At 42.5% G+C, this 60,948-nt stretch overlaps 1 protein-coding gene across 1 annotated transcript; it reads right to left on the bottom strand.

Annotated features, from left to right (window-relative positions):
- Positions 1-14,863: 14,863 nt before the first annotated feature.
- On the bottom strand, positions 14,864-60,596 carry SH3BGR (SH3 domain binding glutamate rich protein). Its single transcript, XM_082697787.1, has 7 exons — positions 60,243-60,596; positions 52,926-53,111; positions 46,368-46,448; positions 32,343-32,417; positions 31,505-31,597; positions 17,752-17,890; positions 14,864-15,332 (listed from the first exon to the last, which is right to left on the bottom strand). The coding sequence occupies exons 1-6, from the start codon at positions 60,285-60,287 to the stop codon at positions 17,786-17,788; spliced, it is 585 nt and encodes a 194-aa protein (XP_082553913.1). The 5' UTR covers positions 60,288-60,596; the 3' UTR covers positions 14,864-15,332; positions 17,752-17,785.
- Positions 60,597-60,948: the final 352 nt, after the last annotated feature.

Genomic DNA, 60,948 nt, shown 5'->3' on the forward strand with positions numbered 1-60,948 from the left:
TGGAGCCATAGGCACAGCCATGCCCACAGTAGTTAAGATCCCCAGCTTTGAAGTCGGGCAAATCTGGGGGGCAAACCCCAGCCCTTGAGAGCCAGGAGAACTAAGTGTGTTATGCCCCAATAATGGGTCCGTGATTAAAGGAGTGAGACTGATACAAAGCAAAGGTCAAGCAAAGCTTTATTTCGCGCCAAGCATCAAGAATCTAACCGAACATTCGGGGCTGCACCTCTTACAAGAGAGGGAAACCCTTCTCTGTTTCACAGTCTAGCTTTTAAGGACAAAGGCCATGCGGTCGGGCCTGGCCACGCACAGGTGGCCAATGAGATTGTAACACACACAGGAAACTCCACAGTGATGCTAGGTGACCAATTGAGTTACAATTTACCCTAGGAGACCGTTGAACCAGCCTATTACACCTTGATTGGGATTGGCGCCCAAAAGGCTCCCAATGCGCGGGGCCATACTCCTTGGTAACCAGGGAGACAGTATACATCCCCCCACTGATTGGATGTCTGCACCTGGCCTGACCCACCCTTGTATCTGGACTTTGTTACCTGAAGCTGGTTTGTCCCCTGGGGGAAGGGGAGCAGGGACAGTTTCTAAATAGGTCCTTACAAGGTGAGCTGCACATTGTTTTTGAGCATCAAACTCCTTGAGGCAAAGTGGGGATGGTAACACCAACTGCGTGACGTGGCACGAGGCTTGGAAGGCAGTAAGGGTCAGTAGGTGGGGGCTGCACTATCCCTAAGAAACAAGGTGGAGGAGGAGGTGGGTTGGAGAAAGAAGGAGGACAGGAGGAAGGGGGGAAGGAGCAGGGGGAGGAAGAAGAGACAGAGATGGAGAGGTAAGAGGAGAAGGCCAAGCAGGAGGAAGAGGAGAGAAGGGAAAGAAGAACCAGAGGAAGACCAGGAGGTGGGAGTAGTTCCAGGAGGTGGGAGTAGTTCCAGCATCTACAACAACTTGCTGTGTATAAACGGGCAGTGGGCAGAGGTCAGTGGTGCTTCTAGATACGGGTCCAAACCCCGACTCTAACATATGTATGTTCACAACCCCTGAACCGTCTCTGTTAGTTCCAGAATTTACCATTTGGTCTTCCCTTCAGACCACATCGGTTCACTCTTTTGCTTATAGTGACTGAAGGAAAGGACTCAGCCAACTCCCTCCCCCAAAACAGGAATATTAAGCAGGAGACTCCAGCTTGAGATGTTTCTGCAACCTTTCATCTTCCCCTGTTCCCTTTCTCCTCTTATCTCTGTGGAACCATCATTCTATTTCGACATCCATTCTCCAGAGCATTGCCAAGAAGGGGGCCTCAGCGGCTGGGCTGTTCCTTAGAATTACTCAGGGCCACTAAGCCATCCTCCTCGTGGAGGGCAGTAAAACCAGGAACTGGCTGGACTTCTGGCCACAAGAAACATAGGAGGTCATCTACTGCCATTGGCAATATTTATTGGCTTCAGAACCGGGCTTGGGAGGCAGAGAGCAAAGATGTCCGAAGAAATGAGACTTTAAGGAAACAATGCTGCCCTGATTTTCCATCTTTTGTGGAGACATTTCCATGGAATGTTTTAAACTAAGAACCAGAGTGACTTCCCGGGTTCCAAGAGCAAGGTAGCTGTGCCATTGCAGGACTCTGGAATGGCAGATCCGTGTGTGTGTGTGTGTAAGTTAAGCATTTGGAACATAATTTACAGATTGTTAGAAATCAACTCTCATTTTGCACCCCATCAATTATTTATTCAATCACAATCTATATCGTCCAGAATAATGAAGAACCGCCCACATTGGCAGCCTCCAACATAAGAACTTGACCAGGTCTGAAGGTATACAGAGGAGAGATGCCAGGTGTCAGCCAAAATTTAGCAAGAGCTCATAATAGAGCTCAATCATTTTACAGTGTACCTAAAACAACACTTAATTCCCTAGAAACACCACAAACATTCTATGATACAGGTCAGCCTGGCGTCTTTCAGGACTGTTCAGCATCTTCACAGACTTAACATTCGTACAGACTTGCCTGCTACCTGGCAGCTGTCTTTGCCTTTCAGAACATCTCCTCAATGTGTGGCCCCCCTGTGCGGTCTCCCCACCATTGGCTTCCCAGCCCATTCCAGCAGTATTCCCAAGTACTTTCGGGTTCCCCAAACAAGGCATTAGCTATGGCTTATTTTCTGTATGTGATGCTCCGACAAGGGGGCCTTGCTGACCCTGGAAAGACGTCTTTGCAGGACCAGTTCCTAGAGATGGTAGACAACTTGTATGCTTTTCAAATGCAAAACCACCAATCTAGAGCCCACACCCCTGACCACTTTCTCTCATACTCTGGACCACTATCCCCTGCCCTCATCACCTGGAACCAGGTATCAAACAATGAGGGATAGCCCCTATGCCCCAGAGTCTGCAGAAGTTATTCCAGCCAGCCTGTCCTATGCCCGGTTACCCCGCAAGGCCATGTCTTTCCTGCAGGAACCATAGTAAAAACTCCTGCCCGCATTCCTCCTCCCTCTTTCTTGTCTCCTGACCCAGCTGGTGCTTCCCTATGTGCCCCCTCTTCTGGGAGCTGTGAGTAACAAACTACCATTTCAATGGCAACTGTCTCCTGATCTGTTGGCCTTACAGAGTCTCATGTTTCCTCTCAACACACTGTATTTGAAAACATCAAGAAAACCAAGCTTTCCTAGAAGGAAGGGAGTCAAGGATTGAGGTCCATTGCTAGGACCACACGGGTGTAGGCAAAGTGACCCCAGAAAGGACTCTTCAGTCATCCCTGTAAGAATGGTTTTCCATCTGTGCTAACGTTTTCAAGCCAAATATTGGGTCCCTACTTCTTACAGTGATCTACCACAAAAACATCCCATTTTTATTCTCTTTCCCTTTCTGAGCCACTATCTCTTATCATCTTTTTGAAATGACTTTCTTGTGCCAGCTTTCATGTATGTCTAGTTACATTGATGCAATTATTCAACACACTTATTGAGCACCAACTGTATGCGCTGTTCTAGGCCCAAGGGATACAACAGTAAATAAAACAGACAAAAATCCCTAATCACATGGAGTTTATAATCCAGTGGGACAAGCCAGACAGTGAGCAACGTGAATAAATGGTATGTTGAATTGGGCTTAACGGGACAATAAAGCAGGAAAGGGAGAATATCTGTGCCAAGAGGTTGGGGAGTTCACCTTTTTTTATGACAGCTTCATTGAGACATAATTCAGACACCATAAAATCCACCTTGTACACTGGCCAGTTCTGCGGTTCCTCGTGTATTCACAGAGCTGTTCACACGTCCCCACCATCTACTTCCAGGACGCCCTCATTTTCCATCCCTGCCCCGAAAGACACCAGCACCGTAAGCATCCCTCCCTGTGCCCTGTGTCCCCAGCTCCCAGCAACCACTCATCTACCTTCTGTCTCTGGACTTGTCAGGTATGGGAATTTCACATAAATGGAACCAGACAATCTGTGGCTTTTTCTGTAGCCTCTTTCTGTCAGCATAATGTCTTTAAGGTTTGTGTATGTGGTAACATATGTCTGGTAACATCCCATTCCTTGTCATGGATGAATATTCCATTGTATGTACACACGTAACATTGCATGCGTGCATTTACTGCAATTAGTTTATTCACTCTTCAGTTGATGGGTACTTGGGTTTTTTTCTACTTTTTGGCTACTGAGAATATGCTGCTGGGAACATTTGTGCACGAAGTTCTGTGTGGGCTCCTGTCTTCAGGGCTCTTGGGGATATACACAGAAATGGAGTTGCAGGGTCATAAGGCGACTCTACGTTTTGCCTTTGGGGAGACAGTTCTATTCTGAATCAAGTGATCTAGGGAGGCCTTGTTGATAATTGACATCGAGCGGACTTGGGAAGAAGGTGATCTAAATAAGCCCTATCTAGAGATGGCAGCCAAGCACACCAGCAGGGCTGAATTAGAAAGAGCAGGGAGGAAGCTACATGTTCACCCTCGATGCATCACATTTAAGTGGCAACCTGTTAAGACCCTTATCATCAAACAGGCCATAATATTCCAGCCCCCTGACCCTAACCTCTTATCCCAGTTCATCCACAGTAATTTCCTTCACTGATTGATTCAGATTTCACCCAATGTCATCTGTGATTCTGTCTTCCCCTGAAATCGTTCATGAAGGAATACGCAGCACGTGCGTGCCCCATGATGATACAACGAGATTAAGTTACAGACACGTCTGGGGGGCAGGGGCCATGAATAGGTACCCTGCTGCTCCTGCCAGCCAGATAAAGGAAGGTTAACTGGCCAGTTCTGTTATTGCCCACATCTCCCAGCCCCGCCGAAGTCACCCAGCTGATGCCTGAGCAACAGCTGGGTGACCAGACCCAGCAGGCTGGAAAGCTGTTCCTCTACAGACAGGCTCGGGATCACGTCTTCTCTCTGCCCCCATCAAACAGGAGAATGAGAGAGTGAGCAAATGTGCTTGGCCACTTGCTTCTCCTGGGAGTCTTGATTGCAGCGGCTGCCCCACGATGGCCTTGGGCTTATGGTTCAAGAGGCAGTGGGAGTTCTAAACAGTGCGTGCTGCTAGGAGGGACTAACTGGGCCCCGAGGAGAATGGAGAGGCCGGGGAGGCTGCACTGAGGAACAGATACGGGGGTTACCATGTGAGGGGTGAGGTTTGTCGGGTTACGGAATGAGCAAACATATTCCAGGAGAGAGAACAGCAGGGCTGCAGGCTCAGACACGGGAGAGACCCAGGGCAGAGGAAAGGAGGGGAAAGAAAAGAGAAGGGAAGGGAAGAGAAGGGAGATTCAGAAAAAAAGGAAAGGAAAGGGAGAGGAAGGAAGGAAGGAAAAGAAAGACAGGAAGGAAGGGAGAGAGAAAAAAGGGGAGAGAGACAGGAAGGGAGGGAGGAGAAAAGAAAGAAATGAACTACAGCCAGGTTGTGGTGGGGAAATGCAGAGAGATAAGCAGTTCTGAAAAGCACAGCCACATCACATACAGCCTTGCTGGACATGTAGAGCCATCTGGACTTCGTGCTAAAAGCTAGAGGGTGGCCAGGGAGGCTTTCAAGCAGCGAGGGGACATGATAAGGTTTGATGTGGCTGACGATCATGGACGCAGCACGAGTGAGACCGGAGGCCAAGCACTCAGCTAAATTCCCAGTCCTCCCCATGACATTGGACGCAGGCCCCGGGCCCACCTGAGCCTGCTGCTTTGGGGACCTTGTAATATCCCGATCTGAGTCCCTGTTTGGCACAACTCGATTTAGTAGGAAAAGTACAAATGCTCCTTGAGATAACAAGTATACCACGGTGAGCCACACTGATCTTGATCAGTCAAGATCAGACCAGTCCAAATTCAGCCACAGGAACACATGAACATTGTCAGTATTTCCAACAGGATCCACAGTAGAAGCGTTTGTCTGCCTTTCCTTCCTTGTTCCTTTTTTCTTTTTTTTTTTACTTAGAAATTCAGTCCAATCAAAGTGGAATTATGCCACTTGTCTTAGGACGCAAAGCAACTAAGATCCATGCTCATGTACATACTATATGGACGTGTGAAATGAAGTTTTTCTATCCACTAAACTAATATTTCACCAAGATCATATTTGCCCTTGGAAAATTCACAGTGGGACAGGCTTCCTCCTTTGAGCGAAAGAGGAACTTGAGCCAAATTTAAGTAAATCTTAAAGGACAGCTGATCTTGACATCAACATCATCCTGGTAAAGAGAGAGAAGAGTGTGGGGCCTCTATTACGTCATTATTTTTTATAAAACTTATCTGTAATTGCACCTTGAGAAGAATCTTATTGTTGCTTGCAAAAAAAATCTTTCCAGTTCTTAGGTATATTTCTAGTTTCTTCCTTCATCTTCCCCAAGATAAACCAAATGAACTTTTAGCCAAGATTAAACATCCACAAAGGAAATACCATTACATGGAACTCTTTGCAATCTTAGAGAACTGTGTCCACCGTCTGTAATCATTTCTCCCGGGGTCTATGTGTCTACAGGAGGAACCGGTGGCTTGAAGCACTGCCTCGGTGGGAGCTATGTGTTCCCTCTGGAAGCTCCCAGCACTCCCTCCCCCTCAGTGTTTCCATCTCTGGTATCATAATATTCTTCCAACACACACACACATGCATGCACACACACCACAACACCTACCTTTCCGTCACTTCCTGACAGTTTTAGAATAAATTCTATTGCTTTTGTCCCTAAGCTATGTGTGTTCTTTCAATTCCAAAATATGACCTTATCAGGGAAAAGACGGGATCCAAAGGCTAGGAATCATTGCTTTCATCGGTATTTAAAACCAAAGTTCCAGGGGCACCTGGGGGCTCAGTGGGTTAAGCATCTGCCTTCAGCTCACATTGTGATCTCAGGGTCCTGGGATCGAGCCCTGCATCGCATCAGGCTCCCCCTTCTCCCTCTGCTCCACCTCCCCACTTGTGCTCTTTCTCTCTCTCTCTTTCTCTCTCTCTCAAGTAAATAAATAATATCTTTTAAAAAATCAAAGATTCAAACCCAGGGACTTACAGCTTTTCTGCCCAGAAAAGCTGTACTTCATTGAGTTCAGCTGATTTTCTACACAAGACACGCAATGACTGCACCTTCCCTCCAACTGAGTCAGCCAAGTAGAGACTGTGTAAGTGCAAAATCCAAACATTAAGTTTGTTTTTCTTTTTTTTAACTGAAGTACAGTTGACCCATGTTACATTAGTTTCATGTAGTTTTATGTTCTCAAGTCCTGTTTCTTCTTTACTTCCTACTTTCTTTTTAAATTTTCATTTTTAGACAGCGCGCATATGCCCGTGTTTTAGAATATCATCTACAGTGAATGAATCCACAAGAATTCAGCTGGACTCCAATGGCCAGCATGAGGTACTGGCCCCCATTAACCCACTCATCTTTGGCAACAACTGTGAAGTCACTGTTATGTTACCCATTTTACAGATGAGAAAAATGGAGATGTTAGGAAAGCACACAACTTGCCTTAATTCACCAAAGATCACACAATGTGAGGAAAGAGCAGAACCAAAGATCAAAAGCGAAGCTGTCTGACCCCAAATCCATGCTCAAAACTGCTCTATCATGTCTGCCTACTCCCTGGCACGACCAGAAAAACTTGGAAACAGACATGAATCCAATTTTTTTTGCTTGAAGTGTGTCTATGAAGAGTGAAGGAAGAAAGCAATGCTTCGTTGGGGTTTTAAATACCAAAAATTGGGGTGAAAACATGACTACAGAAGATGGCCTATACAAGAGCTATATTCAAACTGCACAACAATTTTGTGTCGTGGGGGCCAGCCAAGGGGGAAGGGGCCATGGCCAAGGCAACAGAACAGGGCTCTGAAGGCCTCCTGAAGAGTTGGGTGTTTACCCTTTAGTTGCTGGATCTGGGGGCAGTGGAGAGGAAAGGGCCCCTGGGGAGGGGCCAGGGCAGCACGCTCAACATGCTCCACATTTTGTCAACCAGTGTGGTCAACCCAGGGCCATACAGCCCGGAATGGGCCAACCTGAGTCCACTCTGTCCTCACTGTGGTACCACGGGCCACACTGAACGCTGGTACAAATTGCTCCCCTGTATTCCATAGCCTCTTGGAGGAGGTGGGAGAAAATAAAATCTTAAAGAACAACTAACTGGCTTCCCACAAATTCATTTTCTTCAAAACATCCTGGAGGCCAAGGAAAAGGTTTCAGAATAGTCCGTGGATATGGTGGAAGCGTCGTTATGCAAGTCGACACAAGAGCCAGATAATTAGTCTAAATTTCCACGAGGTGACAATTCATAATTAGTTTAATAGTAACACCTGATAACATGGGAAATGCAGGTAAATTTCAGCTGATGATTCTCCTTTTTTTAACAAATGGTCAGTGTCCCAAAGTTACAGGCTGACTCAGACTTCACAGGAGCAGGATCTGACCCGCTGCGGTGGCCGGAAAGTGTCTGCTTAGCCCAAGAGGCTCTCTGGAGAACGTCAAGATTTTCCTGCAAATTAAATTGCTTTAATTGTTTGGCTACACCGCTAAAAATAGTAGGGACAAAATAAACCTGGCCTTCGAAGTCAAACAGAGAGTGTGACTGCTACTCCTACTCCTCACTAGCTGTGTGCTCCTAGGGCGCCTGCTTGACTTACCTGAGCCTCCATTTCCCCGGCTGGAAATAAAGCTCTATAAAAATAACACTTAGGTCTTAGGATCATGGGAAGGAGTAAAGACAACAATAAATTTAAAAATGCTTTAAAGGGTATCTAGCCCCTAATGAACATTTCATAAGTATTTGTTCTTTTTTTCTGACCAAGATATTCACTTAACACTCAGGCTCAAGGTGACGAGGCTGCGTCGTGCGGATTGCGTTCTCTAACACCTGCCACTTAAATTCCACGGCTTGGTGTTTACTGAAGAGAAATAAAACATCTGTGCACAAAGGGGTGTGTCCACAAATGTCCGTGGCAGCTTCATGCAAAATGGCCACGAACTGGACATGACTTCAGTGCGCATCCACAGACCTAGGAACAAACGGACTGGTCATTCCATACTCGGCAGTGAGAAGAAAGAAACCCAGGCTGACAATCGCACCAAGATGGGTGCATCTCCAAAGCATGGTGAAGAGGGAAAGAAGCCAGACCAAAAAAGAGTAAATAGTCATTTTACCCATTTCTGTGTAGTTCTACAAAAGGGAGATCTATAGTGTCAGAAAACAGAATAGCTGTTACCTGGGGAGGGGTTGGAGGGGAGGAAGCAGCTACCAAAAGATCACAGGTGATCTCTAAAGGGTAATGGGAATGTTCTGGATTTTGACAGGGGTATGGTTCCATAAAAAAACACAGTTGTGGGCGCCTGGGTGGCTTGGTGGGTAAGCCGCTGCCTTCGGCTCAGGTCATGATCTCAGGGTCCTGGGATCGAGTCCCGCATCGGGCTCTCTGCTCAGCAGGAGCCTGCTTCCTCCTCTCTCTCTGCCTGCCTCTCTGCCTACTTGTGATCTCTCTCTGTCAAGTAAATAAATAAAATCTTAAAAAAAAAAAAAAAGTTCTGGGAGCAAAGGAATTCCAAGATAAAAAAAAAAAAAAAAAAAAAAAAAACACAGTTGTCAGAATGCACCAAACCAGACGGATCAAGTGGGTGCTGGGGGATATAGTAAGCAACATAGCTGGTCTTTGTCTCCAGTTCTGACACAGAGCTCCTAAAACCCTTGAATTCCCTGAGTGATAAGAGCATCTTTTGTTATTCATAAGGAACCCCTTTGGATCCCTTTGGACCTGAGGTGTGGGAAATGGGAGATGGGAGCTGGTTGCCAGAAAAACCAACCAGGTGATTGAAAGTTTGGACCGCTATGCATTACGTAGGAAACCTCAATTAAAACGCTCAGAAATTGGGACACCTGGGTGGCTCAGCAGGTTAAAGCCTTACCCAACTTTTGTAGCAACATACGGGACTGGAAGAGATTATGCTGAGTGAAATAAGTCAAGCAGAGAGAGTCAATTATCATATGGTTTCACTTATTTGTGGAGCATAACAAATAGCATGGGGGACATGGGGAGTTAGAGACGAGAAGGGAGTTGGGGTAAATTGGAAGGGGAGGTGAATCATGAGACTATCGACTCTGAAAAACAATCTGAGGGGTTTGAAGTGGCGGGGGTGTGGGAGGTCGGGGTACCAGGTGGTGGGTATTAGAGAGGGCACGGATTGCATGGAGCACTGGGTGTGGTGAAAAAATAATGAATACTGTTTTTCTGAAAATAAATAAATTGAAAAAATTTAAAAAAAAAAAAAAAAGCCTTTGCTTTCGGCTCAGGTCATGATCCCAGCGTCCTGAGATCCAGCCCTGCACCAGGCCCTCTGCTCAGCAGGGAGCCTGCTTCCTCCTCTCTCTCTGCCTGCCTCTCTGCCTACTTGTGATCTCTGCCTGTCAAATAAATAAATAAAATCTTTAAAAAAAAAAAAAGCCCAGAAATTAACCCCAGGAATTAGTGTCAGAACTAAATTGTAAGACACCCAGTTGGTGTCAGAAAATTGGAGAACTGGGTGATGTTGGAAAAACAGCACAGCTGCATATGATTGCATAAAATAAGCCTCAAGGAAGGTGAAAAAAAGAGAAAAATCTACAACCAAGCGAAGAGTTTTTCAAACTGTTCTTTGTATTGGGTCTTCTCAGGGCGAATGTCCCTAAAACTAGACTCAGAGAGGCTCTCCTGCCATCTGACTTTTACACTGGAGATCCATTTGAACAGAGAGGTCCGTGGCTTAAAAACATATTTGAGACCTACCGGTTCTTTTAGAAGTCTGCTGGAAGTGATCCGTCTGGTTGGCCCATGCAGGTGAGGGAACAAGGGCTTGGCTATTTCCCAGAGTCCAGATTCCTCCTGGGCAGCATTTCCTACACCCAGCTGCACATCTAACCCTCTGAGGAGCTTCCAAAAATACTCCGGTGCCTTCTCCGTGGATCAAAGACACCGTCACAGTACAGAGTCCCCAGCGATTCTAGCCTGGTGGAGAGCCATCGCTTGGTGTACTCAGGAGCTATCCGGAACTCCCAGTCCCCTGCCTAAATATTTCACAAAGAACCTCTTCATACCAGCGAAATCCCTCGTAGCAACTCTGAGTCAGTCAAGCTGACCGGTTAGTGGATTTGACCTCACAGTGTCTAAATCCCCGAATCTAGTTAAAGGCTGGAGAATATCTCTACCCCTTAGAGAAAACTAAATTCAGGTTGTATTTCTCTGCTTTATTTTTGCAGAATCTGAAAAGAAATAAAACTATGAGTGTGAGGTTTTTAATAGGAGCTTTATTTCCCTCCCTAGATAATTTCTGTTTCCTTTCAGCCATAGACGAACGTTTTTTATAAAAGAAACAGAGAACTCTGATCTGCTACAAAACCAGCAAACTAGAATTCATGCCCTGGGACTAAAGCATATTTCGCCTCATTAAATCTTCCTCAACGAGGAGCCAGAAGGAACCATCCTTTCGGCTAAAAATACCGTGCGGAGCTCATTGCGACACCGGTGCATCCTTCAGTGGCCGGTGACAGCTAAGCCCTGGAGGAGATCTGAGTGTACCCTTCAGCATCAGCGAGCGGAGTGTACCCAAGGATGACCAGACTGGAAAAAGCAGATGACAATTTTACTTTTTTCTCTCTGCAAACTAAGGCTTTGGATCGGAAGCCACCACCTAACTTCTAGAGCGCTCTGGGCTGACAGCACTCCCCTTCTGTCTGGGCTGCAGTGGGTGACACAGCAAGCAGCCCAAGAATCTGAGAATGAAGGGGATGGAGTTTCCCCCATTGGTTCAACTAAGAAATCAGCATGTGTGGATCACAGCTGAGAAGTTCCAGTCCCCTCCCTCCAGGGCCGGAACATCATGACCATGGCACTGAGTCTAAAGGCAGAACACGAGGACCATCAGGGTCCAGGGCAGGATGTGCTCTGAGGACAAGGCACGCACTGCACTGCCCAACGGGGAACAGCCCAGGGGGCACAGCCACAGTCAAGGACAGAGAGAACAGGGTTTGTGGGGAAGGCTGCTCCGGACCACGGGGCGGAACCCAGGTAGATCTCAGTCCCAGCCTGGCCATCTCTGGGCTGTGTGACCTTACAGGAGTACAGAACATCTGCCCTCACACCTCCCTGCTGCCTCACTTTCCTAATCTGTCAAATGAGGGTGCTGTCCCCCTCATCAGATTACCATAGGGATTACGTGAAGCCCTTAATACAGAGCCTGACTCACTACAGGCACCCAACAAATGTTAGCGAATAAACACACGAGGAAACACAATAACCACAGCAGCCTGATTTTATTCCTAAAATCAGTTTGACTCGTGTGAGCGGGTGAGAAAGTGGGCACGCTCTGGTGCCAACAGACTGTCTGCTAGACATGAACCCGTCCAGCCAAGCTACTCCTTGACCCCATAGGCCCCTACCTGGCCAAGTTCTTCCCCATGTGTATCCTACCGCCGAGAGCATCACAGTGCCGGCGAACAGTCCCCAGACTTCCAGCTCTGGAAAACAGCCCGACCTGCTGATATGTTTTCAAGATTTTACAACTCATTTTTCCTACTTCCAACAAAGTCCCTCCAAAGCAAACATAAAAAAGGAAAGTTGAAGCTCTTAGACAATAGTGAAAGGCATGCTTTCGTAAGGACATGAGGGTATCTCCAAAGAGCTGGAAATACACGGGATTAGGACTGAAGGGCTAGAATGGGGAGGGACAAGCAGTGGCTTGGCTCACCGATCTAGACACCTGGGAGGAGCTGTTTGGAGGCTGCAAGAAGATCCTGAACCTTTACCCAAAGTACCCATAGACAGGCATTGGCTGAGTTTAGACTCCTTCCACGGAAGGCAAGGGTGTGAAATTCAAACAATCAATTACTGGTTTAATGGCACTTAAGAATGCACAATGTAAACAATGAATCTTGGAACACTGAAAAAATAAAATTTAAAAAAGTAAAAATAAAATAAAAACAATGCACAGTTTTTTGCCCAAGATACACTATCTTGGATAAAAGCGTGATAAATGGTTGCACTAATTAATTGGCCAGTTGACATGCAGGGTTACTGTCTGTTCTTCCTCTGTCCTGTTGGTGAATCCCTTCTGCCCGTCCTTCTGATTTCAAGAGTACCCCACCTTGCAGGAGAAGAAGGGGGCTCTGGGGGCAGCACGCTGGGTCCAGAAGCTTGTGTTCTATCACCACCTAATGGCCCTTCTCCATTATTGCAACTCACTAGGGTCACCAAGCAGAAGCATGCTTGCACAGGTAGGTGTCCTCCTGAAACTGTTTTGTAAAGGAAACATTTAAAAATTTTTCCTCAAGGAACTCTGTAGGCAATACGTCTCATTCTCTTTATGCATCTCTCACCTTTAGCCTAGAAAACAAAGAACTCAAAAAACCACACACCGCCTTTATTGCCCATGTGGGATGTGCAACCCAAAGAAATGCGAGGAGACCCCAGATGGGAGAGGAGCAGAGGGCAGAGGAGAACAGTTCTTGTTCAAGGCTTAGAAAAAGTGTGCCTGGATTTTCGTGTAGTTGTTTTTCCACTTAAAAAAGCAAGGGCACCTAGGGGGCTCAGTCAGTGAAGCGTCTGCCTTCAGCTCAGACCATGATCCCAGCGTCCTAGGCTCCCTGCTCAGTGGGGATTCCGCTTCTCCCTCGCCCCCTCCCCCCTCGTGCTCTCTATCTCTCCAATAAATAAGTAAAATCTTAAAAAAAAAAAAATCAAATGAGAAACGTTACTTGAAATCTGGGCCTTCTGTAGACTGATAAACTCTCTTGTACCTCTATTAGTTTCAGATCATTAATTATTCCATTTTTCTCGTCTTTTCTTTTATCAGAATGACTTAGCTTATTCCCATGGGGTTTTCTTTTGAGTTTTTTTTTTTTTACATATTCATAAAGCTGCTTGGTTTCTAGAAATCTCCTATACTGCTGAATTATGAGGAGGTTTACAACCGTATTTAGATACTGCAAACTCCGTACTGGGGACTCAGCAGCCACAGAAGCCACGGAGGCCATGGAGTCGAGCCTGCAAGAAAGCCGGTGCTGTTTACTTGGCATTTCAGACCTGAGTGGAGTCCGCATTGCAGGAATACTTTCAAGAGAAGGAAGTGAGAGTAAATAAAACTACACTTGTCCAATGTTAATTTTCTGATTACAGAAAGACAATATAAAAAAAAAAAGTAAGTAAGTGGTCACCATGTTCTCTTGCTTATTATTATCACAAATAGTTATTTTCATCTGAAAATACAAGAACCGGAGAAAAATTGGCATCCCGCTAAATAAATCTATCTCCATATGACTCCACCACCAAAGGACTAAAATTCAGCCCAAGCGACAACAAAGAGCTTGAGGACTACCTATGACTGGAGTTGTTACTAAGTACACCCGCTCTTGAGACAAAACAATACTTAATGCAATAAAGTACAAAACAGAAATTAATTTTTGATTACATGCATTTTTTTTCCACTCTAGTCTCACCTCATGTTTAGCAAAGAAAGAAATGTTTTTCAGGCAGCCTTCTTCAACAATTGGGCACAAAATATCTTGATTCGCTCCAAAATGCCTCTTTTTGTTACTAGGGTAACAAGAAAAGAGCTGTTGCCGAGTTCCTCTGAGGCACACAACCTCTGCCACCACGCACACATTCCCAGGTGACACAAACGGGCTCAGCCACAAAATCGAGGGGCAGACGGAGGAGGAGGTCAAGCTAATGGCCACCCCATGGGGAAATGCCATGATCACCCTTGAATAGGACCGCATCGAGGGGACAAGCTCTTCTGACAGAACGGAAGCAAAGCGTGCAGCAAGAGAAAGGCCAGGACTAGCGCAGACAGGAGAGAGGAGAGGGATGTCAACAAAATCTCATCAGGGAGGAAAGATCCCCATGATAGACTGGGATGGGGCGCTGGAGCAGAGAAACGCTTCCAGCCTACCTGGTGCACACGTCGTCGGAGCTGGACCAGCTCCTGGTGAACTCCAGCAGCAGGAGGCACAACGACAGAATCGAGCTCTGCAGGTCCCAGCCGGGGGCTGCAAATCAATGAGAAGGAACAGAAGCAGCCACTCCTTCCGTGCAGAAACGTGCAAAGACAATGGGGTGCAAATCTACCTGTCCTCACCATCATCCCCACACGTGTGAATGGCAGACTTACATTTAAATAAGGTTTCAGAGAGAATGTGCACAGCTGTGGGGACGATACAAAATATGACGTAACAAGACAACCAGTGTCATTTGAAAACACGGACCAAATAACCAGGACAACCAAAAATGCCCATTCTGGTGCAGACAGAAAGGTTGTGTTAAGAACCTAGACTTGGCAACAGGCAGACTGAGTTCAAGAAGAACCACGTAGAAACTATAAATAAAGAAATTAATGTTCCATGGGACAAGAGATCTGCCATTAATCTTTATTTGTGTGATTGTTTTATGGAAAGCGCTTTATTTTCAACGCGCTTTTCAGCTAATTCTGAGACAAGGGGCAGAAGAAACATACAAAGAAATACTTTTATTACACCACAAAGAGACGTTCTAAATTTTGAAATTATTTTTCAAAATTGTTTTTTTTTTCTCCAGGGCATTAGTAAGAAGATCTATTCATGCAGAGCAAAAAAAAATTTTTAAAATTTTTAAGCAAAGGCCAAGGATGTCAGGCACATGAAAGTATGCACGAGTTGTCTTCGCATGGAATTTCACGTTGCTAAGATTAGGTAGACATATCCGTGTACATCCAACCACATCAGGTGGTACAATCCTCAGTAAACCCAGTTGCACTGAGAGAGGTGGGCTAGCTTCACGCCAAAGCGTTTTGTTGAGTTTGGTTTGTGGGCAGACAGTTGAAATACTGCTTCGTAGCTTAGGTTTTCTGAAAGAAAGGGAAAATACCAGGGAGAAGACTTCAGGAGAGAAAGCCAGTGTTTCCCACGATCGTCACTATTTCTCATGCTTTAGGGGGAAGTGTTCCCTTGGACACTATAAACCATTACTCATCATTTGCTTTCAAATGCGAGGAAAGGAAAGGAAATTCTTTTCATGGAAAACCAGACCAGGTCGATATACCTTCTCTGTACTAACACATATCAAACACCGTAAGGAGACATTGACTAATGTCTCTGATTACAGTTTCCCACTGATATTTCAGAAGAATGCAGAGGACGAATCCACGAGCTTAGTCCTGGGGAGGGAAGCCTTAATGGTCCACCCCTTAGCTGGAGGACAGTGTTGAGTAGCAGCCCTTGGAGAACTGTTTCATACTAGAGATCATTTCTCCTGGGCCTTAATTAAGCATCAATTTCAGACACAGGAAATGAGAACTCCTTCATCGTTCCATTCATAGTTGTGCCTGGCTTCTCCACATTCTCCCTAAAGTCAAATCTCTTACAATAAAAAGCTCCATGAGTGAAGAGATGGGTTTGTGTCGGACACTGAAGGGGGCCTGCCCAGTTGCATGCATGACCGCGTTGCCATGCTGGATTCGGAAGGATGCTGAGTCTCTCAGGAGTCGGAGGTAGGACTTGGGGGCGGCGTCCCAGCCCCTCCGTCAGCATCAGGCACTCTGACCTGACAACACACCGCTATGGACGGATTCCAAACAAGGGAATCCGTGAAACAGGCAAATGCGCTTGCGCGCCGCAGCTGTGGTTGCCCTTTTATTTCTTTTTCTTCTTTGAATCAGCCTACAGAAAGCCATCTGGCTACAAGAGGGATAGTCTGAGCTGTGGCACTTCACATTTGATACGTACTTTTAATAACCACAGTAAAATTGCATAATTTTAAAAGAACCTTGTAAGCACAGCGAATAGAAATGGATTTAAATAGTACTTACAAGTTTTCACTTTGGGGGGCTTTTTGGTATAAGAATAAATAGTTGGGATATTTCCCTTCCCCAGCATTCTTCAGATAGAATTTCTAAAAGTAAACTTGCTCATTTTCTTTCTTTCAGAAAATATTTTCTCAGCCCATTCATTAGAAGTAAGAGCAGTGACACGGGTAACATTAACAACAGGCTTCTCAACGGTAACAACAGAAGAAAATGTTTAAATTTTCTTAAATAAAAGAAATGGGATTGTTTCCAAAATGACAACCACTAGGCCTTCAAGGGGAGGTCTGCGTGTCCAGAAAGAAACCACCTGGGAAATGTCAAATGCTGGGCCAGATTTGGTGTGAAATTTCCATGATCTGCTAACCATGGGCTACTCTCACCAGCTCCGAGATTTCCTAAAAATATATGAATTTTTTTAAATCGTCTTGATTTTATTGTCATAGATTTCTGTTGGTGACATTTTTTTATATTAACTTTTTATGTATAAGCATAAGAACAGCAAGGGGGGAGATGCAGACTAATCGAATTGGTCTTTGGTTCACAGGGTGGCCCTGTCCCTGAGCTAATATTGACAAAGCACCGGGGATTTCTTTTTCCTCCTCCCGCTGAGGCTTTGCCCACCCTTCATGCCACAGGCTCCGAGACGCACTGCAGACCTTTACTGAACACCTGCTCTGTGCTCCAGGCCCTCCCGCCTCCTCTCCTTCCGCAGCCCCCTGATGTCCGCAGCCCCCACATCTGCCTCACGTGTTTCCGTGGAGACAAGGAGACCAAATAAATGTCTAGTAAGGAAACGGGAAGAACTGTTCTAACTTAAATTTTAAACCCTTCTAGCATCAGAGCACACTTTAGACCTCACTGCCCAGAGAATAAACTGCTGCCACAAATCTGGTCACAAGGTTAAATCATATTAATAAGAACATAACACTTGCCTCGGTATTTGCTAAGTGTCTGGAATAGCCAGATATTTCTGTAGCGTCACTGGTCTTGACTTGTTTTCACACAGACGGTCTTATCTATGTAGCCCACGGTATCTGAGCATTTCTTCTAGGTCCTCAGTACCCACTATCATTAGATAGTCTCATCATGTCATTAATATATTTACACAATTCCCACCAGACTGTTGAGAATTACCTGGCTATCCTACATCGTCGGAAGTTTTAAAATTACAAAGCAGCAAGCGTCCTTGTCGAAGTGATTTCCACGTGTTGCACGAGGTTTCCACGCGGGCCTCCTGGTGGATGTTTGATCACGGAGATTCCTCCCGCTCCCTCGCCCGCAGCAGCATTTCCCTTCCCACAACAGCCTGCGCTGTGATTGTTCCAGGCTGTCATTTTACGGCCGCCACCATGAACCCTGACTGTCACTCCCCTGTAGCTCGGTGAGTATCTGGGCCGGGACGAGTCCGTGTACTAGGACGCCAGTAACAGCGCACTCTTCCACCCCCGGACGCCGTGCTTACCTGGAAAAGCTGAAGAAGTAAAGCATGAAGAGGCCTAAGAATCCTCGTCTTCCTCTCCGGCCTCTTCTCCTTTCTCAGCTTCCTCAGCTTCCTCTTCCTCTGCTTCCCCTTCTGCTCCGTCTCCCGTTACTTCTCCCGTCTTATTTAAACAAAAATTTCATTATTTGTGAGAAAGGTCACAGATAACTGAGGAAAGAAATGGAAACTCTCACACTAGAGATGAGGGCGTCCCACATCCCCGCCCAACACAGACACATCCATTACACACACAATATACACAACACACATCACACACAATACACACAACACACATTACATTCACAATACACAACACACCTCATACACACAACACACACAATATACATCTCACACACTATATACACAACACATCACACACAATACATACACACATCACACACAATACATACACACATCACACACACAACAAACATCACACTCGCAACAAACACATGCACCGAACACATACATAGTATACACAGCATGCATCACACACACTAAACAACACATACACCTATCACACACACAACACACACATCACACAGAACACACGTATCACATATATCACACATATAACACATGCAACATATCACACACACAACATACATCACACACAGTACACACACACACATGCACACACAGGCCCCACAATTTGGAATGGTGTTGCAGAGCACTACATTAATTCTAATGGGTATTCATGATTTCTCTTAAGCATGTAGTCTTTACTCATATTAACAGACTACTGTCATCAAATTACTTTAAAATTTTAGAAGTCTATTAGAAGAATAAAATACAAAAGGAATCTCAGCGAATAGAATTCTATCACAAAAGATGAAGCTTTTAAGTGTATAAGTCAGATATAGTTTGTTATAGGATTTTTTCAAGCCAAAGTCATCAGCAAACCTATGACACATAAGGTGAAATTACTTCCAAATTAATAGTACCTCCTATCTTTATATATAAAAATGGGATTTTTAAAAATGGAATCTTATCTAACAACAAATAAAATAATTATTGGAAAGATGTAATTTACAGATAATTTTAAAAATCATAAGCATAGAATAGGCTATAAATAACCTTTAGGTCTAGGAAAAAAGATTAATTTGACAAAATGATATTAAAGCTAATGGAAGCAGATCGATACTTACCACCTTCCTGCCCCCAAAAACCATACACAAAATTCATGAATGAAAGTAGATTACAAAAGAGTATTCATCAAGACTTGTGTGTGTGTGTGTGTGTGTGTGTGTGTCACTAGTGGCTACCTCTGGTTAATGGGGCTGTAAACTATTTTTGTCTTCTTCTTTAATCTGCACTTTCTAAATTTTTATGAAGTCATGAACTATTTCTGGGGTGCCTGGATGGCTCAGTCAACTGAGCATGTGATTCTTGGTTTCAGCTCAATTCATGATCTCAGTGTCGTGAGATCAAGCCCCAAATATGACCGTGCTGGCTGTGGAGCCTGGTTAAGATTCTTTCCCTTTCCTTCTGTTCCTCCCTGCTCATCTAAAAATAGATAAATAATTTTTTTTAAAGATCATGAACTATTTATTTGTTTTAAAGGATTTTATTTACCTATATATTTTAGAGAGCAAGAGAGGGAGAGCAGGTGCACGCACACAAGCAGGGGGAGGGGGAAGGAGAAATACAAGCAGATTCTGCCCCAAGCACAGAGCCCTTTGCAGGGCTCAACCTCATGACCCTGAGATCATGACCTGAGCGGAAATCAAGAGTCTGATGGTCAACTGAATGAGCCACCCGGGCACCCTGATTATGAACTATTTCTAATTTTAAAAAGCAACAATAGTTTTTTTTTAGGGGAATTTTTTTTTGACCTTCCAGACCCTCTTTAATGTTGATGACCTTCATCCACAAAGGACTTGATGAGATACTGAGATAATACGTTTGGTGATTTTTGGTAAATTATTCTCCCTACCCTTGAGTTCTCATCTTGATTGAGCTCTTTGATTAGCATTTTCAAACAATTCATCAAAAAACATCCATTCACAATATTCCAAAAACTCTGGGTTACAGTGAGAGTCACTGAATGTCAGTCACATGAGGAACTGGGATACGAGTGAAAATCTGAGAACGTCCCTTCGGACCTGCCCTCAGAATCCACTAACATTCTCTCAGCTGATTCCACTACACACAGACACGATTCCATCCCTGCGAGGGTTTAAATTTAAAACTCCTCAACGCCCAGGTATCAGGCCACAGACTCAACAAGCAAGAATCTCAGTCTGCCTCTTTTGGACACGTAGCACATCGGCAGCAATATAAAAATCACATGCCGCCCTTGCAGGGCTAAATTAATGAAATTATCGTTAAATGCCTTATAATGAAGTCCCTCCCCCAGTGCCAATGAGGAAGCAAACCAAAATTTCTCAAACAAGAGAGAGATCCTTCCTGGAAGCTTTCACGATTAAGAATTCGAACATTTCAACAAGCAGGAAAAGAATGGTAAAGAAGAGGGTTCATCTGTAAAAAGGTTAAGCCGAGTTACAGACCTCCGTGGGTCTGGGGTCTCTTTCCCCCTTCTCATTTCCTGCAACCCATTTCAGTCACTGAAAGAAAATTAAGGTGCTGTTTGGTTTTTTTTTACTAAACACAAGTTCTTAATATAAAACAAACATTATTGTCTTTGAAATTAGATGGACCTTTTATGAGGAGTTTTTGAAATTGGCTTCCCCCTGCCAATACCTCAGGTTACCTGGAACTTATATTCTCATCCAGTGATTCTGAGTTGATGGGGCGTGAGAAACACCTGAAGAGCTTGCTAACCCATAGTTTGCTGGGCTGCAGCTCAGAGGTTCTGATTCAAGAGATCTGGGGCCAGGCCTGAAAATGTGCATTTGCAGAGGTTCCCAGGTGAGGCTGCTGCTGCTCTGGGAACCCCACTTTGAGAACCTCCACTGCGTTTCTATTCCCTCCCTTGAATCATGCTGATTGATGGCCAGAGCACAGTGAGCACTCACAAGCAGCAGGTTTGGCATTCATCTTCCAGGGAGGGTATGTTTCTTCCCACACTTGTGCATGTAAGTTAGAGTCATATTGTAATTACATCATTTAAATAAATATCATGGAAACCAATGAAATAGGAGCATGAAAGGCTGTTCTTTCTACATGAACTGAACAAAATGCTTTAGAAAGATCCAGTACTTGTAAGTCACCTTAAAAACTCATCATCAAATGAGGTGCCAAGGGGCGCCTGGGTGGCTCAGTGGGTTAAGCCGCTGCCTTCGGCTCAGGTCATGATCTCGGAGTCCTGGGATCGAGTCCCGCATCGGGCTCTCTGCTCAGCAAAGAGCCTGCTTCCCTCTCTCTCTTTCTGCCTGCCTCTCCATCTACTTGTGATTTCTCTCTGTCAAATAAATAAATAAAATCTTTAAAAAAAAAAAAAATGAGGTGCCAAAAAACTGGGACACCCAGGGAGGTCTCACGAGGCCCAGACAGATCACACACCTGGCTTACTTTGTAGACATCTTTAAATTTCTGCTCGATTTTAAAGAAGCCAAAAGTAATTTTCTACACAGAAAAAGGAGTTATGTTTGTGTTAGAAAGACAAAGGGTGACTCTAATCATTGAACTCTGGCTTAAAGAAATAGTCTTTGTCCTGCATCAAAAACACTAACAGTAAGTATGCGTGTGTATATTTCAAATTGGGGCGAAAATTCTAGGCTTCTATGTGTTTACAATCTAGCACTTGAAGTGACTTCTTCAACTGGTCAAACCGCCTTCAGTTCCAAACACAGGATGTGAGGTCCTCCCTTGTACCTGGGAATGTTGGTTATTATTTAAGTATACAATCTACAAGCAAACTTATCAGCCAAACCAATAATAGGTTACATTACATTACAGAGGATAAATCTTACTTCTTTAAATGTGTCTTCAATAGCTTTAATACTATTTTTTAGTTGGGTTTTTGTTTTGTTTTATTTTGTTTTTCTTTTGTTGGCATTGGTTTTAAGTAGGCCGCACGCCCAGCGTGGGGCTTGTACTTACAATCCTGAGATCAAGACCTGAGCTGAGATCAAGAGTCAGAGGCTTTCCTGACTGAGACACCCAGGAGCCCCTCTAGTTTTTCTTTTATTGCTGTAATTGTGCTTTTAAGTCTTATATCTTTGGTACTCTTAGTTTCTGAATACTTATTTTGTATGATTCTTAATCTTCTGTCTCTGTGACACTTGATTCTCTTCTATTTAAGTTCTTCTTATTCTACCTTTATTCATAGAAGGCATTTCTTTTTCAAATTCTTTATCTTATTGAATGCATATGTTTCCTTTACATCCTTAATTTTAAGTCTTTTTATAATCCTTTTCCTTCTTGTCAGTGGGTGTTTTCTCTTGTGGGCGTAGGAGGGTGGCCGAGAAGAAGGCTGTGCTCCAACAGGAACTCAGAGGCTCTTGCTATGCAAGCTCTTGCCCCCTTCAATCCTGGCCTCCTAAAGGAAGACAGACTCTCAACCTCAGTTCTATCAGACCACTAAAGGCATGCTGGCCCAAGCCCTACAGGACCTCACTCACCAGTCACGGGAGGCGGGCTCCTGGCGACTCTACGGCTCACAAGTAGATGAGAACCACTGCTCTAATATAACCTCCAGGTTGCAGGAGGGCATGTTAGAAATTCTTCCCAAATTAGTCACGCTCTCCCTGGATAGATTCCCACTGGAGCCATGTTAAGGTTTCCTAATGTCGCGTATCTTCCAGACACTTCATGACGAGCTGTGTGTGTGAACTTCCATGATACACAGCTATCTTTGACTCAATATTACATGCTATCTTGACATCCGGTAAAATCTGGAAGGCCGGAAATGGCCAAAGATTAGGTCTCCTACCCAAGCAGCCTGCTTTACCAAGGACCCAGGCACCACCATGCCTGCCTTTCCCCTGGAACTATACCAACTATATCACAGAGCACACTCAGCCCTCTTGATACCATGAAGCCTGCCTCCCACCCCTCCAACTGCTCCCACTGTCCCAAGGGCACCCCCGGGCCCCTGCAACTATGGTGATATCCTCATCCCTTGAGCTTAGAGAATATGTCATAAACTGCCATGAATCTCATCTGCCCCGTCTCAGGGGCTGTGTGTTGGCCATCCCCATGACCATCGGAAGGCATCCTTCCCCTAACAGCGAGGTGCACAGGAGGCATTCGAAACAACACAGCTAAGCACCATGCAAGCTGTATTAACTGTGCACACTGGGCAGTAAGGTGGAGGGGAAGAACGGTAGCATGACCTGGTCCAGCCCCGCAGATTCCACAGGCAACACCTCCACCAGGGGGGCTCCAGCTAGGGGCACCATCACACCCTATTTCCCCATCCACCTCTCTTTGATAAATTTACCTCGGACTTGCTATAGCTCCCTTCTCTGCAAGCTAAAGGAGGATTTTCGGGGATGTCGGATACACCAGCTTCTTCATGTCATGAAGAACAGGGAGAATGTGGCTACAGCCACAATTCTCTGACCTAAAAGATGATTTTATTAAGCACCGCTGTTAAATATGCTACTGCACCTGTTGTCACTGTCTCTCCACTTCTTCCATAGGTCCACAAGTAGAAATTTTAAAAAATACATGAATTCACGTAAGTTTTAAGTTGAATCTAAAAACTAAACAAACAGGGGCACCTGGCGGGCTCAGTCGGTTGAGCATCCAACTCTTAATTTCGGCTCAGGTCACGATCTCCGGGTCATGGGATCAAGTCCTGCGTCGCGCTCTGCATGCTGATCCTGAGTCTGTTTGAGATTCGCTCTCTCCCTCTGCCCTTCCCCCCACACACTCTCTTTCCCTCTCTCTCTATCTAAAATAAATAAAATCTTCACAAATGTACTTAAAAATTAAACTATGATACATTTCATCAAAATGAAAGACATTAATGCATTGATAAAATATATAAACAGCAAAGACATGATAACTAAGTGATGCCTACTTATTTTATGTGTTGTGCTTGAAGCCCTTAGAATGGAGATTATAGACATTTTTTCCCCACTCTTACTCCTGAGAAAACATAATTCATTAGTAATACTGCCTAATTATGTGTTTAATTCTGTCTATATCCAGAGAACACAGGAGATCTGTAGCTATTTAGAAAAAATCAGATCATACATGCAAGCAATTAGAAAATTAAAACAAAATTATTTTTGTCTTTTCTGAATTTATGTCCCTGTAAGTGTGCCTTTAGTTCAGTTTTGAACCAGTAAATAAAAGTTGTCAAAAACTTAATCCCCCATCAAAACAAAATAATAACATTTCTGAAACATTTAGTATTTAAATACTGATTTCTGGTTAAAGAAAGAAATGTGCAAGGTAGGAGAGGGTGAGACCCACCCAACTTCAAACAGGTCAGCCCTGTACCAGCCCACTGGAATTTCGGTTTGCCTGGATCAAAGTAGTAGGACCAGGCTATAGCTCCTACAAATGTAAGGAAACAAGAATTTTTCTAGCCCTTCCTAAAGTGGCCCTATGATAAGTGTCTGTGGGGCCAGTATATTAGAATTACTTTAATTATAAGTGGAGGGAGAAGTCCCTAAAAATTCTTCACGCCTTACAACTCGGGCAGTGAGCTTATGGAATCTTGCACTGGGGGAGTTGAAAGCAATCTCACATTCCCATAGCCTCTCACTCCAGTCCTCCTTTGGACAGACCAGGTCACCAAGGCCAGAGAGAGAGTTAAATAATTTGCCAAAGGTCAGAGGACAAGTAAGCAACACAATCAGGATTGACTTTGAGGCTCCTGGTCCCTGACTCAGTGCCCTTCCTACCCACCTACCATGCTATGTCTCAACATCAGGAACAGAAAAGGCAAAATCATGGAAGGCAGGTGACAAGGACCCACCACGCCCCCCGTTGCAGCCCCATGTTCTTGGCCAGCTCTGGAAGCATACTCTCAGATTTCTGAGGTTGGCAGGGAAAATACAGAACCTGAAAGGCTGCTTCAGCCGTCCCGGTCAAGTCAGCCCCACAGGTCTGCCCAGCACGGGGAATCTCCAAACTAATCCTTACACCGCTGGCAACACCCCAAGCTTCAGTGCTAAGATAATGTCCAAGAAAAGAGAGGCCCACTCTTGTTGGTTTCTCAGCAATGTGTTGAGTGTACCTCTCTAGGACTGCCAGTTCAGCCCGCGCTTGGGCCCTCCCTTCCATGACCCCCAGCTTCTCTCACGGGTCACAGCACCCTAGTCTTCCTTATCTCTGACCCGTTCTCTACACCATGGCGAGGGATATTGTCCCGGGACACAACACACCTTACCGTGCTTCCCTCGTGTTGAAAAACTTCCATCTTTTCAAGAAACTTCCATCCATTATCCTCAGGATGGCTGGAAGACCCTCACAATTGGGCCCCTGCTTACCCCCCACCCTGCCCTGTCCCTCACCACTCCTTATTTAAGCCGTATGGAGCACGTGCTACTTTCTCACATTGGCCACCTTCTATGACACTGCTTAAAACGACACCTTCAAGGAAGACGTTCCTGACCCATAAGACTGAGTTACGGGATCCCTTCATCTGTTCCCATGATCATCATTTATCTGTCTCCTGACTGGTCTGTGAACTCCTGTGGGCATGGCCTGTGTCTTTATTCATTTTGGGATCTCCAGGACCCAGCCCCTGTCTGGAACCAAGGTGTAAGCTCAATAAATGTGCTTAGTGACCAGATAAATGAACAAATACTCTGCTAACAACTGTTCAGACCTCTAAAAACATTAATTTCTCTTTTATCCACATGATATCAAATTAAAATGTGCAACAGAAAATTATCAGCTATGTAGAATTTCACATTTTTCTAAATTCGATTATCTATATGAACTGCATTCAGCTGAACCAAATGCACTAACAAGACACACCCTGCTAAAAATGGGGTTATCCTTAGAGCAAGGCTGGAGGACGGGAGGGGGACCCACAGGAATCAGTGCAAGCCAGAGCTTTGACAGTTAGCCAGCAGCAATCACCATGGGACCAAGGACTCCCTACCAATATCTGAATTGACCTTAATTTCTTAAAAGAGACATTAAATGGGGAAAGTAATTGCCCAGAGTATTTATAAAATTACTTAGCCACCCAAAAAATCAAGAATGCTTTGAAGAACCCAGGATGTGACCATCACCAGTTCTCCTAGAACATAAGCCCTGGGGGAGCAGAGATGCTGTCGTCTTCATTGCTCTGTCCCCAGTCCCCAGAATCCTGCCTGGCAGGCAGCAGCACAAGCTGTCAATAACATATTGAATGGATGCACTTATATTTGCTACTTCTGCCTCTAATCCCTCATAGGAGGAGGGGGATATATTATGGAAATAGAACTTAAGCTCCCATCCTTAGCTCACAGAATTATGAAACATCAGAATTGGCAGAACCTTAAAAGTCATCCATATTCAATGCCTGAGACGGACCTTTATGATTGGCAAATAATTATACCAGCAAAAATGTTTTGTTTTGTGAGATCATTATGATCACATGGTCAGTTGAGCTAACTCTTGCAAATCTCATTCAACTGACAAAGCCACAGCTTAAAATCATTTTACCTTGTTGCTCCTATAATAAAGATAGTCAGGGGAAGCCTCTGCAAGTGGAAAGTCTTAGAACCTTTTCCGGCAGCTATCCTGGTTGGGAACTTGGCCAGCAAGCCAGGCCACAGAGGCGGCAAGCAGCCAGGATGAGGGACAGGTGTCAGCTGTGGTGAGTGTCAGGCAGTGGCTGGTTAGGACAGGTGGCTGGTGTGGAAGGAAACTGAGGGCCAGCCCAGAGTGACCTGAGGAGGGCAAGTGGTCTCCGAGTGGCTGGAAATCTCAGGGACAAAGGCAGAGTTCTCTCCATCTCCCGGCACTGCGGGGATCTGGCCTGAGACTCAGCAGCTCCTCAAAGACCTAAACCTATCTCTGCCCCTCAAGAAATCAACTTTCCTCAAAACTGGTTTTGGAGGAAGCCGAGTGGGCTTTACAAGCCATAATCATGTAGTCAGGCAAGCCAAGGTCTTAAGAGATTTTGGAGAGGACCACTGAGTTGGCAAGAAGCACAACTTAAAATAATTGTCACCTCAGTGGAAACCCAACGCAAAGGTGAACCAGCTACAACATGTCCAGGCTCCCATGAAGTTCTCACAAGGCCCCCAGTCCACAGCCCCCTCCTCAGAGTGCACCCTGCAGCTGAGGTGACCTTCCACTTCCTTCTCAGGCGCCACACACAGCTCGCCCCTCCTCCCTAGCTCCCCGTCCCTCCCGGGTCAGCAGGGAAGGCAGTCACAAAGTCCCCTCTCTATTGGGGTCTGGAGCAACAGAGGAGATCTTCTCAGGCATGAATGAACAGTCTTCCCAGTGTTCACCGTCCTGCCTCCCAAATGCCCCCAACCCCCCAGCGCGTGGTAAGGCGCATCTTGGCGTCTGGCATTTAAGAGTCGGGACCCTTGGATTGGTGGTCAGGGGAGGTCCATTTCACTACAGGAGGTGATGGCTTCTGTCTCCATTTCTGATTTGTTTTTTAAACCAAGAGTGATATTCTTAGATAAATATATCTCACCATTAAAATGGCATCAGAGGGGCACCTGGGCAGCTCGGGCAGTGAAGCATCCTGGAGTCCTGGATCATGTGGTGTTCCCTGCTCAGTGGGGGGTCTGCTCCTTCCTCTCCCTCTGCTCCTCCCCCAGCTCAAGCTTTCGCTCTTTCTGTGTCTCTCTCTCAAATGAATAAATAAAATCTTTTAAAAATAAATAAATAAAATAAGATGAAATAAGATAAAAAGGCATCAAGCGCGTCCCGAGTGAGCATGTGCAGCAGTGAGAGGAACAAGCCCACGCCTCAGATGCTTACTCAGCTGGCTATCCCTCGGTTTACTGCTGCCAGGTGCCGCAGGCAGTTGCTACCATTGTACACTTGAAAAATGTTCTCAACACACAAAGAAAAGTTCTGCAGTGATGGTGCACACTGAGTCAGCTCTCCAGTCCATTCCACAGAGAGGCAGCGCATCACATTCTGGTGTCCACACTGCCCCGTGTCTATCAGGGACATCAGCCCTGGACGTCACCACAGGCAGGCTACATAGGACGCTGAACAATGTCCCTGTACATCTGTAATTATTTCAGAATGAAAGGTTAAAATATGTTTGGACTCTGTCATTAATAGTGTGGCCGAATGCAGGGATGACTGATGTTTTGTTCTCCTTAGCACACAACGCTGGGGACAGGGAACAGAGTTACTACCCCTCCCACATTCCAAGAAGAGACCCACAGATTGGTGGTGGATCTGGGCTCCCGGGGAAGAAAGCAGAGGCCTTGCTTTCTAAGACCCTAGGCCAGCTAGGAGAGGCGATGAATCTCGACAGTCCCTATAAAGGGGGCTTGGAGCTTGGGTTTGGAGTTGTCTTGACAGAAGCAGCCAGAGTGGAGACACAGGGGCAGAAGGGGAAACACTGAACCCCAGGGCAGCAGATGTGCTCCGTCAGAGGCAGAGGGCCTGACCCAGCTGAGGGGCCAGTGCCACCAGCCCCTCACCCTGATGGAAGGTCCCTCCAGCATGAGGTGGAGGGCTGAAGCCGATATCATGCTGTTAGACAAACAGAAGAAGCTGACATTCTTGCTACATGATTTAGGACCCAAAGGAGGCCCACGGGTCCTGGAACCCTTCTATTGCCCACGGAGGGAGCAGAGGGAGCCCTGCTGTTCAAAAACAACCAGCCAGAAGGAGCAAAACATTAAGACTCCATGAAATCTCTGTCAGGGGGTTTTCAACAGACCAGAGCCTTATCTTAAAAAGCTCTGGCTTTTTGGATTGATCTGGGCTGTAAGAGCTGGAAGAATCTACCAGGACGTTTCTAGTGTTTTGAAAATCAGTGTTTAAAGAGGTAAGACCTGGGGCGCCTGGGTGGCTCAGTGGGTTAAAGCCTCTGTCTTCAGCTCAGGTCATGATCCCAGAGTCCTAGGATCGAGCCCCACATTGGGCTGTCTGCCCCTCAGGGAGCCTGTTTCCTCTTCTCAATCTCTCTGTCTGCCACTCTGCCTACTTGTGATCTCTGTCTGTCAAATAAGTAAATAAAATCTTTACAAAAATAAATAAATAAATAAATAAAGAGGTAAGACCTAGCAATCTAGTTAGCTTCTCCGTTGGTTACAAATTAGCCGATCTAAGCCCAAGTGCACCGTGGGTCAAAAGGTGTGACGACAAGTAGCCTGGGTGGCTGTCCCATCTTAACCCTGAAAAACAAACCCAAGTTGTGCCTGGGCGGCTCCGTTGGCTGAGCATCTGACTCTTGATTCCAGCTCAGATCATGATCTCAGGGTCAGGAGATGAGACCTACCTGGGGCTCCAGGCCCAGCAGGGGGTCTGCGATTTCCTGCCCTCTGCCCCTCCCCCAAGCGCTCGCTCTCTCTTTCTCTCTCTCAAATAAATAAATAAATCTAAATGAATGAATGAATGAATGAACCCAAAAACACTTAAACAGATGGGAGGTTTTTTAAGTACAAAGTGCAACCATTCAAAATATCAGAAAGTTTGGTCTCCTTTTCAAATTTCAGTCCATTTTCCTCTATATTCAATCCCAAAGCTAATCATGTTACTATGTCACTTGTGATGCCCACTGACAAATCGTGGGGTTTCTTTCTTATACAACTGAATTAAAGTAAGTCAAAGAGCATGGATCATTTGTCAAATGGGAGAAAGTCAGAATCTATCTTTATGTACAATATGATTAAAGAGTTGAAGATGAGCTTAATCATTAATGTGAGTAATACTTTCATCTAAAATTAAAATGTCTGGGCATCTGGGTGGCTCAGTTGTTAAGCAACTGCCTTCGGCTCAGGTCATGATCCTGGAGTCCCGGGATCGAGTCCCGCATTGGGCTCCCTGCTTGGCAGGGAGTCAGTCTGTTTCTCCCTCTGACTCTCCCCCTTCTCATACACTCTCTCTCTCTCAAATAAATAAATAAAATCTGTTTTTAAAAATAAGTAAATAAATAGATAAAATTAAAATGCCTTTTACTTAGTCATTTCTCCACCAGAGCCCAGGCAAAAATAACAAAAATGATTTTTTTTTAATTCCTATCAGGATTCATAGGATTATAATTTACCTTGTAAAGAGTTCTCAATTCAAAAAAAACAGAAATGTATTAACAAAGAGGACCCCAGAACTGCTGGCTTACCACCTCCCTGAACAGTAGCTGAGAAGAGAAAGTAGACCCCTCTTTGCTATAGTTATGAAAATGTTACCTTCCCCAGGAGAAAGGGATTAGGGTATAATGTTTCTTTGTCTCTCTGTCTTACAGGAAGCAACTGGGTTTCAGAAAGTATAAATCAATAATACCATAAGAGGGCACTAGGCAATTCCTGTAAAGTCTGCATTATAAAAACATGGATTTTTAAGTGACAATGTAACGAGATTGATACTATATTTAATTTAAAGTTTATTATCTCTGAATGACACAGGCTGCCATGAAACTCCATCTAACTTCTAGGTTGGGATTAAAGATCTTGTGTTTTTCCAAACTAAAGACTTCAAAGAGTCTTGAATTATCAACACTTTGAAATAGCCACCCTTTTTATTTTATTTATTTGACAGAGAGAGACACAGTGAGAGAGGGAACACAAGCAAGGGGAGTGAGGTGGGGAGAAGCAGGCCTCCCGCTGAGCAAGGGGTCTTACGCGGAGCTTGATCTCAGGACCCTGGAACCCCGACTGGAGCCGAAAGCAGAGGCTTAATGACTGCTTATGACGAAGGCGCCCCTAGCCATCTTTAAATATGAGGAACTTACTGCCCTGGCCCCTCCAGATTTAAATTCTTTAAGATACAAATGAATTGATACCCACACCCACCCCAACAAGCCCATAACATGGTTCCCTACGGCCCTTTATAACCACATGCCATCTGCTGGGAATGAGATATCTACACCTCTTCTGGAATCAATAAATCATTTAAAAAAGTCATAAGCAGATAAAAATGCAAACCATCATGGTTCAGTAAACAAGTCTTTGTTGCAACTGACCCAATGCATTTCGACCGCTGAAACTCTGAGGGGGGCTCAGCCCAGTGCCCCCAAGCCCACACGCTCAGCTCCCTGAGCACCACCATTTCCGCTTACCTGGCTTCCCAGCTACATTTTTGGAATTCCATGACTAAGTGGCCCATCTGATACCCCATTCTCTCAGCCTGGCCATTCTAGAACTACAGTCTACCCTGCGCTCCCATACTCACCCCCCTGACCTTTATCCTGGGGCCCCTGAATTGGGACCCCTTTAGAATTAGATCACAGGTCTTGGAGCTGCTGATATTCCCATAATTGGATCTGAACGGACTATGGGTTTCCGTCCCCAGGGCCCCTTCTTTATCCCCAGGTCCTACTGGCTTCCCAAAAAACATCACACCCCCTTACCTCTGTGCCCTCAGTAGGCGATGCCCTTGGCAGGCGTTCGCTGGGAATCCATCATTACTCATGACCAAGGGATAAGGTCCCTTGTTTTATAAAGAACTTGAACCTAACCTACCCGTCACAATACAACTACAGATTTTTAAAGCCTTGTCTAGCCTGCCCCTCCAGGCCTGGGTTCAGGGTCCTTCTCTGGCTTCCTTTTAATCCTCAACCTGCCTTGACCATGATAGTGAACACTTCCTCCTGCTTCCTCACTGGCTAAATGCTCAGCTCCTGGCTGCCCTGCTCACTTCAGTATGCCCAGGAGGATTCCTGGCACATGGAAGGTGCTGCAATGCTTGTTGACCTGAATCCAGAGAAACCATGGGGCAAAAAACCAATACTCACATTCTTCTCTTGAGACTCAGCAAGGTCGCCCGCGTCCCCGTTGTCCTCTTTTTGTGTCTCATTTTCTCCACTCTCTTCAGTCTTCTCTGTTCCCTGGTCATGAAGCAAACCCATGGTATCACTAACCTTAGATAAGATTTCGAGGGAAAACCAAACCACACATGCTACGGTTTTCTTACTTGGATACGCAGTATATAAACAAAGGGAACACAGATTTCCTATCTATTTGGTCACTTCGCTACTAGTACAGAATCACCACCCCCTGTATTGTTCATTGGACCTCCTGTTGTCGGTCAGTACATCTGAGTCATGTGCATGGTAGAGAAATAAACACACTAATGAGGAGCTATAATTCATCCATTTAAGGCTTATGAAGAGAACTCCAAAGGATTTGATATTCAGGCAGTTTGTTTTCTGTTGCTTGAGTGGTGGCAGGTTTTATAATTTTAGAGAGTAAGAAAAGATGATAGAGAATAGAGAGAGAGATAATAGATGGATAGATGGATGGATGATGGATGGATGGACAGATGGAAGGATGGATGATGGATGGACAGATAGATGGAAGGAAGGATGGATAGATGGATGGATGGAAGGATGGAAAGAAGGAAGGATGGATGGAAGGAAGGATGGATGATGGATGGATGGATGGATGATGGATGAATGATGGATGGATGGATGATGGGTGGGTAGATGGATGGATAGATGGGTGATGGATGATAGATAGATAAATAGATAGATACTCTATCTATATAGAGTTGAATGACAGAAAAATGAAAACCAAGTAGACATTCTGAGGAAGGTAGTCAGGGGGAAGATGGTTCAAGATACTAACTCTTACCTCTACACTGCTCTGTTCCTCTCCTGCTACATCACCATTGGGAAGAGAAGATGTTTCCTCAGATGATTTTTCCACCTGCATTATATAAATTGAGAATATTTGAGAATTTTCTTGAGGATAATAGCTTACATTTCAACATTTTTTAACTATTCAAATTATGTTTGTCTTCATCCTTCATTTTATCTTTACAACACTGTAGCCTGATAGGTAGGATGGTTACTACCACTCACACTTGAGAGATGAGAAATTCAAGGCAGAAAGCGTAACACTGCAAGTCAGAGGTGGGACTAGGTCTATGCCTCCTACTTTATGCTCTTCAGACTTACCCACAGTTGCCAACCTTTTAAGATATTGAGCTAATTTTCTCATCATAAGAAGTTGTTTTGTAACTGTGTGAGGTGATGGATATCGACTAAACTTATTATAGTAATCATTTCACAATATGTACATACATCAGATCTTTATATTGTATACCTCAAACTAATACAATGTTACATGGAAATTATATCTCATCAAAATTGGGAGGAAAGCAGTTACTCGTATTTCAAAGGCAGTTAAACCATAGATTCATCCTCTAATGCCATGATCCTATGATAATCAATATCAAAATTTCCATATGTACCTGAAACTATCCTAATACATACATATAGGCTATTTTTTTATTGCTTGCTATTTTTGTTTAATTTTGTGGTTTTTCGAGCACACATGGGAACATGGGGCACAACTTGATTTTTTAGCTTAATATATCATGGACATTGGCCCAAGTTAAATCAGATGGTTCTAACCTCATTTAAAAAAAGAAAATATGCTGAATATTAAATATACAATGTATTCAAATATTTCCCAGCTGACAGTTTTTCAGAACTTATCTGTTTGTACTTTATAAACAACACTTTACTAAGCTGAATAAAATGATGGGTTTTTTTTTAATTTTTTAATTAGATCTCTTTCCAAAAAAAGAAACTGTAGCAATTCATATTCTATAGTAAATAAATGAACATTCTCTTTTCCTTAATCTTCATGACCAATGAAGATGACAGCTCTTTTTTATCTTCAATAACACATTGGGGACAAAATCAAATTTTATTTTTGTTTTAATTTACATTTTCTTAATTAATAAGAGAAAGCATATTTTTCATGAGTTTTAACCACTTATATTTCCTGCCCAGCTACCTGTCTTCATATGTTTTGTCCCTTTTCACTTCAGTTGTCTGTCTTTTATTGACAATTTTTAGAGGTTCTTAATATAATAGAAATATTAGCTCTCTGTCAAGTTACAACATTTTTTTAGTCTATAAAGTTTTATAAATTTTGTTTTTCAGTTTTTAGTCTTTTACATACAATAAATTTATCTAATTTTTATTATCTGAAATGCAGTGCTGTGCTTCTATATTAATTAAGAACACCCACAGCTTTAATTACTCTAGAATTTAGTTTTACATAGAATGTAAAGTAGGGCTCTGTTTTTTCATCCAGATAAACAGCAAAGTATATATGCACTATTTATAGATCATCATTTTCCCATTTAATTAAGATGTTTTTGTCATTAAGTTTTATGTATATATTTGGATCTGTTAATATACTATTCTATATATGAATATCAAGACATACCCATGAATATATTTATCAGTTCCCATGCCAACATACTGCTTTTATCAGTGTAGTGTTTAACGTGAATTTTAATATTCAGAAAGGCAAGTTGCTACACAAAGTCTTTTTTCAGTTTTTCTCAGCTCTTCTCAGACATTTTTTATCCTAATAAATTTTAAAGTCATTTTTCCTGGTGTCAAATTTTTTAAAATAAGCTTTTGGTTAAAACAGCATTAAATAGGGGTGCCTGGGTGGCACAGTTGGTTAAGCATCTGACTCTCGGTTTTGGCTCGGGCCATGATCTCAGTGTTCTGAGATCAAGCCCTGCATGGGCCTCCACACCAGCATGGAGTCTGCTTGACATTCTCTCTCCTTCACCCTCTGCCCCTCCCACTTGCGCTCTCTTTCTCTCTAAAATAAATAAATAGATAAATCTTTAAAAAATAAAATGAAATAGCATTAATTATATTTGTTAGTTTAGAAGATGTTCACTTCTTATTGTTTAGTCAACATATCCAGACACATTGTAGGTCCCCCTATTACTTTAAGTATTTGTAGGTGTCCCTCAGAACAAAATTATGGTCTTTGTAATATGAATCCCCATATTTTTCTTGAAAAATTTATTCCTAATTATTTTATGGATTTTTATCACCATCATGAATGAGGTTTGATTTTTACATTCTAACTTCCTATCCATTATTATTGATATAAACAAAAACTATTAATTTTTATGTTTTTCTTTTATCCAGAAATGTCATAAACTCTTAATTCTAATAGATTTTATTGAAGTTTCTTGAGATTTCTAGGTGTACAATCACATCATATAAAAATAAAGATAATTTTTAAATTTCACATGTATTACATATATACACTATGCATTTTATTTTCCTACATTACTATAGTAACTACAACTTTTAAAACAAAGTTTAATAACATAGTGATGACAAGCATGCTATCTTGCCTCTAATTGTAATAGAAATGATTTAGTATGTCATGATCCGTGTGACACTTACAGCTGCCTTTTGATAATTGGTTTTTATCATGTTTAATTAGTTTCCTTCTGTTTATATTTTAATCCATTTTAGTTTTTTTTTTTAAGATTTATTTATTTATTTATTTTATTTGTCAGAGAGAGAGCGAGCACAGGCAGACAGAGTGGAAGGCAGAGTCAGAGGGAGAAGCAGGCTCCCCGCGGAGCAAGGAGCCCGATGTGGGACTCGATCCCAGGACGCTGGGATCATGACCTGAGCCGAAGGCAGCTGCTCAACCAACTGAGCCACCCAGGCGTCCCGTCCATTTTAGTTTTAACTAGGAAAGTCTGAAGAATTTTATCAAATATCTTGTTGGTATTTATGGAAACAAACATAAGGGTTTACTCCATCAATCAGTTCATAGAACTAAGTATGTTAAATACTGCTTTATATTATACAGTTTGCTAACATTTTATTTAGACTTTTCTCCTCTGTACTTATAATAGGAATTGATCTAGGTAAAATTGAAAGTATTCTAAGTAATATATCAACTGGTCAGGGGTTTATTCTATTTCATTTCTCTGTTAAAATTATATATAATCAAATTACATGCATGTATTCAAATTACATATACTCAAATCATATATATATACACTCAAATTATATATATATATAATTCATATATATATACATATATATATATAGGCATGTCCATATGCACAAAGACACATACTTTCTCTCTCATTTGTATTTAATTGATTTGGGGTTTTGTTGGGTTCATACTGCCTACATTTTTATGTTGTTTTCCTATTGTTAGTTATTTAAATTGAATATTTCTTTTAGAGGCACCTGTGTGGCTCTGTCAGTTAAGCATCCGACTCTTGATCTCAGCTCAGATCTTAATTTCAGGGTCATGAGTTCAATGCCCACATCAGGCTCCACACTGGGCATGGAATCTACTTATAATTAACTATTTTACTAAGTTTTTACCACTCTTTTTTATTTTTTTCCTTCCTTTTTCAATCATAAGAGTATTTAAAAGTAATAATTTTACTCTGTGTAGGGAGAGATTTGCTCATATATTGGGGTTTGGATATGAAATAACCTCTCATTTACTATTTGATGATTTATCATATCAGGAGTTTTTTTGAGGGAGAGGGGCAGAGAGAGAGAGAATCATACACAGATTCCATGCCCAGCACAGAGACCCACTTGAGGCTTCATCTCTTGACCTCAAGATCATGAACTGAGCTGCAAGCAAGAGCTGCTGGGTGCTTAACCAACTGAACCACCCAGGTGCCCCTAGAATACCAGTTTTATTTTCTTTGGGATATGGGGTTATTTGGAAATGGGATACGTTTATTTCTTAAGTTTCTATGATATTTTTCTTTCAGGTTGTAATTCTGTGTTTGGGATAAGAACATACTCTGTAAAATCATTCCCTTCTGAAATTTATGAAAGTTTTCTTTTTGACCAAGTATATGATCACTGTGGAAAATGTTTTAATAAGTACAAGGGAAGACTACATTTTATTAATATCAATCTAATATACTCTTACTCATGCGAGTATGCATAAGTATATCCTATACATGTCTATTAAATCAAGTTTCTAATTATAATTGTACCTGATAAGTAATAAATACAATGTATCTATTAAAAGATGTTTCACCATGACTTTAAGAACAAATGGTAGATGTGTAAAATTTTTAATTCATTAAGTGACCAAATAAACGTAACGTTCACTTTCAAAAAAAAAAAAAGATGTTTTTAATAAGTTTTCATTTTATTTCTAGGAGTTTCTGATTCATGTATTTGTGTATTTGACTGCTATCATGATCCATAAAGATTCATGACTACTGTATTTTCTTCATAGATTTTTATCATTTTTCATTAAATTATACGTTTTTCTTATTTAATGCTTTTGGCCTTGAATTCCTCTTTATCTGATATCATTAATCCGACTCCAGCTTTCTTGTTGTCTGTACAGGCCTGCTGTATACTCATTCTTTTATTTCAAGTTTTCTTGAAATGACTGTCTTATTATGTGCTCATAAATAACATATGGCTCAATCTTTGTTAAAATCCAATTTCACTGTCGACTCCAATTCCTTTTTTTTTTAAGATTATATTTATTTATCAGAGGGGGGGAGAGAGCGAGCACAGGCAGACAGAATGGCAGGCAGAGGCAGAGGGAGAAGCAGGCTCCCCACTGAGCAAGGAGCCCGATGTGGGACTCGATCCCAGGACGCCGGGATCATGACCTGAGCCGAAGGCAGCTGCTTAACCAACTGAGCCACCCAGGCGTCCCCGACTCCAATTCCCTTACAGCCAAGTAATCTCCTTTGGAACCCAACCTTCCAACAGATAATGACTATAAATTCTGAATCAAAAAGAGAAACAAACAGGGGCACATGGCTGGCCCAGCGGGTAGAGCACGCAACTCTTAATCTAAGGTCGTGACGTTAAGACCCATGTTGGGTGTGGAACCTACTTTAAAAAAACAAACAGGGCGCCTGGGTGGCTCAGTGGGTTAAGCCGCTGCCTTCGGTTCAGGTCATGATCCCAGGGTCCTGGGATCGAGTCCCGCATCGGGCTCTCTGCTCAGCAGGGAGCCTGCTTCCCTCTCTCTCTGCCTGCCTCTCTTCTACTTGTAATCTCTGTCTGTCAAATAAACAAATAAAATCTCTAAAAAAAAAAATAAAAATAAAAATAAAAAAACAAACAAATAAGCAAGCAAACAAAAGAAAAAATAAGAGGAAAATGAGCCAAAGCAAGAAGATTCAAGGGAGACTTGAAATTTGAATGATAAAAATTATTTGTATATCCATATTCATAGCAGCATTGTTTACAATAACCAAGAGGTAGGTACAATCCAAATGTCCATGAATGAGTGAATGAACAAAATGTTGTAAATACATACAATGGAATGTTATTCAGTCTTAAAAAGAAAACTTATCCTATCTCATACCACCACACATATGAAACTTGATTGCATTATGTGAAATGAAATAAGCCACTCACAAAAAGACAAATGTTGTTTTATTCTACCTATATGAGATATCTAAAATGGTCACATTTAGGGGTGCCTGGGTGGCTCAGTCATTAAATGTCTGCCTTCAGCTCAGGTCATGATCCCAGGGTCCTGGGATCGAGCCCCGTATCAGACTCCCTGTTCAGCAGGAAGCCTGCTTCTCCCCCTCCCACTCCCCCTACTTGTGTTCCCTCTCTCGCTTTGTCTCTCTGTGTCAAATAAATAAATAAAATCTTTAAAATGGTTTCACTTATTTGTGGAGCATAACAAATAGCATGGAGGACGTGGGGAGTTAGAGAGGAGAAGGGAGTCGGGGTAAATTGGAAGGGGAGGAGAACCAGGAGAGACTATGGACTCTGAAAAACAATCTGAGGGGTTTGAAGGGGCAGAGGGGTGGGAGGTTGGGGTACCAGGTGGTGGGTATTATAGAGGGCACGGATTGCATGGAGCACTGGGTGTGGTGAAAAAATAATGAATACTGTTATGCTAAAAATAAATAAGTTAATTTTTAAAAAATAAATAAATAAAATAAAAATAAACAAACAATAAAAATAAAATAGTCAAATTTATAGAAACAGAAAGTAAATTATCATGGAAGGAACTGGAGGAGAGGAAGAAATTGGCAGTTGCCTGAGTATAGTATTTTTCTTTTGCAAAGTGAAAAAATTCTAGAGATCTTTTGCACAGCAATATGAAAATACTTAACATTACTGAACTATGTAATTTAAAATGGCTAAGATGGGGGCGCCTGGGTGGTTCAGTGGGTTAAGCCACTGCCTTCAGCTCAGGCCATGATTTCAGGGTTCTGGGATTGAGCCTTTGTCTGGCTCCCCACTCAGCAGTGAGTCTGATTCTCCCTCTCTCTCTGCCTGCCTCTCTGCCGACTTGTGATCTCTCTCTCTGTCAAATAAATAAATAAAATATTTTGAAAAAATGGCTAAGATGGTTTTGAAAAAAAGAAAGAGGACAATGACACTGAGTGAGTTACTGTTTGGGGGGCGTAAGTCTGAGAATAAGCAAATCTTCTTGGGGAGATAAAAACAACAGAAAACTCGGGTTTTTTATATTTATATTTTTTATTTGTTTATTTGACAGAGAGCTAGAGAGAGAGCACAAGTAAGCAGAGCGGCAGGGAGAGGGGGAGAGAGAGAAGCAGGCTCTCCGCTGAGCAGGGAGCCTGATGTGGGGCTCGATCCCAGGACCCTGGAATCATGACCCGAGCCGAAGGCAGCTGCTCAACCAACTGAGCCACCGGGGCGCCCCAAAACTCGGGGGTTTTTAACGGAAGAATCAGGAAACAGAACTTGGGGTAACCATAGCTACTAGGAAATGAGGACAGAATCCTGGACAGGAGAGAGGGAGCCCCAAATGCTGCAGCCTTGCCGTTGGGAATGGCCTTGGATGGCCACGGTGAGAAGAACAGTACTCCCTGTGATGTGGGGTTTCTGCCACGCAGTAGTCACTCCCACAGCATTCTGTGAACGTAATGCTCTAATGTGGGCATGACTGCCCTCATCTTCATCAGCCAGAGGAAATCCAATTACATACATAAGTGGATGTTTGTTACTGATATCTTAATAATATTCCCCTGACCAAAATAATGTATAAAAGACCTTGATCCTGGGCACCTTGGTGGCTCAACTAGTTAAGTGCCCAGCTCTTGGTTTTAACCCAGGTGCTGATTTCATGGGTCATGGGATCAAGCCCCAAGATGGGCTCTGTGCTCAACAGGGAGTCCGCTGGTGATTTTCTCTCCCTCTCTTTTTCTCTCAAATGAAATCTTAAAAAAAAAAAAAAGACATTGATCCTAGTGATTCCTTGCCTGACATTTGACAACCACAGTATAGGTTATCCATCATAATTTCAGTAATTTGCTTTAAATGTCAAATTGATCATACCTTATGTCTTTCATTTCAATCTAGCATGTTCTAGAACAATAGTTTACACCTAGAGATTCCCATCACCTACATACAGTTGTATTACTATATAGGTGTTTAGGACCTAGTCCAGATCTACTGACTCTCCTCACTTGATGTTCTCGATATATTCCTACCATACATGGTGAGCGTGTGCTTGGCATTCATGGTATCTTTCATGGGGCATTGCTTGGTATATTCATGGTATAATATGTTTCTGGATAATTATCTTATATCAGGAGTTTTCCTCCATTCATCCACTTTTTTACAAATAAGATACAATGTTTTCTAACTTTGAAAACAGGCTTAGTGACTATGTTTATAGATATCTTATCTAAAACTTTTTGGACAGAGTTTATTGTTTTGTTTTTGCATGCCAGAGAAACAACCACAGTTTCGTATCAGGTGCATTATTCTTGTTAGAATCCCCATAAAGACTTTTACCTTCAAAAAAATCATTAAAAAATTAACCACAGTTATTTTAAGCCTTTTGTCATCTACAGTTGTTTTTCTTAGCTTGTTTCATTCTGCTGTTTCCCTGAAAGCTTTTGCAGTCCACTACAATCCAGACTGCTTCATTCATTACATAGAATGACCCAGAGCCCCCGAGAAAAGGACTATATGCCAGGTACTTTGGGGTATAGGCTTCTGATGGCAACACTTAAAGATCATTGAGACCATACCAGTGGACTGAGACAGAATTTCCAGAACCCTAGCTGAGAAGCAGATGGATTCGTGAGACTACCAACCCCAGAGCCAGCAGAATGAAAATTAATTACATAGAAATGAATGAATCAGTGAAGGATGAGTATGGTTTTTGTTTGGTTTACTGTTGATGTTATCTTAATGTCCTATTTTCTGAATATATAAGGAAACCCTCTGTCTTCCCTGTTAAGCTTTTTATAAATCACAACAATGTGGCAGACTATTTTTGTACATTGAAATGAGACATTTGTAAGTGATATCCCCTCTGCCTGAGCCCTTCAGAACTTGAAAATTCTTATTAAGTCTTTCTGTGTTTCATGGCAATATCGCTCTCTGCCTAGGTTCCCTTAGAATGTGTAATCCTTATTGCCAGGACATAACTGGAAACTGTGTATACAACCAAAGCCTTGCCAGGAGTGTGCTATTAACAATGATACTCATTTAATCAGATATGACCAGATGGTTTTAAAGAACTACGGTTGCCTTTACAGAGCCAGTGCTTACTGGCAAAGCCCTCATCGGGAAAACTGTCCTCATACTTGGCCCCGTACAGCATGCTTTAGACAAAAACAATATTCCAAAAGAAAAATGCTGAGTATGTTACTTAATATCACTTTATAAGCATACATTGTCTATCTAATTGTTCAAGAGTATCTATTTTAAGGGTGAGATTAATTTCCTTGCTGATACTTATCCACAATGTTGTTTACTACAAAGTGACACTGTGGCAAATAATATCATTTCCATAAATCATCAAATGTGTGTCTTCCCAAAGGGCAATTGAAGGACTTTCCCCACGTGTGCATGCATAAACACCTATAAATCCAAGCAACGCTGACAACACCAGAGGTTCCAGCACAATCTGTGCTGCTAATTAGTGCAGTATCTGCAGATATCATGTACGTCCTGTGAGCTTCAAGCCCCTCCTCTGGGAAGATAATAATCAGGACTGGACGGTCTCTTAGCTCTCTCTAGGCTGGGTTTTATAATTCCATGGCCAGACCTTTCTTTCACTTAGTTAAAGAGAATTTCATGCAATATGACAAGACTTAAGCACAGATCAGGGCGGGATATAAAAACTGAAATTAGATATTTTTAAAATGGGACAAGATAAAACTTAGCAGAGGCTGAAATAGATTTACATATCTTAGTAGGATATATCTCAAAGGATAATGTTTTTTAAACAGCCAGCTATAGAACATTCTAAAAAATGTGATACCAATCAGGCATTAAAAGTACAAAATAACATACACATTGCTCATGGAGATAAATATGCAATATATATATATATATATATATATATATATATATATATATATATATTATATCTAATTTTTTAAAATTCATGATGTTGAATAAGGAAAGGTTAAGTATAGGCGGAGAGAGGAAGGGGCCCCTGGCTAGGCTCTAAGGCTATTCCTGGCAGGAAGAAGCTAAGCCAGAGAGAACAAGTGATCAGGGAAGAGACAGGACCACCTGGCTGTGATGTGAGGGAGCATCACTCTCTGAATTACATTGTAATTACAGAACATGACCAGACCTCAAAGAAGTCAGTCATTAAGGATGTTATCAATAGTCCACAGGCAAACCAAGATGGCACAAGAATCTCAAGGCCACAAGCTTCCTGGTCACGTTTTTTTTTTTTTTTTTTTTACTTTTAATTTTTTATTTTTTATAAACATATATTTTTATCCCCAGGGGTACAGGTCTGTGAATCACCAGGTTTACACACTTCACAGCACTCACCAAAGCACATACCCTCCCCAATGTCCATAATCCCACCCCCTTCTCCCAAACCCCCTCCCCCCAGCAACCCTCAGTTTGTTTTGTGAGATTAAGAGTCACTTATGGTTTGTCTCCCTCCCAATCCCATCTTGTTTCATTTATTCTTCTCGTACCCACTTAAGCCCCCATGTTGCATCACCACTTCCTCATATCAGGGAGATCATATGATAGTTGTCTTTCGCTGCTTGACTTATTTCGCTGGTCAAGTTTTTGATGAAAAACTGCCACTAGAAGCCCTCAGTGGCAATCCACTCAGGAACGACCTCATGCAAGAGAGCTGCTTCTTTCCTTTCTGCTCTCACCCTCACTTAATAAACTTTCACTTCACTTCACCCTTTTTTGTCCCTGAGATTCATTCTTCTACTCTGTGAGACAAGAACCCTGCAATCTTGCAACAATGTTGAATGTCCCCAGGGAGGGAGGGAAGCAAAGTAACCTTATAATTGCTCTGTAAGGTTTGAGTTGTTTAACCAAAGCAAATATGGCATCACATTCATTTTCCAGAGGCACGTATGTGAATACTAAAATGAGTCCCTCATTTAGTGCTTGTTAAACAGAAGTGTGCGTCAGAGCTGGTGCAGCCACTCTGGAAAACAGCATAGACATTCCTCAAAAAGTTGAAAATAGACCTACCCACGACCATATTATGCTAAGTGGAAATAAGTCAATCAGAGAAAGACAATTATCATATGATCTCTCTGACATGAAGAATTTGAGAGGCAGAGCAGGACATCATGGGGGTCAGGGGAGGCGACACAAGAAGAGATCAGGAGGGAGACAAACCATTAAGGGACTCTTAAACTCATGAAACAAACTGAGAGTTGATGGGGGATGGAGGGGTAGGGATAGGGTGTCTGGGTGATGGACAGTGGGAAGGGTATGTGCTACAGTGAGTTGCATAAGACTGATGACTCACAGACCTGTACGCCTGGGACAAATATTACATTATATGTTCATTAAAAAAACAGATTGCCCCCCCCCAAAAAAAGAAAGAAGTGTGCATCAGAATCAACCAAAGAACTTTTTTTAAGTGAAAATCCTCAGGCCTCTCCCAGTAATTCAGAATCAGCAGATCAAACGAACTCTGACATCTGAATTTTTAAAACTATACAACTGTTTCTACAGCACAGTAACCTATAATATAAAACTGTACCACTTAAAATGAAACCAAGCAAAAGATACACAAATGGTCATAACAGCATTACTCATATAGCTCAAAAATGAAAACAATTTGAGTATTCATCAACTGGTAAGTGGATAAGTAAAATGTGGTCTCTCCATACAATAGAATATTATTCTGCATAAAAAGGAAAAGAAGTCCTGATACATACTAGAAAATGAATGAACCTTGACAACATTATGCTAAGTTAAAGAAGCCAGGCAGAAAGAACAAAATGTTGTGTGATTTCATTTCTACAAAATGCTGAGAAGAGGAAAGTCTATATAGAAGAAGTATATCAGTGGTTCCTTAGGGCTGGGAGCATGGTTAGTTTGAGGAATGGGGTGTAATAGCTAAGGGGTACTGGATTTTGGGGGGTGACTGATGAAAAATGGAAGTAGATCATGGTGATGGTTGCACAAATCTGTGACTATACTAAAAAGCCAGTAATTGCATATTTCTGGTAGGTGAATGACTGAATTACAGTGATGACTGAATTACAACTCAGTATTATATTTTTAAAACAACAACCAAAAATTAAACATTTAATATCATTATATAACTGAGAAGTAAATTAGACAGAATTAACTGACTAATTAACTGAATTAATATGGAAAGGACTTAAGAGAAGGATAGATAATGATACTTGCCTTTTTTAAAATATTTTATTTATTTGAGAAAGAGAGAGTGTGAGCAGGGAGAGGAGCAGAGGGAGAAGGAGAAACAAACCCAGACCAACAGCAAAAGTCCGCAGTCCCGGATCCCTAACAGAAAGCCAACAGATCATCACTAAGTCAACCCATGGTAAAGCTTACCACAGAGGAAGTTATGACCATGGATCTAGACCATCCATTCAACTTTTTAGCAATTTGTTCTTAGATAACCAAGGGTCCGCAGACATCTTAGGAAACATCTTACAGAAAAATAAAAAGGAACCAGAAAGGAAACACAACAGTCACTTGTTTGTCCTCACTTGACTTAATCTCTCAGAAGCGTTGGACCCTCGTCCATGAAAAATGCTCCTCCGTGGCAGCCTTCATGCCACATGCTCCTGGTCTCCTTCTGACTCAGACTCTCCATCTCAGCCTCTTCAGGTGGCCTCTGCTTCTCCTCTACCCAGCTTCAAGCTCGGAGTACCTCCAAGCCCACCGTCCTTCCTGTCAACCCTCCCCCTTTATTTTAGCCCCAGCCACATGGCAGCAGACCCCACATGTGCATTTCTTCAACCAGACCTCAGTGAGACACACAGCAATCTGCAACTGCCTACCTCACTTCTTCCATTAGATGTCTCATTCAGACCTAAAAACCCCCTGAAAAGTCGGTCCTCCACTAAAGTGAATGCATACACCCAACAACCAGAAACCCCATCCCCACACCCACATTCAATCTATCAGCAAGTCTTACCAATTCCTCCTCCGAAACAGACCTAAAATCATCCACTTCCATGCAGTTCTATCCCACCACCCTAGTCCAAGCTGCCATGAATTCTCATCTGTATTACTATGGGAGTATGCACCCTTTTAGTCCGTTCATCCCACAGTAACCAAATGACTTTTCAAAAAGGAAATAAGATTACTTCTCTGCTTAAACCACTTACAATGTTTCCACTGCAGGTAAGACAGAATCCAGAGCACCACTATGGCCCACGGGATGTCCACCTGCAACTCCCAGCTCCTGCGGTACCTCCACCCTTCACCGCAGCGATGTGGGCCTCATGGCAGTTTTAGAACTTGCCACATTCTTTCCTGCCTCAGGGACTTTGCACTTGACCTTCCCTTTGCCTGAAACAGTCTTCCCTCTACCTTTCCTTCTCGTCTTCAAGACACAAGTGACCTGAATGTCCCCACCAAGAAATGTACCTTAACACCAAGGTACCATGTCTTAAAGTAAGTAAACTAACATGACCCCATTAATAAACACCTATACCAAATAAAACTCCCATACCAAACTCCAATGCCAAATAAAAAAGAATGAATTGCATGTAATAGCTTTTCTTAACTGTGAATAGCATATATGAAATGTGTTGCGTTTAAGTTGGTCAAAGCCAAAAAGGTGTTTCACTAAAAGGGAAGATTTTCTTCCTCATATAAAACCTTATTAGCAATTGTGAAATCTACATGTTACCTTTGAAGAAGGAATTGCCACTAGACCTTTGATGTTAACCTAGGCACTAAGAGGTCCCGAGTGGCATTACCTAAAGAATGCTGACCTATGAAAGATAGCACAGCCACATGCCTCTGAGACAAACCCATCTCTATAAGGCAGGCTTTTGAGTTATTTCTCCTACAATAAGAATTAATTTGGACTCAGTCATCACAAATCTCTCTTGAAATGAAGCTGAGGACAAGCTAACAAATTAAGCTAACTAATTAAGGAACAAATGAATTAAACTAATGCGTACTTGTCTTGACTGGTGGAGAGTCATGTGTGAGATTCTTGGGAGAAGTAATGATGCAGAGGCTGGTGCGTGGACTGAGCCAGGTGATCTCCATCAGACAGATTCAGGATATTGGCTTTATCAGCCTAATTCTTTATTTAACTGACATAATTATGTGTAATCAAAGATAAGACAACACCAGAAGAGAAAAAGAGGTTGAGATTTATCCCGTTCTTGTGTCTGGATCTCACCCTTCCCCTCTCTAAAAAAGCAAAGTCAACTCATTTTAAATAGAAAGAATTAATACAGGTGATGTATTATCATAAAATTAACTAAAATAAGCTACACATGTGTAAGACTTCATCAGAATAAGGAATATATTTACGCTATGTGAATGTAGAGATCATCATTTATTAAACAGTCTTGGAGGCTGATTTCTAGCTTCATTTATTATGACTTGCGTGGAGACCCAGTGGGGAGTTCAAGCTTACCTTTGAGCCTGGAGGGGGAGCCAAACCCAGAAATGAATAAATAATATTCTCTTCTTTTGCAGAGAAGAAAGAGTCAAAATCCTGGAAGCAAAGAAAAAGAATGTTTAAACCCCACTGCACAATTGTGAGCCAGAAGATTTGCCTAAGTTGATCATTTTTATTAGTCAGTAACTTGGAAGATACAACTCAAAAGTTTATCCCAGTTTGTTTTGTCAAAGATGACTAACCCCCAAAAGTTAAGAAATCTCTAAACATGAACTGTAAGTTCGTTTTTATCATTCCACTTTGTAGAATACAAAGCAGTGAGAATAAGCGCACACGGGCACGTGCATGCACACACACACACACACACACACACACCTGTTTGTGCTCAGGAATTGCAGACAAGACTCAGATATACAGAATGAAAGGATTCTCCAGAAGTGTCATATCTTCAGCTGGTTTCCTTAAAATTTGGCCCCATGGATTTGGACCCTGATCAGCTGAGACTAAGACAACACAGGGTTTCTCCAGAGTTACTGTAATAGCTTCTAGAGGACAAGACCCATCTCAGACGTTTTGACACCAGCCGCCACAGGATCATGGAGGGCTTACGGTAGCACCTGTTTTGGCAGAGTGGGAAGAACTACAGAGTGTGGTGAAACCTGGTAGCTGATTGAAATCTGGAGCTCAGTGAAGCCCCACTTTGCCCCCCACCATATGCCCACCCGGGGGGCCAGCCCTAAACCCTCTCTTCAGGAGCATGGTTGTCAGGAGCCCAGAAGAGTTTCATTTCATATAGTTAAAACATAGGAGCACTTCCCCAGACGACTTTGTGACTGCCTGTCTCTGTCATCGGGGCAACGATCAGTTTCTCCACGCACTAAGGACAGTGCGTATGGCCCAGTTTGAACAGAGGGTGCTCAAACCAGCTTAGTGTTACTGCCCACTCTACTCTTACGTGTGTTAAGAAGCGTAAAACCAAATACAGGCCACGGACATCGGGAAGAAAGCATTATGTATTCTTGTGTGTCAATCTTACCCAAAGCTTTATTATTTTCCTACCTGTTGCCCAGATTCACTCAGTGACTAATTATACTCTCTCACATGGAATGCATTTTTGTGAGTTGCCTCAAATCTTAGCTGGAGGAACTAGAGCATCAAGGGCAAGTGGTCATTTGGTATGGATTCCTGGAGCACACATACGCAGGATGTTAAAGATTACATGATAGAGGGGCACCTGGGTGGCTCGGTCAGTTGAGCACTGGATTCTTTGATCTCAGCCCAGGTCATGATCTCAGGGTCATGGGATCGAGCCCCACATCAGGTTCCATGCTCAGTGGGGAGTCTGCTTGAGATTGTCTCTCTTCTTCTCCCTCTGCTACTCCCCCCAACCATGTACTCACACACTCTATCTCTCTCAAATAAATAAATAAATAAATCTTTTTTTAAAAATTATATGATAGAACACATTAGTAGTAGTAGTAGAGAATAGGTGAAATACAATGAAGTAAATTTATTCCATTTTACAAAAATTCCATAGAGATCTCTAACTTCTCTAGTTGGCCAACTCTAGAAGCTTTCAAATCAAGAAAGGTTTTCTTTTTTTTTTTTTTACAAGATTTTATTTATTTATTTCAGACAGAGAGAGACAGCATGAGTGGGGGTGGGGGCTAAGGGGATTAAGGGCAGAGGCAGAGGGAGAAGCAGACTCCCTGCTGAGCAGAGAGCCTGACACAAGGCTCAATCCCAGGACTCTGGGATCACATCTTGACCCCAAAGGTAGATGCCAACTGACTGAGCCACTCAGGTGCCCCAGAAAATGTTTCTTATCATTGAGTGAATTGTATTTTGCTTCAACTTAGGTCTAAATAGCTTCTCTTTTTTTTTTCTTTCTGTCTCTTCTTTTTTGCCAAATAGCTTTTCTAAATTCCAAAGACTGAACAATAATTTGTCATTATTTTTAACTTGACACTAACAAATAGATACAAAAAATAATGAGTATGAAATGGTTTTTCAACTACCAGCTATGATAGTATAGCAGATTAGAAGCCCTGAAACACTGTCTCAAAAACAAATTTTTAAAGTCAGATTAAGAGAAGTATGGACACATTGCTGAGCTGATAATGGAAAGATCATCACAGGTGAGACCAGGGATTCTAAGAATAAGCACATACCAAGGCAGAGTTTCTGATACAACCAGTAGATCTTTATGTCCACTTTGATGCCACAGAGAGTGAAGGCAGGAGTGACTGAAGCCTAGAGTCTAAGGGGTGGAGTTTTATAAAAGGAGGGCAGCAAGGGAGCTAGTGAAGCAAGGAAAAAGACAGTTTCCCCACGAAAGAATGACAGTTAGACTAACAACTGGCTTCTTAACACCAACACAGAAATCAGAAGAAAGTAAAATCACAATTTCAACATCTTTTTTAAAGATTTTATTTGTTTATGTGAGAGAGAGCATGAGAGGGGAGAAGGTCAGAGGGAGAGGCAGACTCCCCATGGAGCTGGGAGCCCGATGCGGGACCCAATCCTGGGACTCTGGGATCATGACCTGAGCCGAAGGCAGTTGCTTAACCAACTGAGCCACGCAGGTGCCCATAATTTCAACATCTTTAGAAAAAACAACCATTGATCTAAAATTTTAGACCCAGTGAAACTATTTTTTTCAGTGAAACCATTTTTAGACATGAGAGTAAAACAGAGATTTTTCTGAAAAATGTTATTTTCAAACAAAAATTTAGAGAATTTACTACTAATAGTCACTTAAAGAAACTTTTATAGTCTATATTAGACCAAAGGAAAGTGATTCCAGATGTATTATCTATGATGCAAGAAGAAATCATGAGCAAAGACATTAATAAATACGTGTGTAAATCTAACCCTTAACAAGTAGTGACTATAAAACAATCACTAGAAATGCCTAATTTGTGGGGTGGAATGAAGGCCAGCTGCCTAAACTACTAAAAAAAAAAAAACATGTAAATAAGAAAACGGTGATTAAGGTCTTAAAAGGCTCTTTTAATGTTTGCTGCATATATAGTTGTACATTTTGTTATTCCACTTTAAGCTCTGTATTTTTATCACATGATACATTTCATAATAAGCTTTTAGTGATGTGAAATAGTTTGTCTGGTAATATCTATGCTCTGAGAACGCCCTTCCCCCTCCCTAACTGGGCTTGTCTTGTGCCTCCCTCGCAGTCCTGAGGATGCTTGCCTGTGCTGAATGACCAAGGTCCCCTTCGATTGTGTTCAGGCCCAGGCAGGCACCCAGCCTCTACCTGGGCTAAGACGCACAGACTCCAATTTGGCATTGACAGACATGTCTGTATTACCAGTCAGTATCCTCTGCCAGGCGGGTAACCTGGCCTCCGCTGCGCCGGGCTTTCCCCCGGGTGTCTCCTTTCTCTAGCTAATGGTTGTCAGCCATGCCCTCGGGATAATATCTTCATCCGTTCTGCATAGATAGAGCAGCAGGAGTTCGCGCTGGCAGGAACAGGATGGTGCTCAGAACTACCATCGACATCCAGTCCCCTTAGTGCCGTGGTGCGAGAAACCCACCGCCCGTCCCTACGGTTCCTGCTCCCTGCCACCATCATCAGACGAGGCACATGAGTGACCATTCCAGATGAGACCCGTGATTCTACATACATAATAATTATTCTTACAGGAGGCATTTCAAGCTCGTGGGAAGACACATTGACTGACCATCCAGATTCACGCCCTTTTAAACCTGACAGGACCTTGGGAACCTCCTTTCAAAATCTGAACCTACAATACAAATAATCATTTTTAACTATTTTCTGGAAACCAAGTCCTCTACCTCATTTATGCACTTCTGTTAAGAGTGTCCACAGACTGGGGCGCCTGGGTGGCTCAGTAGGTTAAGCCGCTGCCTTCGGCTCAGGTCATGATCTCGGGGTCCTGAGATCGAGTCCCACATTGGGCTCTCTGCTTAGCAGGGAGCCTGTTTCCTCCTCTCTCTCTCTCTGCCTGCCTCTCTGCCTACTTGTGATCTCTGTCTGTCAAATAAATAAATAAAATTTAAAAAAAAAAAAAAGAGTATCCACAGACTGCAGAAAAGCAAATTTAGCAAAGCTGTTCATAAGATACACTACTAATACCTTTCTGAAAGCAGAAATGAAAAGAATTAACATTAACAGTTAAACAAATAATTTATAGGCTCAGGACACCGGGGTAGCTCAGTTGGTTAAGCATTCAACTCTTGATTTTGGCTCAGGTCATGGTCTCAGTGTCCTGGAATCAAGTGCTGAACTGGGCTCTGAGCTCACAGGGAGTTGACTTCAGATTTTCTCTCTCCCTTTCCTCTGACCCTCCCCCTGCTGGCACACACACACTCTCTCTCTTTAAAATAAATAAATAAAATGTTAAAAATAATAATAAGGAAAATTTATAGACTCATCTCATTAGATCCATACTTGTAATAGGAAAAAATTATAAAATAATATCCAAAATATTCTATTACAAAATAATATATACTGAAATATTACAAAATATATCCAAATATTAGAAAATAATCTTCTTAAAAAGTAGAAGTCTTTTTCTTAGGAAAGAGGAAAATTTTTCTTTTTCTTCCACAACTAAAATGAAAAAAAAATCACTAGATCACACCAAAATGGGATAAGAAATGACTTTGAGGTTTTCTTTTCATAGAAAAAGTAATTGCAGAACTTTTACCCTAAGAGTTAACATACATTAAAAGCTACATATGTCAATATTTTATCTACTATAACTAACCTTAATTTAAAAGGACAATTAAAATAAGCAAAAGTAAGAGATTTAAAATATTACTTTCACTGGAATAGTATTAGAAGAAAAAATGAAATTATTCTTTTGATAATTTCAGAGTGCAGAAAACTTTTGAAAGTAAGACTCAGGATCAGGAAACAGAAAGAAAAAGGATTCAGGAATTTGTCTTGACAAAAAATGTTTAAATTCTGCATTCTAAAAAAAAAAATCACTTTAAAAAGCCAAAAGAAAAAAAAAAACACGGAAAAAATTTTTGCAACATCTATGGTCATAAAAGGGCAACTTTCCCTCACAAATGAAGACTCTTACAAACCAATAAATATTACTTGTAACCCAACAGAAAAACAGCGAACCATAAGGGGGGAAAAGATAGCTTATAAACATAGGAAAAGAAGCCTCACTCACATAGACAGAAATCCAAGTCAGCTCTCATGCTCTGAAGTTCTTTGAGTTTTTAGATGTTTCTTTTCTTTTCTTTTCCTTTCTTTTCTTTTCTTTCTTTCTTTTTTTTTTTTTAGTTCTTTGCTTTAATCTATATGACCATATTTCTTTAATATGAATTATTATCGACGATTTATTTAGCTTCTGTGGTATTTCCTGAACTGTGTGTATATTATTTCTCCAGAGAAAGCAAAACTAGCACAGAGATTCAAAGTAATGAGAATAATTTCACTGATCTAATAACTAAACTCTTCTCTTTTTCTATCACAGGCTCTTGCTCTTTGGGCATTCTTATTGGCATCTCCAATTCTCTCTCATATTTCTTTATGATCTCCAATAACTTCTTTGAACTGGTTTCCCCCTCTGGGTGGCTCAGTCGGGTGAACATCTGCCTTCGGCTGAGGTCATGAACCCAGGGGGCCTGCGATGGAGCCCGGCATGGGGGCTCCCTACTCAGCAGGGAGTCTGCTTCTCCCTTTCCCTCTGCTCCTCCCTCTGCTTATACTCTCCCTCTTTATCTTTCTGTGGACAAGTCCCATTTGAGCCCATTGAGGGCACCACCTCCCCCCTCCTCCCTTCCTCCGTCACCTCTAAATGTTTCTTTTCAACAATTTGATTTACTAAACATAACTATAAACTCTGGAGGCAAAGGTGATTTTCTGGTGACATGAACTATTAAATGTATAAAATAAAAGTGCTGTTGAATCAAAATGTCCAGAAGAGTTTTTAAGCTATCTAGATACATTTCCACAAATTTACCTTGCATCTGTATTAGGATTTGGCTTCTGCAAATAATTCTTTATAAAAGTGAAAGCCGACCCTGTGTCTGCCTGGATTCATGAATGCGTACATCGTGAGGCTGATCAGAATTCCTTTCCAACGAAATGTATGCTATGTTTGTATGAGTGACCTGCACTCTTCAAAATAAAATCAGGGACCTAAAATAATCCCAAGAACTACCAAATCATCATTTTATTGTTTCTATCCTTCTGTGAATCTTATATATTAGTGACTCACAATGGGTCTACCATCCAGGTATTAATAGAAATAAATCATGTCCTGAAAACCATCAACAAGTTCAAATGCTGCCTCCAAATTAGCCTCTTTTTTTTTCAAGATTTATTTATTTTATTTTGAGAGAAAGAGAGTTGTGGGGGAGAGGCAGAAGGAGAAGGAAAGAGAGACTCTCAAGCAGACTCCCCACTGAACGTGGAGCTGGACTCATTAACCTGAGATCATGACCTGAGCCCAAATCAAGAGTCAGATACTCAACAGACTGAGCCACCCAGGCATCCCCAAATTAATCTGCTTTAAACAATTTCGGATAAACATACATGCAGAAGAATTTCCTAAGAAACCAAATACTCACCCCACAATACTGCTCTTCGTTGAAGATCTGGGGGGGCAAAGGGATTCCATTTTGAGGTTTTTTCTCTCCAGGAACATTCTCCCTCATCCACTTCCTATTGTCTTCATCTCCAGCAATGTCTAATTCCTTAAAGTCGATCTTATTAGCTTCCAAAAAGCCTACTACTTCTTGCTGCTTCTTCCTAATCTGGTCAAGAGTAGAGAAGGATTACTATTAGACTAGGGGTTTTTTACAATGAATTCTGTTGTGCTGAAAAGAAATTTTAAAAAATTTTTTAAATTAAAAAAAGTAATTTTAAAAAATTTTTAAAATTTAAAAATAAAAATAAATTTTAAAAAGACTAAGGGGTTTTTTATGGTTTGCTTATATTTACACAAATTAAATCTTTTCTCCAAGTATACCATACAACACAAATAATCTTGCTATTTTTTAAACAAGAAAAATGATAAAGTCACACCTCTTGGTTATAAAAGGTCAACAGAGTCATTGTTTAAATTCTAAAATTTTAATCTCACCAATGTTTCAGTCATGGTATAATCAACCTAATATGAATAGAGAGGTCCTCATCATAGCTTTTACTTGAGGTCTTCGATATGCTTTTAAATTCTCTGCTAAGCCTTAATGCCAAAAAATAATAATAATAATAAAAATTGGTTATGAAGAAAAGGGAAGACTGGGAGAAGAGCAAGAAGGAAAGATTGAAAACACAATTCCCCACGAAGCTCAAATACCAAGTACACCCAACTAAAAAAGTGCTTCCCTCACAGTTATGAAAATGGGCATGTGAGTCACATTGAACAAAAGTGTCTTCAGAAATAATAAAGGAGATTGGAAAGCGCACGTGGAGATGAGTGAAAGGCAAAAGGACAGAGGAAAAACCAGGAAGACCCAGTAGCTGTGTCTCCCAGTCACAAACAGCAACGCAGTCAAGTACCCTGTCCTCCCTCAGATTTCTCCTTTCCACGCACACGGAGAGCGGGACGCCAGCCTCGCCTGAGAGACAACTCTTGGTGCCCCTTTCCCCACCCCGGACTCTCGTCTACCAGCCACTATTGCTCAGGAATGTGGCCCTCTTCACAGATCAGACCTCCACCCCCAGAGATAACTCCAACCATATTCTCTCTTCAAAGAATTCAGTCCCAAAATGCACAATGCCCTCTTTCATCCACACCGGTAAACACCATGCTACTGCATGGACCCTACTTAGGAGCCTCTGGGAGAGAAGTCTAGAGTGGTCCACCCACCAGTCATAAACACCTGTTTACCCACTGTACTCTGCACAAGACAGTGTACCAAGTTCTTCATGTGAACAGATTCACAATCTGCTTATGTGGGTGAAAAAAATGCAAAGAACTCATTTGTACATTCTAGGCAGTGAATGTGCTGAAGATGATCAAGAGGTAAAATAAGTCATTTCTTTAAAATCAGCATAAAATATTAGATTTTCTTTGACACGAAAATAATATCTTAATTGGTTAAATCTTCTCCATAGAATGTTGCCTCATATCAAAACAAACCATTAAAACTGTTTTATAGGGTGTGAGGCCCCTGTCATTCTCGTGTAACTCACTCATCAGTAGAGGTACTAGAATTTGAGAATCCCAAACAAACATTACAAAAGGCTCATGCCAATCCCAAACCTAGGATCTAGTCTTAATGGCCCTTCTTTGGGTCAAACCCAATTCCTTTCATAGATTTGTATACCAAAAAAAATTTATTTTATTCACTTTTGCCAAAATGAATGAGCCTATCAATGACTCGTGTGTAGAGTATTTCTTTCTTAATATAAGGAAAAATAAAGTACATATAGATTCTTAAGCCCTGGAAGCAGGTCACAACCAAAACCAAATTAAGTTTTGGATTATGTAGAATTTGGTGGTAACATTATTGTATATATTCTATGAATTATCAATATGACAAAAATGAATATAAAAAATTTTTTACAAGTAAATGTAAATTGCAAGTAAAATTGTATATATAAGTTAGTTATCCAGGTTTGTAAAAATGGTAATCACACATTTACTTTTTAAGTAACATTTATTCCATCAACATAGCAAAGGTAATGCATCTAAAAGTCTTAGATCTATAAATTGAAGGCCACTGTTAGCTACAATACAACACTTAATCAGTAAGACTCAGTTTGGAGCAAGTGGGGACAAAAATAAAATTAAAGTCCTACAGAAAGGTGTGGGGTGACAGAATTTCCCCTAAGCTTCTGGCACAAGCTTCTGGCACATTCCTGAGTGTCACATTTATCAAAAGCAAAGGAGGAGCTCGTGTTTCTCCCTCATGTGCCCTCCCCCAAGGCTAAGCTAGCATAGCCCTCAGACCTTCTGCTCCTCGTCACCAAAACTGCGCTCCAAATTCCATAGCTTCACAGCTGAATTTCTGAATATTACAAAATCCCATCAGACCTGATGACAGGTCATTGGAACTAAATTACTATTTTAATTAATCATGCTTTCTATACATACTCTACACCTTGTCCATAATTATCTGTGCCACTCCATAAATTACTTATTCCTTTGGCTATTTCCAAAAATAATTTTGTGGTTTGAAGAGTACAGATTTCTTCATTTTAGGCAGGTTTACTTTTAGTTAAAGATTCAGAAGGCAACATCCTTTATTCTGTCTGGGATCCCAAATTAGCCTGGCCGCCTCACCAACATTATCTCCACCTCTATTAATCATGCCTCAAGACTTGAGATGAACAGAAGGATTTCATTTTATTCCACAATTTCTGAATAGGTGAAAAACCGTTCCCCAAGTCCTGACTTGTGTTTCTGCAGTTAGAAAGTCAAAGAGGGATGGAGAAAATGGGAGGGGAAGATCTGTTTGCTGTTACCTCTTGCAAGACAAGCAATTGCATCTGCAGGAACTTAACCAACTGGTAATTGCTTGACCTTGTGTTAATTGCTATTTTTCAGCCCCTCACCCCTCAAAAAAAGAGAAGAAAAGTAAAATCGGTTTCTATCCTTCCCAAACACCAGTACTTTATACTGGGTTAAAGGCATCATTGATCTTGCTGTTTGGAGCACCTGAGTTCTGCTGGGGGCTAAAGTCGAGTCTTAGGATGAGCCCAGAGGAGGAGAGAGCAGTGCAAGGAGTACATAAGCTCACCTGGTGACATAGTCATCTCTGCCCATACCCTGATGACCACCCTGCGTGGGGGCCCCCTCTCCCACAGTCTTCCCTCCTATTCAAGGAGCCCCATAGACCCTCCCAGGAAAAGTGCAACTCTTCTCCATGTGGCCTCCCCGAGGACATCAGAGGACATCAGCTTCCTTTGTGGCCCCCAGGGGAGAAGCATGCATGGCACCCAGAGGTTCTCACCACAGACACCATCTCCTCCCCACCTCCTGCCCCTTCTCCTCCCTCCAACAGCACCATGGCCAGTGCTGGTCCCACAGGCTGTACCTTCTTTCCAGGCAGCCCCTCTGGAGGATCTGGGGTCCCTGATGTCTGGGTCCCTATGGGTCTTTGGGACTTCAGCAGAGGCTCAGAGAGCTCAATGTTTCCTATCCTGTTATATTTATTCTTAAGAAAGTGTTCTTTTGGGGTACTTAGGTGGCTCAGTGAGTTAAAGCCTCTGCCTTCGGCTCAGGTCATGATCCCAGGGTCCTGGGATCGAGTCCTGCATCGGGCTCTCTGCTCAGCGGGGAGCCTGCTTCCTCCTTTCTCTGTCTCTGCCTGCCTCTCTGCCTACTTGTCTGTCAAATAAATAAATAAAATCTTTTAAAAAAAAAAAAAAAGGAAAGAAAGAAAGTGTACCTTTCCAGAAGTTGCCGGCCACTGTTGGTTACCGTAATGTGTCAGAGTGATCTTTGAGTCATTTGCTTGGCACCTCCCTTTTATTGTCTTGTACACTTAGGAGCTTTTCCGACCGAGGTCCTGCACTTAGTGAAAAGCACACTGCATTTGGCTACCTGCATTTCTCCCCTGGCTCAAAAGGCTCCTGTTTGAGCAGGGGTCCACTCCTGAATGACCCTGTCTGCAAAATGGGAAAAGCACCACCCTCCTCAGGTTCTGGTGAGAACCAAGGAACATCACATGATGTCTGGCAGAGAATCTTGGACAAGGTGAGAGCCTGCACAGGGTTATCTCACTGACTTGTCCTGATTGCCAAGCCAGGTTAAGTAATCTGATCACCATTTTAAAATAACAAAGCTAAGGCACCAATGAATTAAGGAATTTTCCAAGATGTACACCAGGATCCATTTCGTTCAAGGGCAGAGTTTGTGCCCACTATATTTACACTCAAGCAAGGCTGGAGGAAATGATGGAGAAACTCAGGAGCCACTCTCAGGATCTATTTTCAAAGGTCATGGTTCCAAGGGCTGTGCATCTTGAAAACAGCAAGGACAGTCCTCTCTCCCTTTGTCTCCCAGCCCACTGTGGCACTGGCCTTTGGGAAAACACAGACCTGTTCCCGCCCCCAAGTTCTCTTCACTACTTTCCTTCATAAATCGGTAAAACGTGTGACATTGCCTTACCGACAATCATTAAGAGACATGACACAGAGCTGCATATGCATAAGCCCTTATAAAAAGACATTTCCTTTTTCATTTATTTCATTCATCCCCTAGAAATCATATGACCTCACTGACTAAGTTACAGGCAAGAATCCATTTTTAAAGTGAAGAGACTAAAGAAACAAGTAGTAAAGTGTTTGCAGACCAACCACCACACACACTGGCAGCTGCTCTGGGGTTCTCCTGCAAAGAAGCTTCTCGGTGAAGTCCCCCCACCTGGGGAAAATCATTAGCACTGATACCGTGGGAATAATCAGTTGTCCTTCTTTAGGATAACAGAGAAATTATTCCACCCATTTGACTTGGGACAATTATTCTGACACATAATCATCACAGACTCACATATACTAATATTAGCTAATAATTGTAACAACTACAATAATACTGATGAACATTAACTAACATTGGAGTGCCTGGGTGGCTCAGTTGGTTAAGCATCTGCCTTCAGCTCAGGTCATGATCCCCAGGATCCTGGGATGGAGCCCTGTGTGGGCTCCCTGCTCAACAGGGAGACTGATTCTCCATCTTCCTCTGCCCCTCCCCCTATTAGTGCCCTCTCTCTCTCTCTCTCTCTCAATCTCTTTCTCTCTCTGTCTCTCTCAAATAAATAAAATCTTTTAAAAATATATTTTAAACATTAACTAACATTAGCTAACAGTAATAATACCTAATACTTAAAACAACTATAATATTAAGTAGCCATATGTAATAATCATAAAATTAACTAATAATTATAATATGTATTAAGCATTGATTAAGCATGGGACACCATGGAAGGCACCCAGGGGCTTATTTCCTAAATCCTCATGGCAATGCCATGAGATGAATACTATTCTTACCCTCATTTTACAGATAAGGAAATTGAGGCTTAGCAAGATGAAATAACTTTCCCAAGGTCAAACAGTTCTAAGGGACAACAAAACATTTACTTAGGGAACCAGAATTAATGTGGCTTTTCTAAAATCCTAGAATGAACAGTGCTTCTCCAGCCCTTCTGAGGCTAACTCAATCATATGCCCAGACTTCAAGAATGTAAGACGTCAAATAATCCTAAGAACTCCACAAGTTTGTCCACCATCTCTGGAAGCAGGCATCTCACATGTGGTCTATAGAACATGGAGATTAGTCACTGATAAAAGTTTCCATAAAGCATCATCAGGATACTGAAAGCCTACTAAAGCCATTTTCTTCAGTAAAAATTATTTTTAATCTAATAATCCAAAGATGTGTTCTTTATGGATCAACTAAAAGTTTCTGAGGTCATCAACAGCCACAAAAGATTTTGCGGTTTTACATCTGGAATTTTTCCTCCTCTGTTTCTGTTAAAAGATGCTCCATAGATCCTAAGTGGTTGCTGATGGGCTGTGCTCAGAGGAACAACCAGCCTCTTCTTTCTTGTTCTCTTCCTGTCCTCTGGAAACTGCATGAACTTTCAGGGCTGTGGGTGGGGGCATTCAAGAGCCAGCACTGGGGCTGCTCCCAGCCAGCTGCTGGCCAAGGGTATCATCCCTGGCTGAGTGAAATCCAAGCTTCAGGATGGCCCAGGAACTAGATATAAAAGGAAACAGCCCCCTTGCCGGTGCTGTTTCATCAGGACTGATGAAATGGCTTCCTCCTACACCCCCAAAAGCCTCAAATGCTCCCAGAAATGTCAGTCTCCAATAGATAACTGCAGGTTCAAGCCTAAAATCAAAGACTGAAGCATTGTCAAGGAGAAGTGGCAGCTTCAGTTGCCCTTGTTTCTTCAGGCAGGTCTATCCTGCACAGAATGAAGGCAGAAATTGGAGGGGTAATTCTGAGCCTGGTCCCAGGGAAAGCAAAGGCAGCTTTATGGGGTGGGCTCCTCACACCTATTTTTGGCCCATTTGAATTCCTAGAACTTTTGAAACTGTGGCCTTAGAGATGTTTGCTCTTGTCACTGTGACATCATTTTCCCCAAATAATACTATTACACATGCTAACTTTACACTTTTGGTATAGTTACATCACACACGTAAGTACAATTGACCCTTGAACAACGCAAATTTTAAAGAGCATGGGTCCACTCATACACAGATTTTTTTTTTCTATAACTACCAAAAGCATGGTAAATGTATTTTCTCTTTCTTACAGTTTTCTTAATAACATTTTCTTTTCTCTAGCTTACTTATTGTAAGAATACATTTTATATTACCTATAACATACAAATATGTTAATCAACTGCTTATGTTGTCAGTAAGCCTTCTGGTCAACAGTAGACCATTAGTGAAGTTTGGGGGAGTCAAAAGTTATACATGGATTTTCCACTACGCAAGTGTGAGTGCCCCTCACCCCTCACCCGAATTGTTGAAGAGTCCACTGTAATTACCTCCAGGAATCATTTTGGTAATCTGCTTCATCACACCCTCCAAATATTGTGACACAAAGTGTCATTTATTTGCAACTTTAAATTAGTCTACGCAGAAACACTCCACCCAAAAAAAAGGCTTTGATTCTATAATATATGCGAACACAACACAAATCACATGTTTAAAAATTCTAGTATCACACACGCCCCCTTCCTGGAATCCCTTTCACACCCAGCTAGCCCGGATCACTCATTTTCCACACGTCTTCAACACGGTTAAAGCAAACGCAGAAAGCAAAGGCACGCAGGCTTGCTGCGGAGCCACGGCTGACTTACACTCTCCTCACAAAAGAAACTTCAGGCCTACGCTGGGCCAGACCCGCTGCTTCTACTTCCCCGTCTGAGTTTCTCAGAAAATCCAGCAGTATGAAAGCCCCACCAATTCCAGCAGACACCTACCGCTATGGACCCAGAAGATGTGGCAACAAACACTTTGATAACCATTTTGACAGTCGGAAAAAGGGCTCCCCCCAACACACCCCCGTGAGGGAACGCGGCGTTAGACGGATCCCGACCGCGGTCCCGGCCGGGCAGGTAGCAGGCAGAATAGCCAGGTAGCAGCAGGCGCAGGTGCCAGGTGCGAGCTGGCGGCCGCCCAGCGCGGTCTGAGCCCCCGAGCCTCCCGCCGCAACTTAAGCCCTGCGACTGCCAGCAGCGGTGCGGGCGGCTCGGGCTTTCCCGGCCATTGGCCGGGGGCGAGAGGGGATCTGCCAGGCGAAGACGGGATTGGTGGATAAAAGCAGCCACTGACTTTAAACGCCGACAACAGCCCCTAAAAGGCCAGGCTGCGCCGCGCACCAATCAGGCCGCCGAGCACCAATCAGCGCTGCGCAGGCATAGACGCCTGAGGTGACAGCGGAGCGCCTGGGCGCTGGAAAAGCCCAGAAGACGCCAGCTCCTTCCCTGGGGAGGCTGTGTTTGCAAGGCTTTGGGCAAACGGACCGCAAGGATCGGAACAGCCACACAGGCCTTGAAATAAGCAAAGGCGTCCTGACTTTCACGTTTTCCAGTCGGTTAAAAAAAAAAATAGGTGAACTCTTATACAAGAGATGCCTTTAGATGTGGCCCACTTCCAGTTTTCTCCCTTTCCCACCTGTTGCTCCTA

Source organism: Mustela nivalis (genome assembly GCF_964662115.1).
Source record: "Mustela nivalis genome assembly, chromosome: 1".
NCBI classification, from domain to species: Eukaryota; Metazoa; Chordata; class Mammalia; order Carnivora; family Mustelidae; genus Mustela; species Mustela nivalis.

What these genes read in the sequence shown, in the direction of transcription:
- SH3BGR (XM_082697787.1), bottom strand. Translation starts at nt 60,287, where the DNA reads ATGGTTATCAAAGTGTTTGTTGCCACATCTTCTGGGTCCATAGCG. An exon ending in CATCTTCTGGGTCCATAGCG is followed by an intron (nt 53,112 to 60,242) that starts GTAGGTGTCTGC and finishes ACTCTTGACCAG; the next exon opens with ATTAGGAAGAAGCAGCAAGA. An exon ending in CTGAGTCTCAAGAGAAGAAT is followed by an intron (nt 17,891 to 31,504) that starts GTGAGTATTGGT and finishes TGTTTAAATAAG; the next exon opens with ACGGGAGAAGTAACGGGAGA.